We start from the raw sequence: 72,089 nt of genomic DNA, 5'->3' as shown, positions 1-72,089 counted from the left end.
CACTCATCAGTACAAGTACAAATCAATTAGGGTTTTGTTCTCCCTCCATCTCAAAAGAACTATCTTCATCAACAATCAACATTTGGTCCTCAGAGATTCATTTCAACAAGCTCAACAGCTTTGAATCGACCAAACTAGGGTTTTGACTGAAGACAGCATACTCTTGACTTTTGCTCAGGATTTGACCTAATGACTTGGGACATGATATCAAGACCCCAAGTGCATCATTTTGACCTAATCCATTGGCTCAGAACATCTCTTACACAAGGAATGATCAACAGTGAAATTTCAAATCATCAGATTAGGGTTTTGAACTATCAGGGACTAAAAATCAGGGATCACATTTGGGAAACCCTAAAAACCCCCAGGAAGTCAATCAAAGGTTTCAATCATCTTCAAATAATCCCTATGACAATATCCAATGAAGATTGTGTCTCAATTCAAGATCCACAAACATCAATTTCATCAGGTCGACAATTAGGGTTTTTGACCTAATTCACTGAACAACTGACTTTTTAATCAGGACATGGTGCCACAACTCAAACCATGGCTCAATATCCTCTAATGCTTCAATATGATTCATTCATACCATTCATTTGGTGAGGGTAGCCTATTTCATTTGAAATCTCCAGAAACGCGATTCGACTGAAAAAGTCAACTGTACAAGAACACCATTGACTTTTGAGGAATTTTGGTCAACCATGACTTTTGAAGTTTTAAATCATCAATATATAATATGAGAAGTCATTTGATCAAGAAAAATCAAGAAAATCAATCAAGAATCAAAAAGTCAAAAGTTTGACTTTCCATACTTAGAAAATTTTCTAAGTGTTTTTCATGGTTTTTTCCAAACTTTGGAGGGGAATAACTCAAAATTTCACCTACAAACTGAAAAAAACTTCCAACATGAAAGTTGTAGATTTTGATCCAATAAACAACTTTGACACATATAATTTTTTTCCATAAGATCAACCATTTAAGAGATATGGAGCTTCAAAGTTGGTATCTTATGAAAATTTCACTTAAAACTTCATTCTCTTCAAAGTTCATGGAACTTTTTCACCCATTTCCTTAAGAGACTTGAGGAAACTTTCAACTAGGATTTATAGGTGTGTAACATGAGCTTTCCAAAATGTCAAAGAGCATGAAAAAATATGGAGTGTAGCCATGGTTTTGAATTTTGACATTAGTGAACTTTTCACTTGAAATTTCAAGTCATTTTGCCAAAGTTATGAACCATTTTGCCAAATGATCCAAGTAATGATGCATAGATGCAATAATTGGAGATATTTTTCTGATTTGAGATCAGAATGGAAGAGGATAAGAAGCTAGAGTTTTAACCATGGTTTAGTCACTTTTAACCATGTGCATTAAATGTAAAGATTCCATTTTATCTTCAAATGCCAAATCACCAATTCTTGATCAACTTGCAAAGCTTTGTATTCAGAAACCTTGGCCTATAAATAGAGGTCCTTACCTCATTCAAATTCACACCAAAACCTCACAAAAGATAGGTTTCTCTCTTCTTTCTTGAATTACAAGTTTCATAAAGTTTCAAATAGTAGAAAATGCAAGTTCCATCCCTTGCAAGTTCTGACCAAAGTGATGCTTCCCACAAACCATAAACATCACATATGATGTGTTTGAACCATCCATACACCCCAAAAACACCTAAAACTCAAAATCACTACCTCACTTTCCAAATATGCATAACATGAGACTTATCATGCCAAATTTTATTTAAGCTCATTTCTGACCAAGTTAATCATCCAAACACCATCCATGTACCATATATGAACTATCCCAATCATCATCCATGATCTGAAACATCAAAATCATCAAATTCGATCCTCACACCATAGCTCTGCAGATCGGGTGCCACAAACTGATCAAAAGGTTTTCAGTTCATTCCAAGACTTCAAACATGTTCCATAAGGTCCACTAAAGGTGTTCAGATCAAGAAACAACATCTGGAATCCCTCATTTGCAGAATTCGATTTCCAGTTTTGACATTTTTAAGGTAAGCTCTCTTGAACTTCAAACTCTATCATACATGCATCATAAATGAAAAACTGCCATACTATCTTGTTTCTGCACATGCATGGATCATTAACCCTCAATCAATTGCCAATTATCTTGCACAAACACGATTTCAGATTGAATTAGGGAATTAGGGTTCTTCGTGTTCATCAGAAAATTAATGATCTTAGAGTGAAAATAAATGAAATTAAATGATACCATCATGTTCCTTGTGGAAAATCGAGCAAGATAGGCTATTCACTTGATCAAAACAATCCAGTTTTCAGAATTTTCAAATTCAAATTAGGGTTGTGTTCTTGGCGCCATATTTTTGAAACTGAAATTTGGAAATCATCTCAAAATATATTTTAATTCGTTGCAAGTATTAACAGACCACGCGCGTGGTCCAGTTGGCTAAGTTTTTGGATAATAACCTCAAGGTCACGAGTTCAACACTCCTAGGGGCCAAACCATTTTTTTTACACTATTTTTTCTTCATTTTCTTTAACAACTTTAATTAATTATTTAACCAATGAAATTAATTCATTTTTCATTCATTTTTTACACACTTCTTGTTTAACACATATATTTTAAGAATATCAAAAAAAATCATCAAAAAATATTTATTTGATACATTTTTTAATAGTTTTAAAATGACTTGTTTTTAAGTAATTTTAATACTTTTAAATATTATTTTTCATTTTATTTTCAAAGTTAATCACTTGTAAATATTTTTGGAAGCAAACCCTAATCATCTAAGTGTTAATTGAGGATAATCTTGTGTTTATCTTGATTAAATTGACTTCTTTCAAAATTCAAATCGTTTTAAAACGAGCAATCGCGTTTCTTTTCAAAAAAAACGATAAACCATTTCTTTTTGAAACTACTGATTAAATCTTTTCAAATCATCCATTGTTTTTCAAAACAGTGGGGCCTCTCGAATATTAGAGAGTGTAAGTCCCATTTCTTTTCTTTTTGTACAGTTTTCAAAACAATAAAATATTCTTCAAATAAAATCTTTTCAAAACAGTTTTCAAATCATTTCCAAAACAATAAAACTTCAAAGAAACAAAACTTTTCAATATACCACGGGCCTCCACGTAGGTATAAGTCCCAAGCCCCTTTTGTACATACCCATTCCAGTACATGAAATTAGGAATTTCATTGTACGCCTTTTGTACATATCTCAATCTGTTTTTTTTTAACTTTGAATAACAAACCAAAAATGAAGGTCTCTTTAAATCTTCCCAAAAATACCATGGGCCTCCATGTAGGTATAAGTCCCAAGCCCTTTGTAAATACTTGTTTACATAGCTTTGAATAAACTCAAAAGGGCCTCTCCCCGAGTATGAGTCCCGAGCCCCTGTGTATACAAATGGATCATGCTTACAGGTATATTTCCTTCATAAACTCCATTATATACACACACTTTGTCATATATATATAATTGTTCATACCTGTTCATGTTTGTTCATACTTGTTCATGTTTGTTCATATGTGTGATATATGTGCTTGTTCAACTTAGTACAACACTAGGTTCCCCATAGCCTCCTATTGGGCTTCGTGCAAAGAATCCCCCTAGTTTAGGTTAGGACATAGAGTATGGTTTCCCGGTGAAATCGCTCTAAGAGCTCAAACCAACTATACCATGCCTCCCCTTGGGCTTTGTACAAACGAGTGACCCTCCCATAGCCTCCTCTTGGGCTTACAATGCAAGGACCCTGGATTGTCCCTCCCATAGCCTCCTCTTGGGCTTACAATGCAAGGACCCTCGGATAGCCTCCTCTTGGGCTTCGTACAAGGACCCACGGGCTTCTTATAAGCATCCCCAATATCCAAATCAAATACCCTAGGAGATTAGACATTTTTCATCTCTATGATAGGAGTATCTCTTCTATATCATCACAAACAATCAAACAATCAAACTTTTTGCCACAAGGCTGGCTAATCAATCAAACTTTTTGCCACAAGGCTGGCTAAACAATCAAACTGTTTTACCACCGTACTGGATGATTAATCAAAGTTTTTGTCACAAGGCTGACTTCATTGAAACTTTTGCCACAAGGCTGGCTGATTAATCAAAGTTTTTGTCACAAGGCTGACTTCATTGAAACTTTTGCCACAAGGCTGGTTAAACAAAAACATCTTTATCATTCTAAGCACCCTAAGTGGCATGGCCCCGGGCTTATAATGAAAAGATTTTCAAACAAAAAACAAACAGATGTATGTGATGATATAGATTAGATACATCGAACATTTAGATGACATTTGTCTCTTTTCCTTTGCTTCCACTAGCATAAGTGGGAACTACGATTGCTCTGACTTTCTCAACATCCCTTTGAGAATACGTAGGCACAAGGTCGATCCTTGGCGAGCAAAACAAAACTTCTCCCTCAAACCATTCAAACCTTAGCACCCGTAGACCCCGAGCTACAGATGCTCTGATTCCCTCTAGGGGATATGTATGCAGAGGATCGCGATGATCTTTGCGAGCATAATCAAACAAACACCTTAGGTCCCACCTATTTCACAACAGAAACTCCACCGTAACATGGAATGAAAAAAACAAAACAAAGAAACCTATAGAGTACTATAGATACGTTGGGTGCTAATACCTTCCCTTCGTATAACCAACCCTCTTACCCAAGATCTCTCCCCACCTTTTAGGTTATTGCAGCTTTTTTCCTTTTCCTCTTTTGGAAACAATAAAAAGTTTGGTCCGTACAAAAGAAAAATCATTTTTTTGAGCACTCGAGCCCAAAGAAGGCATCAGGTGTCTCATTTAGAAAAAACAACGATTTTTCCCCGCGACAGAAAAATGGCGACTTCACTGGGGAACCATCTTTTTATTGTTTCCAAAGAAAGGGTTATTTCTATTTGTTTTGTTTTTATTTTGTTCTTGTTTGGTTCTTTGGTTCTGTTACTTATGTGGTTCTGTTACAAATGATACATTATGGACAAATCCTAACCCGGATTAAGTACACATAAGAAATTAGGTGGAGGGTATAGTCATGTGCAGGCGCACGTGAGAATCCTTCCGCTCAGTGGAGGTTCCTTGTTTGTAATATATGTTTAGCGAGTTAATTGCGAAGACATTGTTGCTTTCATTGAACTGTAGAAGCTGAGAGACTGTAGAACCCCAACCCATCCTGGCCTTATTAGGTTGTGGTGCAGAAACTATTCAGGTGAAGACTTGGATTAGTTGTCATGCGGAGAACCACACTCAGACGAGTTTTTCTTGAGAATATTGCTGGCTCATGAGTTTAATTGTGGAAAGCCGGTAATATCCGAAAGAAAAATGTAGACTCTGACGTATCAGTAGAACATGTTTTGCAGGTGATTAACTAGAACTATCCCATGTTTAGTTCTCTGACCTCATGCTCGTGACGCTGGACCTTTGAACCTGTGTGTACCATGTTTGTGTTACCATGTTTGTGTTGCCATGTTTACAGTACCATGTTTGCGTTACCATGTTCGCTTTACCATGTTTGAATATGTGGCATCCATGCATCCATGCATTCATACATCCATAAAAAATAAAAAAAATCTTTTTCCATAAAAACATGATTTTTTCCAAACAATTAGAGAATTTTCTTTGCAAACATTATAGGATTAGGTTATGGAGTGGGTAAAAAGGCATACCAAGAGGTACGGTTTCAAAGAGCCTAATGTGGAAAGACTGAAAGAGTTAGCGTCTTTTGTACAAGATCCTTCTGATTTTAGGAAAAGCCATGGAAAGCTTTTGCCTATCTTGAACACTCATGTTGATGAAGGGCTTCTCAAAACTCTGGTTCAGTTTTATGATCCCGTCTACCGGTGTTTTACCTTTCCAGACTATCAGTTGGTACCAACCTTGGAAGAATATGCCAATCTTTTGGGTATTCCTGTGTCTGACAAAATACCTTTCAATGGTTTGGAAGCCATTCCTAAGTCACCAGTCATTGCAACAGGTACCCACTTGAAGAAATCTGAAATAGAGAGTAATTGGATTACCAAAGGAAACCTTCCAGGTTTGCCTTCACAGTTTCTAATAAAAAGAGCCTTTGATTTCATCGAGACTGGTAGCATGATAGCTTTTGAAGCTGTACTAGCCTTACTCATCTATGGGTTGGTTCTGTTTCCCAATATCGACGACTTTGTTGATATCAATGCTATAAAGGTCTTTTTGAATGGAAATCCCGTTCCGACTCTGCTTGGTGACATGTATTTCTCTGTCCATCATAGGAATCACCAAGGTGGTGGAATTATTGTATGTTGTGCACCTCTGTTGTTTAAATGGATTGTTTCACACTTACCTAAGTCTCCCATTTTCACGGAAAACCGGGAAGGTTTACGTTGGTCTCAAAGACTTATGTCTCTTACTAATAATGATATTCAGTGGTATACCTTGGCTCGCTGTGGTACAGAAACCATTGAAAGTTGTGGAGAATTCGCCAACGTACCCCTCATTGGTACACAAGGAGGAATTAACTACAATCCGGTCCTAGCCCGACGACAACTCGGATATGCAAATTCAACTAAACCCATTGGCCCTACAGTGGAAAGCTACTTCTATCAGGAAGGAAATGATCCTCAAGGGTTGAAGACAAAAATGGTGAAAGCCTGGTACGACATCCGATGGAAAGAAAAAGGTGAGATAAAGAACTGTATTGCTACGAACGCCTATACCTGTTGGGTGGAGAAAAGAGCAAGGGAGTTTCAAATGCCTTATGATTATGAAAAACCCATGTTCCCTGTGGTACCTCAACGACCCAACATTCCCGCTATGGAGGAATACCAAGACACTTTGACCAAGATGAGGATAGAAAAAGACGCTTGGGAAGAAAAGTTTCGAAGAACTGATGTGGAAAATAGAAAGTTGAAGAAAAGAGTGAAAGAACATGAAGAAACTCTCTATTATCAGGATGGATGGCTCATGAACAAAGATGAGAAGATCCGTCGGAAAGATGCCGCAATCAGAAGATACATCAAAGAAAGCAAGAAAAAGCTTGAAGGCTCAACAAGCAACACTCCAACTCCTGACAATTGGAAGAATGTGGTTGACAAGCTGAGAGCTGAAAAGGCCGAGTTGAAAGCTTACTATGGGAAAGAAATCATGAAGCTCAAGCTGCACAATGCATTTGGTTCTTCGTCTGATGAAGATGTTTAAGATTTGTTTAGATTTTCATGTATCATTTGATTCTGTAAGGAGCTACGCTCCAATGTTGTAACATTTCCCATTATTTCAATAAAAGAATTGTTTGTGTTCAAATGTTTGCAAAGAAATAATCTTTAAAATGTTTGGAAAAATCATAAAATTTCTCTTTGCATACATCATTCTGCATATCGAGTCTGTTGTATAGAGTCTCATCTTTTGGATCTTTCTCCAATAGATCGTCAAGCTGTCGCGTCTCAAAGTTTCTCGACCGCGCTCGCAATCAGATCACAGATACAATACTCGTTCAAGCAGAAGAAGAGTAATGGAACACTCTGAACAAGAGAATATTGAGCTCCGTGGTACAGTGACCACTCTTCAGGAAAAATTGGAAAGTCTCACTACTCTGGTTGACTCCTTAATGGCCGCACAGAATCAGCCGCCACCACCCAACAGTCAAGCAGCGGTAACATCTGAAGTCACTACTCCAGTTTCTACAGTTGCATTCGGTATTCCATCTTTCTCTATGCCAGAAGGTTGGGGCCCGCCTTTCAGCTTTGGTACAGGTTTCCGCCATAATTTCTCTGGGGTTCAAACAACCACAACTGAAGCACCTGCTGCACAAGGTTCGGCATTTATTCCACATTCAGGGGTAACTTTTTCCCAAATCACTATGGCACTTTCTCAACCCACTATGACAGTTCCGACCCCTACGGTTCACACTGTTCCTTATGATGGCAATGAGATTTATCATGATCAAGGTGATAGCACAAATCAGCGTAACCTTGTGGAAGATCTCCAAGAACAGTTCAACAAGATTCAACTGGAAGTCAAAGCTATTCGTGGAAAAGATTTGTTTGGAAAGAATGCCCAGGAGCTATGTTTGGTTCCCAGTGTACAAATACCTTCTAAATTCAAGGTCCCTGACTTTGAGAAGTACAAAGGTAGTTCTTGTCCACAAAGCCATCTTGTGATGTATGCCAGAAAAATGTCTACTTATGCAGATAATCATCAGTTGCTTATCCATTACTTTCAAGACAGTTTGACTGGTGCCGCACTAAAATGGTACACAGGCTTGGATAGCACTAATATTCGAACATTCAATGACCTAGGTGAGGCCTTTGTCCGACAATACAAATACAACTCGGATATGGCTCCCGACAGAGATCAGCTTCGGTCCATGGCTCAGAAAGATCATGAAGCTTTCAAAGAGTATGCCCAACGATGGAGAGAAACTGCTGCTCAGATTAATCCACCGTTAAAAGAGAAAGAGATGACAGAGATCTTCTTGAATACTCTCAGTCCGTTTTATTATGAACGCATGATTGCTAGTGCTCCAAGTGATTTCACCGAAATGGTAAACATGGGGATGCGTCTAGAAGAAGGAGTCCGAACCGGACGTCTGACTAAAGAAGGTGGATCTTCAAGCGGAACCAAAAAGTTCGGAAGTGGTTTCCAAAAGAAGAAAGAACAAAGTGTTGACATGGTATCCCAAGGGAGGCCAAGAGGAAATGTCAGTCGTCAACAACAAGTTTCTGCTATTGCGCCAGTTGTTAATACAGCGCCAAATCCGGGATTCACTCCTCAGTTTCAGCAACAACAGCCTCGACAACAGGCTCAGCAGTTCAACAACAATCAGAATCGTGTGCAAAGAGCTCCACAGTTTGATCCGATTCCAATGACCTATACAGAATTGTACCCTGCTTTGATTGAAAAAGGTCTCGTTCAAACTAGAGCACCACCACCAGTACCTGAGAGACTCCCATGGTGATACAAAGCAGAGGTCTCATGCCCTTATCATCAAGGAGCACCTGGCCATGATCTTGAGCATTGCATAGCTTTGAAATACGAAGTTCAGAGGTTGGTTAGATCTAATCTTCTCTCTTTCAGAAATTTGAATCCTAATGTGCAAGCAAATCCGCTACCCAATCATGGAGGGCATGTTGTGAACATGGTGTATGGATGTCCTGGTCCATACCGAGTCTATAATATCAATTTCTCAAGAGCAGATTTGGTACAAATGCACGCCACTCTCTGTCGAGGACAGAATTTTCGCCAGCATCAATACGGTTCCTGTAGAATATGTTGTGTGGATCCTCACGGGTGTTCGATTGTGAGAAGAGATCTCCAAGTTTTGCTAGATAATGGTACTATTGAGATCTACAGAAATAGGGATGAAAATGAAGTTAACATGATAGGATGTTATCCGCATGAGCTTTTAGTCTCAGATATCAACTCGGAAATGCCTAAAGTTAACGTCATCATTCCTCATTTCAACATGCCTGAGCGCATAGAAGTTACTTACAACAAGCCAAAGGTTCCTATTGCTCCTTTGATCATTTGTCTACCTGGACCTATTCCTTATGACTCTGACAAGGCAGTTCCCTACAACTACAATGCAACAATGATAAAGGATGGGCAAGAAGTTCCTTTACCTACTCTTTCATCTGTCGTGAATATCGCCGATGTGAGTCGAGTAACAAGAAGTGGACGTGTGTATACTCCACTACCTCCAAAGCAGCCTGTTGCTCCTGCGACCGAACAAAATCATGTCAATATTCCAGTGGGAAATCCTGTGGAAACTCCTGTCAGTAATACAAACACTGATATTGGACAATCCAGTGGAACCAATGTCAATCCTGACTTTGATGAAATTTTGAAGCTTATCAAAAGAAGTGAATACAAGATTGTGGATCAGCTTATGCAGACTCCTTCAAAAATCTCAATACTTTCATTGCTGTTAAACTCAGAAGCCCACAGGGAAGCCCTGATGAAGGTCTTGGATCAGGCTTTTGTAGATCATGATGTGACTGTTGACCATTTTGGTGGGATAATAGCCAACATAACTGCTTGCAACAATTTAAGCTTCTGTGATGAAGAACTCCCCGAGGAGGGCAGAAATCACAATCTTGCTTTGCACATTTCTATGAACTGTCAGTCAGACTCTTTGTCCAATGTACTGGTAGACACTGGATCTTCCTTGAATGTTATGCCAAAGACGACTCTTGCTCGCTTGTCTTACCAAGGAATGCCTATGAAATTCAGTGGTGTAGTTGTCAAAGCATTTGATGGATCGCGAAAATCTGTTATCGGCGAAGTCAACCTTCCCATGACAATTGGTCCACATACATTTCAAATCACCTTCCAGGTCATGGACATTCAAGCTGCTTATAGCTGCCTGTTAGGACGACCATGGATCCATGAAGCAGGGGCAGTAACTTCTACGCTCCATCAAAAGTTAAAATTTGTGACAAATGGAAAATTGGTAACAATAAGTGGAGAGCAAGCCTTGATGGTGAGCCATTTATCCAATTTCTCTTTCATAAGTGCTGATGATGTGGAAGGAACGCAGTTCCAAGGTCTCTCTTTAGAAGACGAATCTTCCAAGAAGAAAGCATCAATCTCTTCTTACCAAGAGGCGGTAAAAGTAGTGAAAGATGGAACTACCACTGGCTGGGGGCAAGTTGTGATCCCAACCAAGAATGAAACCAGAGCAGGTCTCGGATGTTCACCAACATTCTCAAACTGCACCAAGAAGGATGAAACCCTTCGACCGATCAAAGAAACATTCATCAGTGGAGGATTCCTTAACCCAATTCCTCAAGAGGTCAATGTCCTTATTGAAGAATGCATCGAAGAAGGTCTCTCCGATAGTGAAGAAGAATGGAAATGTTATCTCAATGACTCGGGATACATATCTCAGGAAGAACCATATCCTCCGTCAGAGAAACCCAAAGGCAAAGAAACTGAGCCTGTTCCTGCAGAAATCTGGGACACCTTGGGACAACCAAGTGGGAAATTTGATTATATGGTGAAATATACTGCACCTGAAAGTTACAAGATTGCGATTGAGGACATCCAACCAACTGGATGGGGAGATTCCTTTGAATATGATAGTCAACCAGAAGAGGTTTATCAGCCCTGTCAATTTTCTCAGCAGCCTGAAATTACTGAAGATTTCGGATTTAATGCATCTGCCAAGGTTTATAATCCTGAAGGTGGTTATTATCACATAAATGCCATTTTTGAAGATGAAGGGGAAGATGATCCCGCAGCTGACTCAGAAAGTGTCGCTGACAATGAGTCTCTTCATCCTGAAGACTGGGAAATACATCCTGAAAATTCTGAAGATTGTGACTCGTCTTACGCTCTTCAAGAAGTAGAAGAAGATCGTTTTAACTCTACAAAGAACAAGGTTGACAAACCAGGACCTTCAAATCCTGCTCGACCAGCGGTCAATGTCAATACTGAAGATAATTCTGAGGAGAACTTTCCTGAATACATAATACACAGAGGAGTTCGTTGCTACTGGAAGGCTGTCGACGTTCCGAATGTTGTTCGCCGCTCAAAGTAATCACCTCGCTGTTATTTTGACCTCCTGCCTTGCCCAAAGCAGAGAGATGTTTTATAGGGCTTTTCTTTTAAATGTTCCGCCCAAATAACTTTGTGTATAGGGCTTTGTTTTAAAAGTTTCCCTCTTTGTCCTGCCCAAGGCAAATGAGTTTATGTTTAGGGCTTTGTTTCAAAAATGAATCATAAATAAAGTGTCATTTTGAATTCCCTACATTATATGTTTTATTTTTGCTTTTTTCTGGAAATGGTAATCCTAAAAAACCAAAATAAAAAAAACTTTTCAAAAAAATCTGCATACACTCTTGCATTCATAAATTTTCTGAAATAAATATAAATCACATGTGCAGATTTACTATTGATAAACCCATTGAATGCAATAACCCTATGCCCTCTCCCAACTTTGAGTTTCCTGTGTTCGAAGCCGAAGAAGAGGAAGAAGAAGAGATTCCGGACGAGATCTCTCGATTACTTAAGCACGAGGAAAGAGCCATTCTGCCTCACAAAGAGCCTTTAGAAAAGATCAATTTGGGTTCTGAAGAAGACAAAAAAGAAGTGACCATTGGATCGCTGCTTGATGCTGATGTCAAGAGTAAGTTGACAGACCTTCTCAAAGAATATGTTGACGTGTTTTCCTGGTCCTACCAAGACATGCCTGGGTTGGATACCAATATTGTTCAGCATTACTTGCCATTGAAGCCAGAATGTCCGCCAGTTAAGCAGAAATTGCGAAGGACTCACCCTGATATGGCTAACAAGATCAAAGTGGAAGTTCAAAAGCAACTCGACGCAGGTTTTCTAATCACCTCTGAGTATCCTCAATGGTTGGCCAACATAGTGCCAGTTCCGAAGAAAGATGGAAAAGTCAGAATGTGTGTTGACTACCGTGACTTGAACAAAGCCAGTCCCAAAGATGACTTTCCACTACCACATATCGACATGCTGGTCGATAACACCGCTAAGTTCAACGTCTTTTCCTTCATGGACGGGTTCTCCGGTTATAATCAGATTAAGATGGCTCCTGAAGACATGGAGAAGACATCTTTCATCACCCCATGGGGTACCTTTTGCTACAAAGTGATGCCGTTTGGATTAAAGAATGCAGGCGCAACTTACCAAAGGGCAATGACTACTCTCTTTCATGACATGATGCATAAAGAAATTGAAGTTTATGTGGACGACATGATAGCCAAGTCCAGCACAGAAGAAGAACATATTGAGTACCTTTTGAAGTTGTTTCAACGGTTAAGGAAATATCAGCTTCGCTTGAATCCTAACAAATGTACTTTTGGGGTTAGATCTGGAAAACTCTTGGGTTTCATTGTCAGCCAAAGAGGTATTGAAGTAGATCCCGACAAAGTCAGAGCTATTCAAGAGATGCCTGCACCAAAGACTGAAAAACAAGTAAGAGGATTTCTCGGACGATTGAACTATATCTCCAGATTTATCTCTCAAATGACTGCTACTTGTGGGCCAATTTTCAAGCTTCTCCGCAAAGATCAAGGGGTTGTATGGACTGAAGATTGCCAGAAAGCGTTCGACAGTATCAAAGAGTACCTGTTAGAACCACCAATATTGATTCCTCCAGTTGAAGGAAGACCATTAATCATGTACCTTACTGTGTTAGAAGAATCCATGGGCTGTATGCTTGGACAGCAAGATGAAACCGGTAAGAAGGAGCATGCCATCTATTACCTGAGTAAGAAATTCACAGACTGTGAGTCTCGTTACTCCATGCTCGAAAAAACGTGTTGTGCTTTGGCTTGGGCTTCAAAACGTCTCCGCCAATACATGATCAACAATACTACTTGGTTAATCTCCAAAATGGATCCGATCAAGTATGTCTTTGAGAAGCCTGCCTTAACAGGAAGGATTGCCCGATGGCAAATGCTGTTATCCGAATATGACATTGAATACCGTGCTCAAAAAGCAGTCAAAGGAAGCATTCTCGCCGATCATTTGGCGCATCAACCAATTAATGAATATCAATCTCTCAAGTTTGACTTTCCTGATGAAGATGTCTTGTACTTGAAAATGAAAGATTGTGACGAACCACTACCTGAAGAAGGTCCTGAGCTTGGATCAAGATGGGGCCTAATTTTTGATGGAGCAGTAAACGCTTTTGGCAATGGAATTGGGGCAATCATCATCACTCCCAAGGGTACTCATATCCCATTCTCCGCCAGATTGCTATTTGATTGCACCAAAAACATCGCAGAATATGAAGCTTGTATCATGGGTCTCGAAGAAGCTATTGACTTAAGGATCAAGATCCTGGACATATATGGAGATTCAGCCCTCGTGATCAACCAAATCAAAGACAAATGGGAAACTTACCACCCTGGCTTGATTCCTTACAGAGATTATGCAAGACGTCTGTTGACTTTCTTCAACAAGGTTGAATTGCATCATATACCTCGAGATCAGAATCGAATGGCAGACGCCTTGGCTACTCTATCTTCCATGTTCAAAGTCAGTCACTGGAATGATGTGCCTAAAGTCAGAATCACGCGCCTTGAAAGGCCCGCCTATGTGTTTGCAACTGAAGCAGTCATCGATGATAAACCGTGGTTCCACGACATCAAACGCTTCCTTCAAACTCAAGAGTACCCGCTTGGGGCATCAAACAAAGATAAGAAAACTCTAAGGAGACTTTCTGGCAGTTTCTTCCTGAACAGAGATGTGCTATACAAAAGAAACTTCGACATGGTTTTGCTCAGATGTGTGGATAGACACGAAGCAGACATGTTAATGCATGAAGTGCATGAAGGGTCCTTTGGAACTCATTCAAATGGGCATGCAATGTCCAAAAAGATCTTAAGAGCAGGTTACTATTGGTTGACAATGGAATCTGATTGTTACAAACACGTGAAGAGATGTCACAAGTGCCAGATCTACGCTGATAAGATCCATGTGCCACCGACTCTACTCAACGTTCTCTCATCTCCATGGCCTTTTTCCATGTGGGGTATCGACATGATTGGAATGATCGAACCGAAAGCTTCAAACGGTCATCGTTTCATCTTGGTGGCTATTAATTACTTCACCAAATGGGTCGAAGCAGTATCTTACGCCAATGTTACAAGACAAGTGGTTGTGAGGTTTATCAAGAATAACATCATTTGCCGATATGGTGTTCCCAGCAAGATCATTACTGACAATGGTTCAAACTTGAACAACAAGATGATGAAAGAATTATGTGAGGAATTCAAGATTGAGCATCATAACTCTTCTCCTTAGAGACCAAAAATGAACGGCGCTGTTGAAGCCGCCAACAAGAACATTAAGAAGATTGTCCAGAAAATGATCGTCACTTACAAAGACTGGCATGAAATGCTGCCATTTGCTTTACATGGGTACCGTACTTCAGTGCGTACTTCGACAGGGGTAACTCCCTTTTCTCTAATATACGGCATGGAAGCTGTGCTCCCCGTAGAAGTTGAAATCCCATCAATGAGAGTCCTCATGGAGACTAAGTTATCAGAGGCTGAATGGTGTCAAAGCAGATACGATCAGTTGAACTTAATCGAAGAAAAACGTATGACTTCTCTATGCCATGGACAGTTATACCAAGCAAGGATGAAACAAGCCTTCAACAAAAAGGTTCGACCTCGTGAATTTCGAGAAGGCGACCTCGTGCTTAAAAAGATCTTGTCTTTTCAACCAGATTCTAGGGGCAAATGGTCTCCTAATTATGAAGGCCCGTATGTTGTCAAAAGAACATTTTCTGGCGGCGCCATGACTCTTGCAACCATGGATGGTGATGAACTCCCACATCCTGTGAATGCTGATGCAGTCAAGAAATACTTTGTCTAAAAAAATACAAAAGAACAGCTCGGTAAGTCGAAAACCCGCAAAGGGCGACTTAGGCAAAAATGAGCGTCTCGGTGGATTGAAAACCCGAAAGGGCGGTCCAGGCAAAAATTAGAGACAATAAACAGAAAAATTCATCCTGGTAGATTGAAAACCTGAAAGGGCAATCTAGGCAAAAATTAGGGATTCATGACAAAGTAACTGCATCAGTCCATACTTCGTCACCTGAGAAGTCTTTTTTCATCAAAGGATCTTCAAACAAATCATCGCCAAATCTGAAGCGACAAGCACAGTTGTAACTCAAAGTTGTTAGAGGGAATAGTGGTTATTGCTTTCAATGTAGCCTTTTCCGCATAATTACCATTTCCAACTTTTGTAAATACTCCATGGAATCACGCCTTTAGCTGATTTCCATCCTGTTAAATAAATTTGAGCCTTATGCCCATTTGTTTGCAATCTTTAATTTCTTTCAGCTTGCAAAATGACGCTTTAATTGTGTTATTTACTTTTGAAACAAAAAAGAAAAAAATAAGTTTTAAATGAATTTACTTCACTTTTCTTTTTCAAAATAAAAGCGAAATTTTCCTTTGAGTTGTGAACGACGGAAGGAACATCAGCAGTCGTCTCCACAGGATGAACAAAAGGATTCTCCCTGAAAAATTGTTGAGACAACGGTATTCTTGTCCCAGAAAAGAATTCTTGAAGCAATTATCCCTCGAGGTAAAAAGGGTCTTCTATCCCCAGTGAAGAAGCTCTTCTATCCCCAGTGAAGAAGGTCTTTTATCCCCAGTGACGAAGATTTTCCATCTCCAGTGAAGAGGTTCTTCCATCTCAATAAGAAAAGATGTTTATCTTCCCCAGAGAAGTTGAAAACATGCAGCACCATTCATCACCTGTGTTATCTACACCGTGTTGAAGAACATTTGCCAAGTATCTGGTTGTATTGCGACGTCGGTCCTTCTCCAGTATACACTTCATTGTCTGTCAGTATTGTCAGTATGCATGCGACATTCATGACATTCATCATTCATACATATTTGCATCATTTATGCATTCTTGCATTTTTCAATGTTTGCTTCAAAATCACTTGTTTAGGACATATCTATCCTCAAAAAAAAAAAAAAAAAAAAAAAAAAGAAAAGAAAAAAGAAGAAAAAGAAACAGGTATGGGTGTGTCATCTCTCCAAGTAGGTTGTCACCCATAAGCAGAAAGAACATCTTCTTTCTCCAGTTCCCCACTGAGATCATTCCTCGTGGAAGAAGGTTGCTTTAGTTTTCTCCTCTCAAAACAAAGGAGAAAATCCCCAGTTGAGTTCATTCCTCATGGGTACAAAGTCTTGTTTGACTGTCTCTTTCCAATTCATTCTTGGTTAGAACCCTATCTTTACCAGAAATTCAAATTCCGATTCCTCAAACAGAGTCGTGAAAAAATAGACAATAAGCAATAGCCTCGTCATCTGAGCAGCTTATGTCTCTTTCAAAAGTTTTTTCCTCTCAAGGAAATCAATCATGAAGATCATTTGACAATTAGGGCCTTATTACTGTTCACAAGGCTGAATAACCAGTAATTCCCCTAGCAAAGTCTCCAGGATCATTTTATCACTCGGCTGATAATTGATCGTGTCTTCAAAACCGCTATCACGAGGCTGGTAGTCGGAAACCTTTTTGTTCTGGTTATATTATTAAACATGTCTATCACCATGCTGATAGTCGGTAATATTAACCGAACCTTTGAAACTCTTTTACCTTGTCAAGTCTATCACCATGCTGATAGTCGGTAATACAGTTTCATACCTTTCACCTTCGCATTATTAAACAAGTCTATCCCCATGCTGATAGTCGATAATGTCGATAGGTAAGCTTTTCTTACAAAGCTATCATTCCCCGGTGAAGCATACACTTGCTTTCCCGAAAAAACGGATTCTCTTACTAAAACGGATTGAGACATCCTTCTCGATCTCTTTTCCCCAGTGGAGTCAGTTCTTGATATCCCCTCGGTAAAGATATCCTTGCATCTTTCGCAATTTTGGTATCTTAGGTCCAAAATTCGCGTCTTCTGATATTTAAGTCTCTTCCACCCTATCAAAACGAAGATTTTCAATCTTCATGTCTCAGGTTGAAGAAACTTAAATAGGGGCATCTGTCATACCCCAATTTTTGACCTAAGATACCACCTCATATCATTGCATATGCATCATTTGCATCTCTAACAAATTGCACAGCTTGTGTTTGTTACTTGTGCTCAGCAGGGTTTAATCAAGAAATCACTCATCAGTACAAGTACAAATCAATTAGGGTTTTGTTCTCCCTCCATCTCAAAAGAACTATCTTCATCAACAATCAACATTTGGTCCTCAGAGATTCATTTCAACAAGCTCAACAGCTTTGAATCGACCAAACTAGGGTTTTGACTGAAGACAGCATACTCTTGACTTTTGCTCAGGATTTGACCTAATGACTTGGGACATGATATCAAGACCCCAAGTGCATCATTTTGACCTAATCCATTGGCTCAGAACATCTCTTACACAAGGAATGATCAACAGTGAAATTTCAAATCATCAGATTAGGGTTTTGAACTATCAGGGACTAAAAATCAGGGATCACATTTGGGAAACCCTAAAAACCCCCAGGAAGTCAATCAAAGGTTTCAATCATCTTCAAATAATCCCTATGACAATATCCAATGAAGATTGTGTCTCAATTCAAGATCCACAAACATCAATTTCATCAGGTCGACAATTAGGGTTTTTGACCTAATTCACTAAACAACTGACTTTTTAATCAGGACATGGTGCCACAACTCAAACCATGGCTCAATATCCTCTAATGCTTCAATATGATTCATTCATACCATTCATTTGGTGAGGGTAGCCTGTTTCATTTGAAATCTCCAGAAACGCGATTCGACTGAAAAAGTCAACTGTACAAGAACACCATTGACTTTTGAGGAATTTTGGTCAACCATGACTTTTGAAGTTTTAAATCATCAATATATAATATGAGAAGTCATTTGATCAAGAAAAATCAAGAAAATCAATCAAGAATCAAAAAGTCAAAAGTTTGACTTTCCATACTTAGAAAATTTTCTAAGTGTTTTTCATGGTTTTTTCCAAACTTTGGAGGGGAATAACTCAAAATTTCACCTACAAACTGAAAAAAACTTCCAACATGAAAGTTGTAGATTTTGATCCAATAAACAACTTTGACACATATAATTTTTTTCCATAAGATCAACCATTTAAGAGATATGGAGCTTCAAAGTTGGTATCTTATGAAAATTTCACTTAAAACTTCATTCTCTTCAAAGTTCATGGAACTTTTTCACCCATTTCCTTAAGAGACTTGAGGAAACTTTCAACTAGGATTTTGAGGTGTGTAACATGAGCTTTCCAAAATGTCAAAGAGCATGAAAAAATATGGAGTGTAGCCATGGTTTTGAATTTTGACATTAGTGAACTTTTCACTTGAAATTTCAAGTCATTTTGCCAAAGTTATGAACCATTTTGCCAAATGATCCAAGTAATGATGCATAGATGCAATAATTGGAGATATTTTTCTGATTTGAGATCAGAATGGAAGAGGATAAGAAGCTAGAGTTTTAACCATGGTTTAGTCACTTTTAACCATGTGCATTAAATGTAAAGATTCCATTTTATCTTCAAATGCCAAATCACCAATTCTTGATCAACTTGCAAAGCTTTGTATTCAGAAACCTTGGCCTATAAATAGAGGTCCTTACCTCATTCAAATTCACACCAAAACCTCACAAAAGATAGGTTTCTCTCTTCTTTCTTGAATTACAAGTTTCATAAAGTTTCAAAGAGGAGAAAATGCAAGTTCCATCCCTTGCAAGTTCTGACCAAAGTGATGCTTCCCACAAACCATAAACATCACATATGATGTGTTTGAACCATCCATACACCCCAAAAACACCTAAAACTCAAAATCACTACCTCACTTTCCAAATATGCATAACATGAGACTTATCATGCCAAATTTTATTTAAGCTCATTTCTGACCAAGTTAATCATCCAAACACCATCCATGTACCATATATGAACTATCCCAATCATCATCCATGATCTGAAACATCAAAATCATCAAATTCGATCCTCACACCATAGCTCTGCAGATCGGGTGCCACAAACTGATCAAAAGGTTTTCAGTTCATTCCAAGACTTCAAACATGTTCCATAAGGTCCACTGAAGGTGTTCAGATCAAGAAACAACATCTGGAATCCCTCATTTGCAGAATTCGATTTCCAGTTTTGACATTTTTAAGGTAAGCTCTCTTGAACTTCAAACTCTATCATACATGCATCATAAATGAAAAACTGCCATACTATCTTGTTTCTGCACATGCATGGATCATTAACCCTCAATCAATTGCCAATTATCTTGCACAAACACGATTTCAGATTGAATTAGGGAATTAGGGTTCTTCGTGTTCATCAGAAAATTAATGATCTTAGAGTGAAAATAAATGAAATTAAATGATACCATCATGTTCCTTGTGGAAAATCGAGCAAGATAGGCTATTCACTTGATCAAAACAATCCAGATTTCAGAATTTTCAAATTCAAATTAGGGTTGTGTTCTTGGCGCCATATTTTTGAAACTGAAATTTGGAAATCATCTCAAAATATATTTTAATTCGTTGCAAGTATTAACAGACCACGCGCGTGGTCCAGTTGGCTAAGTTTTTGGATAATAACCTCAAGGTCACGAGTTCAACACTCCTAGGGGCCAAACCATTTTTTTTACACTATTTTTTCTTCATTTTCTTTAACAACTTTAATTAATTATTTAACCAATGAAATTAATTCATTTTTCATTCATTTTTTACACACTTCTTGTTTAACACATATATTTTAAGAATATCAAAAAAAATCATCAAAAAATATTTATTTGATACATTTTTTAATAGTTTTAAAATGACTTGTTTTTAAGTAATTTTAATACTTTTAAATATTATTTTTCATTTGATTTTCAAAGTTAATCACTTGTAAATATTTTTTGAAGCAAACCCTAATCATCTAAGTGTTAATTGAGGATAATCTTGTGTTTATCTTGATTAAATTGACTTCTTTCAAAATTCAAATCGTTTTAAAACGAGCAATCGCGTTTCTTTTCAAAAAAAAAACGATAAACCATTTCTTTTTGAAACTACTGATTAAATCTTTTCAAATCATCCATTGTTTTTCAAAACAGTGGGGCCTCTCGAATATTAGAGAGTGTAAGTCCCATTTCTTTTCTTTTTGTACAGTTTTCAAAACAATAAAATATTCTTCAAATAAAATCTTTTCAAAACAGTTTTCAAATCATTTCCAAAACAATAAAACTTCAAAGAAACAAAACTTTTCAATATACCACGGGCCTCCACGTAGGTATAAGTCCCAAGCCCCTTTTGTACATACCCATTCCAGTACATGAAATTAGGAATTTCATTGTACGCCTTTTGTACATATCTCAATCTGTTTTTTTTTAACTTTGAATAACAAACCAAAAATGAAGGTCTCTTTAAATCTTCCCAAAAATACCATGGGCCTCCATGTAGGTATAAGTCCCAAGCCCTTTGTAAATACTTGTTTACATAGCTTTGAATAAACTCAAAAGGGCCTCTCCCCGAGTATGAGTCCCGAGCCCCTGTGTATACAAATGGATCATGCTTACAGGTATATTTCCTTCATAAACTCCATTATATACACACACTTTGTCATATATATATAATTGTTCATACCTGTTCATGTTTGTTCATACTTGTTCATGTTTGTTCATATGTGTGATATATGTGCTTGTTCAACTTAGTACAACACTAGGTTCCCCATAGCCTCCTATTGGGCTTCGTGCAAAGAATCCCCCTAGTTTAGGTTAGGACATAGAGTATGGTTTCCCGGTGAAATCGCTCTAAGAGCTCAAACCAACTATACCATGCCTCCCCTTGGGCTTTGTACAAACGAGTGACCCTCCCATAGCCTCCTCTTGGGCTTACAATGCAAGGACCCTGGATTGTCCCTCCCATAGCCTCCTCTTGGGCTTACAATGCAAGGACCCTCGGATAGCCTCCTCTTGGGCTTCGTACAAGGACCCACGGGCTTCTTATAAGCATCCCCAATATCCAAATCAAATACCCTAGGAGATTAGACATTTTTCATCTCTATGATAGGAGTATCTCTTCTATATCATCACAAACAATCAAACAATCAAACTTTTTGCCACAAGGCTGGCTAATCAATCAAACTTTTTGCCACAAGGCTGGCTAAACAATCAAACTGTTTTACCACCGTACTGGATGATTAATCAAAGTTTTTGTCACAAGGCTGACTTCATTGAAACTTTTGCCACAAGGCTGGCTGATTAATCAAAGTTTTTGTCACAAGGCTGACTTCATTGAAACTTTTGCCACAAGGCTGGTTAAACAAAAACATCTTTATCATTCTAAGCACCCTAAGTGGCATGGCCCCGGGCTTATAATGAAAAGATTTTCAAACAAAAAACAAACAGATGTATGTGATGATATAGATTAGATACATCGAACATTTAGATGACATTTGTCTCTTTTCCTTTGCTTCCACTAGCATAAGTGGGAACTACGATTGCTCTGACTTTCTCAACATCCCTTTGAGAATACGTAGGCACAAGGTCGATCCTTGGCGAGCAAAACAAAACTTCTCCCTCAAACCATTCAAACCTTAGCACCCGTAGACCCCGAGCTACAGATGCTCTGATTCCCTCTAGGGGATATGTATGCAGAGGATCGCGATGATCTTTGCGAGCATAATCAAACAAACACCTTAGGTCCCACCTATTTCACAACAGAAACTCCACCGTAACATGGAATGAAAAAAACAAAACAAAGAAACCTATAGAGTACTATAGATATGTTGGGTGCTAATACCTTCCCTTCGTATAACCAACCCTCTTACCCAAGATCTCTCCCCACCTTTTAGGTTATTGCAGCTTTTTTCCTTTTCCTCTTTTGGAAACAATAAAAAGTTTGGTCCGTACAAAAGAAAAATCATTTTTTTGAGCACTCGAGCCCAAAGAAGGTATCAGGTGTCTCATTTAGAAAAAACAACGATTTTTCCCCGCGACACAAACCATATCAAATCAAATTCTAATCTAAAGGGCGTACAACCCGTCCCCGAACTACGTTGACTCTGATTCTACATAAGGAGATACGTAGGCACTTGGCAACAAGGCGAGTCCCCCTCCTCCAAACTCTAATCATGTCAATAATTAGACTTTAACCCTATTAACTGTCTGTTACCTTTCTTTATTTCTTTGTCATAAACCTTGACCTTATAATGCAAGCCTTAGGAAAGGGTTGAGGGTGCCTAACACCTTCCCTCGACCTGAATATAGTATCTTATCCTGAATCTCTTAATTGTATAAAGGTTTCCTATTCGCCTTGGTAGAATAGGTCGCGACTCTAATAATTTAATTTTTAGGGCAGGTTGCTACAGTTGACGACTCTGCTGGGATTACACTTAATGGTGAATTACTATACTCCTATAGGTTTTGGCAGAGTTTAGGTTTGAGGCAAACTATTTAGGTTTTTGGCAAACTTTTTAGGGTTTGGCTAATTCGCCACTTTTAGTGTTTGTTTATTTTTATAAATATTTAAATTCTTATTTTATTTATTTATTTATTTACATTTCCATCTATTTACGTCAGTTAAATAAATATATATTATTAAAGATTTGCTGCTTTAATGCATTTTTTAGATTATATGCAGCCGGATTTGAGGTTAGTTCTTTAAATATTTAAATTTAATTTTATTTATTTATTTACAGCCTTGAATTACAGTAATTTAAATCTTTATTTAATTGTTGTTTTACTATATTTTTAAAATTATAAGCGGCTGGATTTCGAGGTCAGTTTTTAATATTTAAATTTAATTTAATTTATTTATTTACAGCCTTAAATTACCGTATTTTTTTTACAGTAATTTAAATATCTATTTGATTGCTTGTTTGTTTTACTGCATTTATTTAATTGCTGGTTCGTTTTATTGCATTTTTTGGGTTATATAAACTGTTTTTAAAACCTAAGTGTGGGAGTTATCCTTAAGACCAGGGGGGCTTGAATCGCCTACGAGTCTTATTGATAACTGCACTCGGAGTGGGTTGAATATCCGGATATGTCCAAAACGAGGCTTGACTTTGTTAAGGGCAGGACTGGATATTTAGCTGATCACTCCGAGAACCTACCCCAAAAATTCGAACCTCATGGATAAAATGAATTGTTCTAAAATCCGAAGAGAGAAAAAGTCTCGGAGGCTACGAACGACCCCATGAGACCCTTGTTTAGAACATACCAATGGGAAGGGTAGCCTCCCTAAGCCATCATGCCGAACCTTTGAACCTAGGACTTTTGTGCTTCTGTACTTATTATATGTTTGCAGTTTATATACTTCGAATATCTATGTGTTTCAATTGTGCAGGTATCCCTACGTGGTCCCTAGCCTGTAGGGACTCCAATTTCTAAGACCACGTCTTTCCCACGAACGGCATCATCATATATGCATTCCTTAGCCTGTGGGGATTTTATTTGTATATCCTTGTATTTTTACAAACTACGTGTCCTTCCCACGAAGGACATCTTCGTTTACGCACGTCGATTGGTCTCTCGATGGCCATGAGACTTAGTGACTGTCATGAACAGTCACCCCGTGACTGCATATGCACTTCCTAGCCCGTAGGGATTTTCCTTTTACATCTTTTCATTTTTACAATTACGTGTCCTTCCAACGAAGGTCATTTCCATTTATGCACGTCGATTGGCCTCTCGAAGGCCATGAGATTCAGTGACTGTCTTGTACGGTCACCCCGTGCTTACACCTTTTATCCCTAACTTGTAGGGATTTTATTTCTAAAAAAAATAGCGTCCTTCATACGAAGGACATCTTTATTAATGCACGTCGATTGGACTCTCGATGGCCATGCGACCTTGTGACTGTCTTGAATGGTCACCCCGCGCCTGCGTCTACGCACTCCCTAGCCTGTAGGGAGTTTCCTTTTATATCTCTGTATTTTTACAACTACGTGTCCTTCCCACAAAGGACATCTTCGTTAGCATACGTCAATTGGCCTCTCGATGGCCATGAGATATAGTGACTGTCTCGAACGGTCACTCTATGTTTCTCCTACGCACTCCCTAGCCTGTAGGGATTTTTTCTTTATGTCCATGTGTTTTACAATGACTTCGTCCTTCCTCTGAAGGACGTCCCCATTAACGCACTTCGATTGGCTTCACGATGGCCATGAGATCCAGTGACTGTCTTGAACGGTTATCCCGTGCTTATTCCCACGCACCCTCTAACTTGTAGGGTTTGGGACTTCCATTTATGCATCTTCAATCCCTAGCCTGTAGGGATTTCACTTCGCCTAATATCGTCCTTAGATAGGTTGCGTTCCACATAGAGAACCTTCCCACAAGGGACAACTTCGTAAGTACACGTTGAACGACCTCTCAAAGGTCATGAGACTTGGTGACTGTCCTGAACGGTCGCCAGCCGCTACTCTCCGCGTACCCCTTAATCTAAGGGATTCCCATTAACGGGTCATAATATCAAGCTCGCACGTATGTCATTAGGGTCTAATGTCATCCCTAAATCTTCATAAGCTATCCTTAGGATTATATATGTCGCACGTTTGCATTACATACAAGGAGCCACCATGTACAAGTCCTTTGCATGTCCGTGCATTCGCATTTTCATCCATTCATACATTTTCATTTACATTTGCATTCCTATCTTCGCCCGTATCCATACTTACCGTGCTATCCGGTTTCCTACAACTCACAAAGAAATCAAAAAGGATAATAAGATACGAAGAAAGGAGGATAAAATATCGAGAATGATCTTGGTCGTACTAAGGAAAAAAAGGATGTCTTTCACCATGCTAGCCGCATGTCCACGCCTTGTCGTAACCGGATTGTAAATGCAACCAAGATTATTGTCGAGCAAAGACTAGTTCAACAAAGAAGTTCCCTCATAGATACACTCAAGGGGTATCTAGTCATAAAGGGGTTCATCTACGAACATAGCAAACTCACAAGAACACTCTATGATAACTTGGGGGCAAGGGTCAGTCCAACTAGGGGCAACACCCTGAACGAAGATGCATAACTACGATGGAGGGAAGGCGACATGTGTTAACTCCCCACCAAGGGACAAAAGGGTCATATGTTTTCTATATCAATTTACATACTCTGAAAGCTGCAAATGGTGCGATGCTATCCTTAGGAAAATCAAAAGAGGTTCAGTCAAAAGAAACTCGTAAAGTTCCGATACGACGAAAACCCATCGCTAACAATTCATTCCCGACAGATTCGACGTGCCCAAGGAGAATTCGAGATTACCCTTCACTCCTACAATTCCATGAACTAAGGAGTAGGATATGGTCAACAGACTCACAAAGGAGATTGCCCTTAGGATTAATAGGTTTAACTTTCAAGTTGTAACTCCTACGATCACAAAAGGCTATTTGATGTAAAACGTTGTACCTTTCGAATAGTAATTCAATAAAATAATCATGCATGTTTTGAAATCAATACATTCGCTTCATTCGCTCACTACTACGACTTTCCACTCGCACCCTTCTATTCTATTTCAATTTCGAATTTCAATTATTAACAAACTTAAGGGAGAATGACGAATACAAATAACTAAGTCTCGCTAAACATATGCTTTCAGAGTAAGACCGAGCCGAGGATGTACAGGCATTGTTTCAATTCCCAAGCAGTGGAGATATAAGGATGTTAATCCCTCGTCACCCCCTCGAGCCAGGAGTTGGAGTTTGTTTCTAATTTTCAATTAAACCTTGATTTCAACCAGGGGCAGGGTAGATTTTAATTAATTCAATAGTGTATTTTGGTTGTCAAGAGAATCAATACATCCAAGAAAGGATTCAAGCAAAGGTTCACGCATATTTTCTTCCTCGCATTCATCCAAGATTGAGGAAGCAATGGAGATAACATTCACAACATCTTCTTCCTCAATACATCATTCAAGATCGAGGACGTATCAAGGTCGAAGCTTACAAATCAAAGTCAATCATGGCAGTCACAATATTCAATATCCAAGGATCAAATCTCAAAAGGAGCATTCAAAAGAAAAACGCCCACTAAGTCAAAATGGAAAATTTCGTGAAAGAAAAAACATATGACTTAAGCAAAATTTAGGGCATCCCGATGGGTCAAATTCAAGGGAATTGGTTCATGCAAAAATAAGGGATAAAAAAAATAAAGGCGGAATATGAAGAATAATCTTGTGACTGCTAAATCATCGAAGCTTCTCATCTATGCTAGGATCTTTACAACTCCTTTCATGAATGCTTGGGTCTCCACTAATGCTTCCGCTCAACGTCAAAGATGAAACAATTCTCTTACAAACAAAGCACATTTATTGTATTAAGCGAATTTTTAGGATTTGAAGAACATCAAGGAGAAAGGGTTGGGTTAAATAAATTTTGAGCCTTATATCCGTTGTTTCTTAAACCACGAACCAGGCCAAGTTACAACCTTCAAAAGTCCTAATTGAGGCAAGGTTAACTATGAAAGCATATTAAGCAGGATTTTGTTATACTGACTCCTAGGTTTGTTAAAACTATTTCTAATCACTACGCTTCTTCAAACACTCATTTCTAATCACCCAGTCCTAATTCATAACGGACTTCGATTTCAAAACTTGCATTTGCATCGCATTGAAGTTACTTCTCGAAGGGTACAACATCATCTACGAATATAAACTTAGCATCGAGGAGGTCTCGAAACTGGATAGTCAAAGGCGATCATTTCTAATGAAGACTCTTGAATGAGGAAACCACGTCCAGAGGGTTTTCCTAAACATGGGCAAAACCTCAAGGATTACAGGGGCATACGATCAAACATCCTATTAACTAGGGGCATTCTCCCTTAGGATCAATCGACTTGGGTCACATCTCAAAGCAATCTCAATCGAGGCATGTCAAACATGGGAGAAATTTAAAAAAAAAATAGAACACCATGGATAACCCTCCATATCCTGGAAATCAAGGGCATACCCTTCAATCTAAACGTCGAAGCATATGACAAGGTTATTTCCTGGTGCACTTCCCTCATAAGCATCTTTTTCCACGAAAATATTGGGGCAATGGATACCAAATCCATAAGACGCATAACAAAAGGAAAAGGCGTCTTCATGCTTTACAACCGCGTATCAATCTTTCTCCTAACTACAAAGTTCAAAAAACAGGTATTGGGAAGTCGCGCTAGCATCGCACCCCACCTCATCTAACAAACTTACAACATCAACGAACCATACACGCTTTTGGTTATCAACAACCTATCATTGGGGCATCATGCAAATACATATAAATCATGCATTACATACATTGTTTGATGCATTACACCATGCCTTGTTAGGTAGTCTTCTTTAAGACGTTATTTTCTAAGAACCTGCTCATATAGTCTTCTCTAAGACAATCATCGTCATTTCCAGGAATCTTTTCAGGTAGTCTTCTTTAAGACAAATTGCGTCCTTTGCTAAGATCCTTTTCAGGTAGTCTTCTTTAGAACAGATGTTCATATACATTCCAGAAACCTTTTCAGGTAGTCTTGTAGAAGACATTATTTCGTTCCACTCGCTCAACATATGCATAAGCATAAGCATTATCACATACATCAAAACATCCAAGTCATCACTCTAGTACTAAACCGCATCACCCGACTGATGCTTCCCGGTAACCTTACCGATGCCAGTAACCTCACTGAGATATTCTTCCCAATCGCCTGATCGATGCTTTCCGGTAACCTTACCGATGCCAGTAACCTTACTGAGTGCTATTTTCCAATCGCCTGATTGATGCTTTCCGGTAACCTTATCGATGGTAGCTACCTTGTTGTTCATTTCACTCATAAAACATATACATACGCATTAGTATATACATGTCATCTAGCGCATTCACAAGCTACAAAAAACCCAGTTTCCAACCCTAGTGTTGCATGCTGTTGTCTCCGACCCGCGAGTCGTAAAACATTTGACATACTATCTTTTCCGACCCTCGAGTCATGAGTCTCCAAGCAAGTGAATCTTTTTCATATAGGAAAACAATCTTCTATCCAGGTAAATCTGTCCGAACCGGGGCAAGTGGATCCCATTGGTGCAGGTGAGCTTGCTAGAGCTAATGCAAGTGATCCTTTTGGGGATTAATCAAAACTACAATAGTAAGCAGGTATGGCTAACTGCGACGACTTACTAGAACTATAGCAAGTGGGTCATACCATCTATGATAGGCTTACTCCAAATACGATAGCAAGTAGGTATGGCTAACTGCGACGACTTACTGGAGCTATAGTAAGTAGGTCACGCCATCTGCGATAAACTTGCTGAAACTACGATAGTAAGCAGGTATGGCTAACTGCGACGACTTACTAGAACTATAGTAAGTGGGTCATACCATCTACGATAAGCTTACTCCAACTACGATAGCATGTATGTATGACTAACTGCGATGACTTACTGGAGCTATAGTAAGTGGGCCACACCATCTGCGATAAACTTGCTGAAAATACGATAGTAAGCAGGTATGGCTAACAGCGACGACTTACTAGAACTATAGTAAGTGGGTCATACCATCTACGATAAGCTTACTCCAATAGCAAGTAGGTATGGCTAACTGCGACGACTTATTGGAGCTATAGTAAATCTGCGATAAACTTGTTGAAACAACGATAGTAGGCAGGTATGACTAACTGCGACGACTTATTAGAACTATAGTAAGTGGGTCATACCATCTACGATAAGCTTACTCCAACTATGGTAGCAAGTAGGTATGGCTAACTGCGACGACTTACTGGAGCTATAGTAAGTGGGCCACACCATCTGTGATAAACTTGCTGAAACTACGATAGTAAGCAGGTATGACTAACTTCAACGACTTACTAGAACTATAGTAAGTGGGTCATACCATCTACGATAAGCTTACTCCAACTTTGATAGCAAGTAGGTATGGCTAACTGCGACGACTTACTAGAGCTAGTAAGTGGGCCACACCAAAAACTTGTTTCCCAACCGCTATTCCAAACTGATGACAAGAAAGTGGTCCATACCACAGAACTTGTTTCCCAACTGCTATTCCAAACTGATGACAGGGAAAATGGTCTTTACCACAAACTTGTTTCCCAACTACGACTTATTACGTTAGTCCCCGAGCAGTAATGAGTTATTTCTTATCACGTTAGTCCCTTGGCGGTGATATGATGCTACGTCTCTTTGGTACGTTAGTCCCCCAGCGGTAACCAAGATCTATTTCTATCATGTTAGTCCCTTGGCAATGATACACAACTACGACTTATTACGTTAGTCCCCGAGCAGTAATGAGTTATTTCTTATCACGTTAGTCCCCTGGCGGGTGATATGAAGCTACGTCTCTTTGGTACGTTAGTCCCCTGGCAGTAACCAAAATCTACGTCTATCATGTTAGTCCCCTGGCAATGATACATAACTACGACTTATTACGTTAGTCTCCGAGCAGTATTAAGTTATGCCTTATCACGTTAGTCCCCGGGAAGTGATATAAAGCTACGCCTCTTTGCAAGAAGGGATTTATTTTCCCTAATCACAAGGTTTCTCAAACAATTCTTCAATTGGGTTTATCACGTTAGTCCCTCGGCAATGATCTTCTTCAAAATATCATCAATAACAAACAAGGTTCTACTTTTCTTTTCCAAAGTTACTAACCTCAACTAACATAACTAACAATCATGCATCATTATATTAACATACCTCATTCATACATAATGCATATACATACATCGCGTTCATTTATTTTGAGAAGCTCACTGCATCATACATTACATGCATCATAACATTGCATTAAATTCAGGTTACCTTTTCAGGCCATGCTACAATTAAAACATGTGCTTCAAATTCAAAAAGAGGGGTATGTACCCTGGGTGGCATCTCTAAGCCCATCTCCTACGGAACTTTTTCCCAACAAGCGCAAATTTCAGGCCATTTCAGTGTCCAATCATCTTCTACCTTTAGATCACGATAGGCAGACGTGCCTATCTAACTCTTCAGGTTTAAGAAAATTGAACAGGGGCAGCTGTCATACCCCAAAATTTTCCCTCCTATATTCAATCAAAGGCTCCTCATTTCATCTCTAATAACTCAAGGTCCTAAGGTTTTCTCAAGTCACTCTCTTCTAATCGAGGGCCTCCTAAATTAGGGTTTGCATCTTATCAAAGGAGTTTGAACCTCTAAGGCCTCAAATGGATCTCAATATGTCTTATATTTCTCAAAAAATTTCCATGACAATTATCAAGCTTTAATCCCAAGGATTTCCCATTCAAAAGGCTCAGATGATCAATAATCGACAATGTTGACCTAAAAGTCAACTATAGTCAAAATATAGTCAAACTTCAAGATTTTTTGTCAACATCAAGTATGTGAGGTTATATCCATCATTTGATCAAAGATTGATCATGATCCATTCATAAAAACTCAGAGATGAACAAATTCAAAGGTTCAAATTAGGGTTTTTCATAGGAAAAGTCAACTCAACTTTGAGTGGCCATAACTTCCACATGGAGTATCCAAAATTTCCCAACCAAAGCCTATTCTGAAGGAAATTGGATTTTCTACAACTTTGCCTCTCACATGCTAAAGCCAGAAATGTTTCATTTTGGAGATATGGTATAAAACATTACAGGTCCTTCGAAAAAGTCAACAAAAAGACCTTTTAGGTCAAAGCTCATAACTTGAGCATGGAAGATTAAATCGAGATGAAACCAAAAAGGTCATTTAGAGGACTCTTTAATATTTCCAAAAAGTCCCAGAACACTTCCATTCGATAAAAATTGAGAGAGATGCGTATGGTTGAAGTTGAGCAATTTTCAAGAGATGCATGAAACCCTAATTGACCAAAACTTGGATTTTTGGTTAATGGGCCTAGAATTTTGATTCCAAACATATCCATAGGCCTTTTAAATCATCTCTAATTAATTATTTTATTTTTATAATATTTATTTCATTTATTCGAATTTTAATTCATTTAAATGAAAATAAATCATATAAAATATGAAATAATAAGTTTTAATCAAAGATTCAATTACTAACCAAATCAAATCATCCAATCATCATAATATTGATCAAAATTTCGTGGAAGAGGATTGGAAATAGAAAAGAACCAAAATAGAAAGTTTATGTGCAAAAATTCAATCAAATTCTTAATCATCAAAGTGCAATATTTGGTTGGATTTTTCTTCACACTTGCAACCCTAAATTATTCCCTATATATATTACAAGGGAATATAGTATTGGAATTTAATATTATACTCCTTGAGTTTTGATGTATGCTTGTAACATGTGAAATAAATGTTGGTTAGTATTATTTACATGGTTATATAAGTGTGATGAATTCCTATAACTGTTGATTGAATCATTGTATCTTATTATACTTTCTTCATAATGATTCGTATTCTCACCCTTCTGTTTTAATGTTGCCTTCGTTTGGTGACATGCAGGTTCTGGAGTTTAGTAGCTCGTGCGTGATCTAGCCGGATATTCTTCCGTGTTTGTTGGAGATTAGGTAGTGAGTCGATGCTCTGGTCATGTAACACTGGGTAGACTAGTTATTTGAACTCATATTTCTATTCGGTTATGTATTACGTTTGATTTGAGAACCTATTATGTTACTACTTGTTGTTTGATAGGCTCTTAAGCCAAATATTCTGAATTATGTTTTAATTTATGTTGATATGATTATTGAGACTTGATCATGGTATGGGACATGGATCATTTTATGGAACACATGAGTATTTAGTAGTTTCCGCTGTGAATGCATATTCTGGATAAAGTATGATTAATTGAGAAGTGTTATTTGAAATGACCAGGTGTATCATATATTGTAAGTAAATGCTGTCGGTTTTTAAAGGCTTTTAGTTTTTGAAAACATCGATGTGACGCCCTTTTGTTATATGCATGCTTATTCTCTGATTATATGCTTATTTATTTTGGGGTATAAAAGGGGTGTTACATTAAACGCTGTAACCATTGGCCCCCATCTTCTTGGTAGACTTCTAATTATTTTCTTTACATGATCAGCTTTTGTGTATCCTTTGTTTAGAACTCTTAGACCAACAGTCAAGGTCTGAAACCTTGATAACATGGCTTCAATAGTCTCGTCATCTTCCATCTTGAAGGCTTCATAATTCTGGACTAAGGCCAGAGCTTTTGTCTCTTTAACTTGAGCATTGCCTTCATGAGTCATTTTGAGTGACTTAAATATGTCGTATGCGGTATCTCTGTTTGTGATTTTCTTGTATTCTGCATGTGAAATGGCACTTAACAGAATAGTTCTGGCTTTATGATAACTTCTGAATTCTTTCTTTTGTTTATCCGTCATGTTCTTTCTAGCTATCTTTAAACCTGCATATTCAGGATGATTGTAGCCATCTAACACAATATCCCATAGATCAGGGTCTTGTCCTAGAAAGAAACTTTTTATTCTATCTTTCCAATATTCAAAATTTTCTCCATCGAACACAGCGGGTTTTGTATAACTATTGTTGTTTAAATCATTTTCCATAGTGTTTTCCTTCTGGATCTTTTCTGACACGGTTAAGTGTTTGCACTCAAAACCAAGTGCTCTGATGCCAATTGAAGGTTGAGAAAATACTTAGAAGGGGTTGAATAAGTGATTCTTTTTTCCGTTTGAAGGAAAAATAGAAAGGACACTTTTATTTTTATCCTGGTTCACCTTCTCAATAAGGCTACCTCCAATCCACCCTCAACAAGGTGATTTGCCTCTCTCAACGAGGACTTAATCCACTATAATCAGAACCTAATTACACTTGCACGACCAATCATCGTGACTCACAATACAGTGCACGAGCCAAACTGCTGGTGACTAACAATCCTGCATAAACTAGCTGCTTGTGACTAACTGACTTCTAAGACACAACTAGTCCTGGACTTCTTGAGACTTCTGACTCAACCGAACTCTCAAGGACTCAGTTACTACGTAACTTCTGATGACAGTGTATAGGGTTGCTTCTAAAAAACTGTAATCACCACTGTGATATTTCACTAAGATTAAGTACAAAGTTATGAACTCAGAATATGAATATGAAAGTTTTTTGCTTCAGAGAGTTTTCTTCACACTTGATGATTTTTCAGAGTAATGATGTTCTCGTATGTGATTTTTGTCATTGTTTGATTCAAAAGATCATGAATATATATATATATATATATATAGCTTCAAGATTTTTTCCCGTTAACTTCAAATCTTGTACGCAACATTAAATGGTTTACGTGTTATATTAGATTTTGTTTTCTCCAAGGATTTGCATGTGGATAGCTTCTTCAATCAACCTTGGGAATTGCGCTTTTGGAGTATTCCAGTCGTTTTACTAATGATTATGTCTTTAACGGAATTATTTTGAATCAGTCTTCGTGATCTTCTATTCATCCTTGCATTTCAGCTTCTGTTATAGATGTGTTTGCAGCGGTTTGGTGCAGTATCAGAAGTTGTGTAATACGGTGAACTGACTTTTTTGAAATGTCGCGGTAAGCAAGAGTCGCCACCGACTTTTATTTTATCCAATTTATATAAAGGCTAAAATAACAGAAAAAGACCTTTTAAAAAAATTTTGAGTTCGGGGGGTAAGTTATACAAAGGGAAGGTGTAAGGCATCCTTTGCATCCATGGTTATCCACGGGCTCTTAATTGCTTAGCTCACTTTGTTTTTGAATTGTTTGAAAAGTAGGGTGTGAATAGAAATTTGAAGAAGAACTTTAGCTTGTAAATAAGCGTAATCTTTTTTAATTTGATTTTGAAAAGAGTGGGAAAAAGATTTTGAATTTAGAGCAAGCAATTAGTAGCAACTACCCTAAGTTTTGAAATTTGTTCTTTTAGCTTTTCAGGGTGAAAGGGTATATCCATACCATGAGAGGGCAGGAAGTCTTTCAATTGGATGTTTAAGGGTCATCGAGAATAATCGTTCGCCAAAAGACTGACCCTACCATAAAGAGGGCAGGTAGTCTCGGGAAAGGATATAATAGTCATTAAATTTTTTTAGGCATCATGCGAGGATACCTTAGCAATTGGGACAATCATCTTTTACCGAGGAAACTTCGAGGGACTAGATGATTTTCAATCTCTTTAGGCAACCTTGCTTTAGGTATCCTCGGAATCGAGGGACGTGACTATTTAGTACAATTAGAGGCAACAGTCAACAGATAAATAAGGCAACAAGGCAACCAGAGGGATTACCCTAAAGGTGTGTGGGTGCACAATCACGTGGTTAACTTCGATTACATTTATCTTGTAAAGTTAGTGATTCTATGTTCAATTCATGGTTTGCACTCCCTAATTTACTAACCACGCAGTTTAAAATTGTAGAAATTAGAGGCAGAAAAATATAAAGCCCTACTCTATTACAATAAACACCTGCGGGAAAGGGGAATAAAAGCAGAAAAATAAGAGGGATGAATAATTAGTTTCATTATCTTGAGCCTTGATCTTCCTTGAACCCTTGATCAGCTCTGAAAATTAAGAGGAAAATAATAGGGGTTAGTGTGTTACAGATTCATTGACTATTAACGTAAACCTTATTTTAATCAAGAGGCGAAATAAAAATAAAATGATGTTTAAACAAAGAAATTAGAAAACTTAGCTTTTTGGTTGGGTGTAGCGCGTGGCTGAAGGATCTTGGTTAACCCTGAAAATTAGGCACAAAGAAGAGAAATGTTAGTGCACGAGTGATCTAATGACAAACCTCGCAACCCTGATTAGGGCACAAGTTAACCATGGTTAATATAATAAAAAATCCTAAGTTAATTAACTATGGGTTTTTTAACCTAATTAATTTTAAGGGAAAAAAACGGCTAATCCTGATTAATTTTATGAACCCTAATTTAACTATCCTAAATTAGTTCCAATTATTTTAAAATAAATTACCCTAATTATTTTACCTAGTTTACTAATTAAAACTATTAGAAATAAAATTAATAACCTAATTATCAACTAAATTTAATTACTAAATAAAACTAATTTTATTAAAAAACTTGTTATTTTTTAAAAGGATTTTGATTTGAAAAGAAAAAAAATTTAAAAGAGTTTTTGTTTAGTTAATGAACTACTTGTTAAAAAAAAGTAAAAGAATAAAAGAAAAAGAATAAAAAGAAAAGTTGAAAAAACTTAGCGTGAATGTTCCTGTGCGTGAAGCTCTTGAGGGAGTATTTTATAGGACTTTTTGGAAAGCCCAAGATGTCCTCTACAAGCCACTTTGGAACATATTTTTCATTTGGAGATTTTATCTTGATGATATGGGCTTTGACAAAAAACTGTTTTTTGTTGACTTTCAAAAAGGACCTATAATCTCTTGATCCATATCTCTCAAATGAAGCATTTTTAGACTTGGCTTGTGAGATACAAAATTGTGGGGAATTCAATTTCCTTCAAAATGAGCTTTGGATGGAAAATTTATGATGTTCCATGTAGGAGTTATGGCTGGTCAAAGTTCAGTTGACTTTCTCCTATGAAAACCCTAATTTAGAAACTTTTTGTTTTGTTGATTTCTGATCTTTTCTTGATGAATCATGACCAATCCTTGATCAAATGATGAATGATACTTCAAAATAAGATTGTTGACAAAAAATCAGGAGTTTTGACTGTACTTCAACTACAGTTGACTTTTAGGTCAAACCAGTCGACTGTTCACTTTCTGAGCAATTGAGTGGTCAATCCTTGGAATTGAAACTTGGATTTTGTCATGGAAATAGTTTGAAACATCATAAGCCATATGAAATGCATTGGAGCCTTTGGTTCATTGGTTTTCTTCAGAGAAATCAAAAACCTAATTCCTTGAGCCATTGTTTAGGAGGATGACTGCATGCTTCCTTCTTGTGTATCTTTGAGCATTTGAAAGTCAGATGGACTGAAATATGAATAAATATGATGGGAAAATTTTGGGGTATGACAAGTTGCCTTAAGACGTGAGTATCTCTTGCATTTATCCAGCTTTGCATATTTGTCAAGTTCTGATTGTGCTGGTACTAGTACATCTTTTGAAATCAGAAATATATAATTAGAGTACCATGTTTGCTTTATATAAAATTTATTTGCTTGTTATCATCAAAACACTAAAATATGATTAGAACCAAACTATGTTCTAACATCTTTTTTAATTTCTTGTAATAACAAAACTTGTCATGATAAGAAAAGTGGGATTTTACCTCGTTATCTTCGTGGTTTGTCTGAGACATATGTTGGCTTCTTCGTTTGGGAAGTTATCATGTTTTAACTATTTGAGACATTGGTCCTCTATTTTGATGATTGATTTTCATCTTCCCTAAGGGCTTGTTGAGGTAGGTCATGTTCACTTCTATTGCGCTTTCTTTCCCTTTTCCAACCAGTGTCGCATCCATGTTATGTTATAGGTCCTTATGTATTCTCCATGCTCATGACAGATCAGCATATATTACCATATATTTGTCTTAGAAATTATGGTAGTTCATCTTTAGATGGACCGAGGAGGCAACGTCAAGCGTCATGGCGAAGGATCTGTTTAGAATTTAGTTATTAACTCACTTGCACAGGATTACCATTATTTGTAAGTTTATCATTCTGGTGTCTCTCTGTAATACGGTGAACTGACTTTATTGAAATGTCGCGGATAGCAAGAGTCGCCACCGACTTTTATTTTATCCAATTAGGATAGGCTAAAAGAACAGGAAAGACCTTTTGAAAGATTTTGAGTTCGGGGGGTAGGTTATACAAAGGGAAGGTGTAAGGCACCCTTTGCATCCATGGTTATCCATGGGCTCTTAATTGCTTAGCTCACTTGTTTATTTGAATTTGTTTGAAAAGATTTTTAATAAGAAAAAAATTTCGAAGAAGAACTTTAGCTTGTAAATAAGCGTAGTCTTTTTGAATTTGATTTCGAAAAGAGTGGGAAAAAGACTTTGAATTTGAATTGAGCAAGCAATTAAAAGTTACCTACCCTAAGTTTTGAAAGATCGTTCTTTTAGCTTTTCGGGCGAAAGGGTCTATCCATACCATGAGAGGGCAGGAAGTCTTTCAATTGGATGTTGAAGGGTCATCGAGTTATCGTTCGCCATAAGACTGTCCCTTGCCATAAAGACGACAGGTAGTCTAAGGGAAGGATATAATAGTCATTAATCTTTTTAGGCATCATGCGAGGATACCTTAGCAATTGGGACAATCATCATATTTTCCGATGCAGCATCGAGGGACGAGATGATTTTTATTCTTTAAGGCAACCTTGCTTTAGGTATCCTCGGAATCGAGGGACTTGACTATTTAGTACAATTAGAGGCAACAAGGCAACAGTAATAAGGCAACAACAGGGATATTTATCTTATAATTAGTGATCTAGATTCAGTTAATAGTCTTGCCACTCCCTATTGTTACTAACCATGGCAGAAAATAAAATAGTTAAAATCCTACACTATTACAATAAACACCTGCGGGGATGGGGGAAATTAAAAGGCGAAAATAAAACCTAACCTATTACAATAAAACCCTTATAGGGTAATAGAAAAATAAAGGTAGGAAAAGATAGGGCAATAATTAATTTGCATATCTTGAATGCCTTGATCTTCCTCGAACCCTTGATTGACTCTGTACATCTGAGAATTAAACGGAAATTAATAGGGGTAAGTGCATTACAAATTCATTGGTAATTGGGACAAACCATATTTTAATCAAAAGGCAAAAATAAAAATAAAAATTATATTTAAACAAAAGATACTTAGAAACTTAGCTTTTTGACTTGAACGCGCGTGGCTGACGGATCTTTGATTAACCCTGAAAATTTGGGTATAAAGAAGAGAAATGGTTAGTGCATTGCAGCCCTACAATAAGGGTTAGCAAAACAATAAGGATTAGAGGTTTTTTATGGTGATAAATTCTGAATCTGAACAAACCTATAAATACAATTAATGGTTAAAATTAACAAACCAAAAATTTAAATTAATTAACCTAATTAATTATAACTTAAAAATTTTAAAAGAAAACTAATTGTTAACCCTATTTAATTATTATATATAAAAAAAATTATGTTAAGAGAAAATCGAACCTTCAATTAAATGGCTATACAAATATTAAATAAAAATATAAGGTTTAAATGAAATAGTTTAATAAAAAAACAAGAGAAGAAAAAAAAAAGAATAAAAAGGGTGATTTATGCAATTAAAAATATAAAAAAAATTAAAAGGGAATCAGCTCTTATCAGGTGAGGTGAGTCTTTAGGGTGCATGATGAGCTGCGAATCCTTAGACGTTGGATCTAGTATCAGGGAGGTCTGAAGGCTGGTTGCTGGAGGTCTACCGTAGTCACGCGTGAAGTGATAACGCTGGATCTGTAGACAAGAAAATACAAGAAGATATTTGCAAAAATCTGGGTTCGAACCCAGGTTTGTACACTTTCAATCCCATGCGCTAACCAACCATGCTATGATTGTTAGTTGTTAAGAAACACAAAACAAATATTAAATATTAAAAACATGTTAATTAATGAAATTCAGAAAAGACAAGGTCAAACGTGGGGCCCCTTGGGTGGGTGATTAACGAATCAGGAAGAGAGAGAAGGAGGTTGAATTTGTTGACCAACCAATTGCATGCAGAGAGAGACATGGAATGGCTGACCGGCCAATTGGAGCGCAACACGCGTGGCTCCCCACTATTTATCATCTTCTCTAATTCTGAGCCCAGAAACAGCTACGGTTTTGCTACCGTTTAGCTATGCGAAGTTCGTAGCAATCCTGTAACCATGGCAAACGCAAGAATACGATATAAAATAAAACAAAAAGCACCCAGACTAACTAAATTGACTCTTACGAACTCATTGGTGGTGTTATTTCGATTTGAAAAGGCCTGCAGGTAGTGATACGAAACAAAAAAAAGCTTGGACCATAAGAATGGCATTTCACGATCCTCACGTGAAACCTCCCATGTAAGGGGTCAGACCTGTTCTAATTGGTGTCCTGAACATGAATACACACGTCAAATATGTTAAGGATGCATAAAAAATCAAAATCGAAATTGAAAGTTTACCAAAATCGGTGCACTTGAAGAGATGCGTTCTGAGATGCTTTGAGCTTCAGGAAGGATATGGTTATGTCCCTGGGACCTCCAAGAGGAATTTTGAACGCTTGGTTTCGTCTGGAAATTGCTGAGAAGAATTGGTGGCCGTGCCCTAGTTTTGAAAGCTTTGAAAGTTTTAGAACCCTATTTATCTTGCCCTCTCTCTCCTTTTTTCGTCCTCCCCTTGCCTTGCATTTGTTAGGAATATATAAGGGAGTGAATTAGGTTTAGTCTCTTTGCCAAGAATCAAATCAAATCCAATTTTATGAGAAAATTTGATTGGAAATTTCAATGGTTTCCTTCTTATTTTGGACAAAATCTTCCCCTAACTTGTAGCCACGAAATTGCCTTGAATATATGCCCAAGATTGATTAAAAATATAAGACTATGCATATCTTTCATATTTCTTATTACTTATTTAATTAAATTTTGAATTTATTTGAATAAATTTCAAAATAAAATAAAAATAAAATAATAGGAATGAAGAATGGCATTATGGGCCTTGGATAAGCTCGTGATCATGTTTCAAAACCAAAACTTAGGCCCATTTGTCAAAAACATCAAATTTGTTCAAATTGACTTTAGAGTGTGTTTGGATGAGGTAATTAGAAATTTTAAGGGAATTTAAAATTCAAAGCAATTCAAATGATTCAATTGAAATCCATTCATTTTAAATTATTTTGTTTGGATGAAGTATTAAGGTAATTCATTGTTAGATTTTTTTGGTTATTTTTTATAAAATATAAATTTTTTGGACCAAATTAAAAAATTGAAAAGTAGGGACCAAATTGCAATTTTAAAAAATTTGAAGGACCAAATTGTAAATTTTAAAAATTATTAAGGACCAATTTGCAATTTTTTAAAAATTTTTGGGGTCAATTTTATAATTTTGGAAAATATGAGGACCAATTTGTAATATTTGAAGAAATAATAATAACAAATACATTCTATGGAACATGAGAGGAATTTCAAATTCTTTGGTTTTTGGTGTCATTTCAAAATGATTAAATTTAACTTAGATGAAATACTTCATAAATTTCCATCATTTTAACAATTCTTCATTTTTGTATCCAAACAATGGATTTTGGTCAAATCATTTTAAATTCCCTCAAAACATTACTTTCCCTCATTATAATGCTCCATCCAAACACACTCTTAATGTATTTTCTCAATTTTTGTCAACTTCAACAAGTAATAACTCCCTCAATATTCATCATATGAAGATGTTCTAGGACTTTTTGGAAAGCCCAAGATGTCCTCTACCAGCCACTTTGGAACATATTTTGAATTTGAGGATTTTATCTTGATGATATGGCTCCTGACAAAAAACTACTTTTTGCGATCTTCTAGGAGGACCTGTAATATTTTGGCTCATATCTTCCAAATGGTGAATTTATGGCGTTGGCTTGTGAGAGACAAAGTTGTATAGAATTCAATTTCCTTCAAAATAGGCTTTGGATGGGAAATTTCTGATGTTCCATGTGAAAGTTATGGCTGGTCAAAGTTCGGTTGACTTTAGGTTAAAAACCCTAATTTAGAAACTTTTGAGTTTTGTTGATTTCTAAGCTTTTCTTGATGAATCATGATCAACCCTTGATCAAATTATGAATGATACTTCAAAAGGAGGATTTTGACCAAAAATCAAGAATTTTGACTGTACTTTGACCACAGTTGACTTTTAGGTCAAACCAGTCGCCTATTGATCATTTGAGCAATTGACTGAGCAATCCTATGAATCAAAGCTTGAAAATTGGCATGAGGATTATTTGAGGCATATGAGAGGCCATGGGATCTATTTGAGGTCTTAGAACTTGATTTTACTTTGAAAAGATCAAAACCCTAGTTTGAGGGTTGTTGTTTAGGAGAGGGTACAGTCTGTCAAGTCTTGAGCTTTTGTCATTCAGATGAGCTTGAATATGAAAATATGATGGGAAAATTTTGGGGTATGACACTCTCCATTCTCCAAAAGTAACCATCATCTATATTAAATGCTAGCAAGTTAGGGCTCGCATAACAACACCCTCTTTTCATCCCAAGCTTCTCAAAGAGTTTTGTATACATGATATCGCATGAGCTTCCCACGTCAATAAGGATTATTTACACGTTGAAGTTGGCCATGGCTTCCATTATCACCAAAGTAAAATTTTCATTGGGATACCACCCACCATTTCCCTATCCCCGAATTCAAGAATGTGTCCTTCTGGTTTCCTTTCACAGATCATTCCTCCCTATTTACTAAATTTCATTAGCTAGGTAATTCGTATTTTGATTATCCTTTTGGAAGGTCTCTTCTGTCATGAAATACCTCCCATAATGGATGTTATATATTGAAGTTTTCCTCTCCGATCTTTTTTTCTTCATCATTGTTGTCCTTCCTCCCTTTAATCTCAGTTACAAATTTCATTGTCTTCTTAGGGCACGCCTTCTCTCGGCGAGAGGGTCTCTTTTTTCTTGGCGGTTTATCTTGCCTTTTGTATTATGTCCTTCTTCCACGATTATCTTTTTGAACGTCCTCCTGGGTATATTGGGTTAGCCCCCTTCTTAATTAGCTCCTCAGTGGCATCTTGTGGAAACGGATTAACCTTGTCCTCTCGATCCTAGTCAATTATTTTAATGAGTAAGGGTTACTTATCCTAACCTCCTTGAAGTCCGTGTTAGCACGCTCCTTCAAAATATTTTCCCTGATTAGGGGAGTGTAAGATAAGAATCTGACTTGGGCCCCTTGGTTTCCCTTATCCTAGCATTGATAGAGGTTTGTCTCTGTCGATCGGCTATTCATTATTTTTTGATACTAGGCTCGTTTCCTCTTCTTAAATTAGGAGTTGCTTTTCATAGTTACTATAGGGTTGGACACAGTCGAGAGGTTGTTCAAACTTCGAGCCTCTTCTAACCCTAACATTTCGCAAAACATATATCATATCCTCAGTCCTTTCTTAAATATCCAACCCATCATTCGTTGCTCTTACCTCTACAACTACCTTGGTGAATTAGTCTATGTATTCCCATAGAACTTCCTTTTTCTTTTGTTGGATTATGTGAGAACGATTATTGTTGTGGATTCACTCCTACGAATAAGTGATTTTACCTTGGCTAGAAAAGGAGTTTTATCTAAGTTTGTAAGCAAGATTAAAAAAAAAAAAGTGGCATAGAAAGTGCATCACTTTTTCCTTCAATTAAACCATCTGCCCAAGGATAAAAATTGTACGGGTCATGAATTCGAGCCAACAATAGCACTTTTATATCATTTAGTTCATGGAATTTATAATATTTAATAAAGTTACTAGTTAAATTAAATTACAAATATTAAATGTCATAAAAAATAGATTTAGTTTATTTTAACTTTTTCGAAATTAAATAACTTACGTATATTGAGATACCTTTTTTTAATTAAGATACCTAAGGTAAAATTGATAAACAATTTTTTTTGAACTGGTACTATATGAACTTATAAACCCTGAGACATGACAACGAAACTGAGACATTAAGCTATAAACAGTTCCTTAGTTTTTTTCCGCCAAGTAATTTTTTATCTCAATCAAACCCCTTTCCCAAATAAACGTGCATATAGGTGAAGAAAATAGAGGTGTGCATGAATTTATAACTATAACCATATTTTAAAATTATAATACCAATTATAAATTTGGTTATGATTATATAACCAAATTTTAAAAAAAATCAATTTTGAAAAAAGATATCCAAAAATTTTTTCAAAAAAATTAATTTATTTTAAGAACTAAAATATTTGAATTTAGATAATACCCGAATTATAACCGAATCTAAAATAATTTAATAATTTAACCCGTTAATATCTATTTAATTATATTCGAATTATATGAATATATAACCAAACCATTAATAATTAAACCGGTTAATATCCATTCAATTATATCCAAATATTTAAAAGTGATTTAAATTTGATTATGAATGTAAACATCACAATCACAACCAGATATTATTTTGCACATCCTAAACAAAAGAAACAATTATGAGCTTTAAAAAGCCTAGCAAAATATCTTGGTAAATAAAACTTGAAAGAAAATTAAATGAGAAAAAAAGAGTGGTGAAGGGCTATTATGAATGGAAACGCCAAAATCTAAAACTGGTTTTAACTTCAATTCCTGCAGAGAAATAATCCCGCTCTCGCAGATTTAATTATTTTATCTAAAAGTATACCTGCTCTATAAATAAAACAACAAAGCCACCACCTATGCAGGCAGCATTACAAACAATGGTTCAGAATTTGCAAAATTTGATTGGTTTTAATTGGGAGGAAAAAACCAGCAACCTGCTGGAAATGTATGACATGTTTGATTACTGGGAGGCAAATTTGATTCCCTTTTCAATAGATGATTTGAGTTCAGACTTGAGTTTTTCGAGACCTTCTTGCTCGAAATCTGAGAGAGAACCTAAGCCCAGAATTTCCTCAACACCATTCTTCCCAATCCTCACCTGTAAAATATTTCAATATTTTAATCAATGCAATGAGTAAACAGCCGGTGAGCACGGATCGGCATTTCTATGTACACAAGTTAAAAGAAAATAGGTCCTATGCACAGGCAAACAACAAAACATAAAACAGTACAGTTGCAGTTTAGATCACCTTGGAAGCAAAGAAAGGAAGTTCACTGATGATATTGGATTGCACATATGAGCACTCAACAACATCTGGAACTCCGTTAAGACCTTTGAGGCAAGCATCAGCAAATATGGCTCCAGCATAACTGCAAGAAACATGCAAATTCTTTACATATCAATCATATGAAAACTCACCAACAAATCATTCATTATCCTTGTTTGCAGTATTACTATCAAGACTTACCGTAATAAACTATGTTTCTAGAGAATGACAATACTGTATACATGACTAAACCAAAACTTACGCCATTGACAAAGTTGCAGAACCCTTTCCAGCCTTGGCAGTCACAACTTCTGTTCCTCCATCTTGTGTCCTCCTTGTAAGTGCCTCAATGACATCAGCATCCAGATTGGCAGAAGGTGTTGCCTATATAAGGGGAAAACAGTTAATAAATCAGATACATATCAAGCATACCAACATTAGGAATCCAAAATACATGTTAGCAGTATGAAAATGTCATGTTAAAGAGTAGGAAATTACCTGAGAAAATAGTGGGAGAATAGTAACTCCTGCATGGCCTCCTATAACAGGTACATTTACATCTGCAGAAAAATCAAATGTTATATACAATAAAAAGTAAATTGATTTGCAGTAGAAAGAAATGCAAAATCAATCTTTTCCCAATCCACCACCCTCTTCTAGAAAAAACACTTTGATTATGTTGGACTTTCTTTGCAAAATTTGAAGCTTAAATAAGACTCAATACTCTAATCCTCATTTGTTTCATCTTAATGCAAATTGAAAAAAAAAAAACAGAGTAAGATATCAGTCTAATTGTGAGACAGTTACACTTTACATACCGGCAACTGGAACTCTAGCTTTCCCAGCATAGAAAGTTTTTGCCCTAACCACGTCAAGGGTTGTAACTCCAAACAATCTCTTTTCGTCATATGTCCCTGCCTTCTTGAAAACCTCAGCAGCAATGGGAACTGTGGAGTTCACAGGGTTGCTTATCATGTTAACAAGGGCCTGATTCCAAATGTAAAAATGATCAGCTTCAAATAAAAATTATAAATGATTGCAAAAACTAAAATTCCACCATGCTTAATATAAAACAGTGTGTGTATATTTACTCATTTCAATTTATTAAATACACTTAATTGGTTTCCAATTTTCCAACGTATAGACTCTATACTTACAAAGGACGTAAGAAAATCAATATGCAAACAATTCAAATTACTATTGGTCATCAAATTAAATTTTGAAATCAATGCAATACCCATAATATGTTGATTAGATAAATAGACTACCAAGTCTAAAAGTAAGTGTATGTTTTGTTTTCACTTTGGAAGAGGCAAACTCAAATCTAGAGATGTAGAATTGATTTTGAAATATTTCGTTCGTCAAAAGTAGAATTGATTATGACTTTCAGAATTGATTCCATCTGAAGGTAGGATTTCTAACTTAAGAGTCTAAACGTGATTTTTATACTGAAAATTCACTTTTCAACTCACTTTTGCATGAATGAAATGAAACATAAATCACTTTATATTTAACTTACTAGTTGGAATCAATTTTATAGAATTAATTCTTTTGGAATAAATTTCACTTTACATTTAACTCACTCTTAGTCTAAATCAATTTTATAGAATCAATTCTTTTGGAATAAATTTCACTTTACATTTAACTCACTTTTAGTCGAAATCAATTATACAGAATCAATTCTTTTAGAATAAATTAAACTGATTATTATACAAAACCAATTGCAATGAAATTCTCTCATTAGCCCAAGCTAGTATACATGTTTTCACAAAGAAAACCAAAGCAAAACACTAAAGAATCGAACAACGACAACAGACAAAGAACAACAACAAAAAGCAACTCAAGGAAAACAGAGACTCACATGGGGGCAGTACTTAGCAATAGCAGTGGCAAGTGACTTGACAATGCCAGCATTAATGTTGAAAAGATCATCACGAGTCATTCCAGGCTTTCTTGGCACACCAGCAGGAATTATAACAACATCAGCACCCTCCAAAGCTTTACCAAGCTCTTCCTCCCCAGCATACCCAGAAACCTGCAATCAAAACCAAAAAAGAAACAAAAAAACTCAATTCATATCCCAACAACATTGCACTACAGTAAAATCAGCATGCAATTGCAGAAGGTACAACGGTAGATTCTACAATGGCATAAAAAATAGAAGTTGCATCAGATCTAGAGTTACATGTAGAAAAATCAATTTAAATATAGCAGAAAACCATCAAAATCGATTGAATATAGGTAGAAAATGTACGGTACCTCAGATCTGGAGTTGATGTGGCTAACATCGGCGGCAACACCAGGGGTTCCAGCGATATCGTAAAGAGATAGGGTCGAAACAAGAGGGTTGAGCTTCATCAGAAGAGAGAGGGGCTGACCGATCCCGCCGGCAGCGCCGAGGATGGCCACCTTGCGTTCTGGGACCGGTTCGGTAGCATAGCCACGGCGGAGTAGCTGAGAGCGGCTGCGGGAGACGGCGGAGTGGATGGATCTGAAGATGGATGGCCTCATTATTCTCTCCGTTGTTGGATGCTTTTTTTTCTCTGCTTTTTGGTTGGGAAAGCTTTTCGAGAATAACGAGAGAGGTAAATGTTTGAAGTGACGATGATATCGATTCCAATTTCCAATTTATTGCGATTATTAGCGAGTGAGCACCTACAACTACAAGTTGCAACTATTTCGGGTCCGCACAAAATAATAAAAGTTGGGATGAAAAAATTAAAAAGATAATTCGTTGAAATTTAATCTATCATATAAGAAAAGTCTACCATTTTCTCATCTCTCAGCTATGCCACATCAGCCTCTCTTCTCACAAAATTCCACATCATTCTTTTCCCATTGTAGGATTGAACTCTAAACCTCCAACCTCTCATGATCTCGCAGTTACAAATTATTTACTTTCTCTGGCCATTCACATTCACAACTGCTTACAGCACTAATGACCTCATATAATGCTTCTGCCTTCCAAGCCCCTTCTGCCTTCCAAGCCCTCCACCTTCCATGTTCCAAAACACTTTTATCATTACTATATATAACCATCATACTTTCACAGTATCTATCATATTCATCAAACCTAATCGTGGAAAATTTTGGTTTATACTATTTTTTCAATTACAGCCATTCCCACGACTATTCATGTGGAAAATTTTGGTTTATACTATTTTTGCAATTACAGCCATTCCCACGATTATTCATGGACAAACCGAAATTTAACATTTTTTTCTTTCTTTTCTTGATAGAAAATATCTTTCATGTTATTTGCAGATTGAATTTGTAGTGTATCATTCTAAAGTACTAATTGGCGTTTCATGTTATTTGCAGGTTGAATTTGTAATGTATCATTCTGAAGTACCAATTGGCGTCACTCCATAGTATATGATTCGTTTTTTACATGGGTTGTTTCCAATCCCTATTTTCTATTTTTTAGTAACAATTTAAATATTGTCCTAATATGTGTTTTGGATTTTTTTCTGGTGCAGACAGTAGAAAACATCGTCTATACGATTCGTTTGAAATAAATATTCTTCTTTGACTGTCCCAAAAGTTTGAGCTGTAGAAGTAGAAATCAAGTTGGCTGGTGTCAATATACAATGGAGAATCTGCTTGAAATTACTGGGTTATGCTTGCGCAAGTTTTGTCAAAAATGTAGATATTATACTATGTAAATAACATGATATTTTATATTAATTCATAGAATGAACTTTAATTTTTTATATTTTAAGTGCAAATATTAATAAATAAATCTTAATTGATTGATTTTATGTTTGAGTGATATTTATATTAAATCTTAGTAATTATAGAAATTGTAGATATTATAATATATAAATAAGATAATATTTTATATTAATTCATAGAACTAAAGAATATTTTAGTTAGGTCAAATTAAGAAATTAAGGTTATCAATATATACAAAGTTAGTTTTATAAAATATTATTGATATTTATTTATTATAAGGTCGAACAAAACAAAAAATAAAGATAAAATATTACAAATTAAAAATGTATACATAATTTTGAAATTTATAAGAAAATAGAATCAAAGAGTAAAGAAAAAAACATTATATTTGTTTAGGTAAATAAAGAGTTTTGAAATGAAAAGACATAAATCATTTACCTATAAAAAAATTAAATATCATAATCATTTTACTTGATTGCAACTTTAATTTTTGATTTAATCTTTTTAATTTTTTGATTTAATGTGATTACAATTTTTAACTTCTTATCCATAATAATCCAAGCATTATGGTCGAATTGAACGTGGTTTTAAAGAATGGTTTGTTGAAATAATGAAGTTGCACACCTATTTTCTTGATATGGAAATAATTGGTATATTATTGCAAATTTTAATAAATAAATTTCATTGATTAATTGATTTTATCTTTGAGTGATATTTATATTAAATCTTAGTAGCTATAAAAATTATAGATATTATAATATATATAAATAACATAATATTGTATATTAATTCATATAACTAAAGAATATTTTAGTTAGGTCAAATTAAAAAAATTAAGTTTATCAATATATATATATATATATATATATATATATATATATATATATATATATATAATTTATAAAGTTAGTTTTATAAAATGTTATTGATATTTATTTATTCTAAGGTCGAACAAAAAAAATAAATATAGAATATAATAAAATATTACAAATTCAAAACATATACATAATTTTGAAATGTATAAGAAAATTGAATCAAAGAATAAAGAAAAAACAGTATATTTTTTTAGGTAAATAAAGAGTTTAGAATGAAAAGACATAAATCATTTACTTATAAAAAAGTTAAATATCATAATTATCTTTAGTAATCATTGATCGATTGATTGCAACTTTTAATTTATGAATTAATGCATGTGATTGCAACTTTTGATTTCTTATTCTTTTAGTACTTACCATATGTATATTTAAATTATTAGATTTGAGAAAATATTGTATTTTTATATCTTACAAAATTATATTGTTTTTACAATATTGTATGATTTACCTAAAAATAATATAATTTTGAATAAATATTGTACTTTTGTATGATTTACCTAAAATTATCTAACTTTTAAGATATAAAAGCCTTTTTAACGACCCACACCTTAAAATCAGTACGTTGGGAATAATTTAATTAATATAGAATCAATACATTAAAATCATATCAATTACTTACCAATATCTTAATTGGTATAAAATAAATACGTTACAAATATATTTAGTACTCCAATTATAGTGATGTTGTATCACCAAAAATTGAGTGAATCATATTATCATTAAAAATTAATAAATATAATTTATCTCACTTGATTTCCTTCAAAATCATTTAATAGAAACTTTCCAAAATAATGAATTTATCAACATAATTTTGAAACCAAATTTCATATGGTTAGAAGATTTTTAACCTCTCATTTAACAAAAGGATAAATATTATTAGATACATATTTTAATAAAATGTTTTAGGCATATCATTGCTTTTATATATTGTATCGAGTTTTTTGATAAAAAATTCATAGATATTATTATAAAAATAAAGTATATTTTCAAAATATTTAAAATACAACATGTGCCATCGTCATTCTCTGTATTGAAAAACTAACTACTATTTTCTATTTTCACTTTAATAAGATTTCTTACTAATACTACTAAATTATTTAAAATATAAAATATGAAAGTTATATATATATATATATAAATGAAAATTTTTAGAGACCCCCATTTTTAAAACCACGATTTTGGTCCCCTTTTTGAGTTTTCTAATGAAAAAGAGACAGGAATAGGGACTAATTTTGCAGAAAAAAACAAAATAGAGGGACGAAAATTGCACAGAAAACTTAAAAAAGGGACTAAAATAGTGATTTTTAAAATAGAGGGATCAAAATCAAGAAAAAGACAAAATAGGAGGATTAAAGTTGCAATTAAGCCTAAATAGTTTTATAAATAATTCCAAAACAAAAATATTTATATATAGGAATAATTAACTATTGATTCAAATATTTTATATATGGAATAATATATTTGATTTGTAAATTGAGTTTAATCAATTATATTAAATATTTATTATTAATTGTATTATATAATTTGATAGAATATTTCTTCATTATAATTTGTCAATTTAAGATTTTTGTTATTATAAAAAAATTTAATTATCATCAAATATTTTTAAACAATGTTAAAATTAATTTATTTTTGTTTCAAAAATATCATCAAAATATTGAATATTAATAGAAACATGAAGTTACTGATAAAAAAATTGAATATTAACGGGAACATGTAGTTATTAATCAAAATATTGAATATTAATAGATTTTTTTTTAATATTAATGGGTACATGAAGTTACTAATCAAAATATTGAATATTAAAGATAATATTAAATTACTGATCAAAATATTAAATGTATTGAATATTAACGGAAACATGAAGTTACTGATAAAAAATGGCATGTTGACGAGAGCATAAAGTTACTGATCAAAATATTGAATATTAACGAGAACACGAAGTTATTGATCAAACTATTGAATATTAACGGGAAAACAAAGTTATTGATCAAACTATATTGAATATTAACGGGAACATGCAGTTATTAATCAAAATATTGAATATTAACGAGAACATGAAGTTAGTAATCAAAATATTGAATATTAACGTGAGTATTAAATTACAGAGCAAAGTATATAATATTAACGGGAACATGGAGTTACTGCTAAAAATATTGAATAATAACGGAAACATGGCGTTATTAATCAAACTATTGAATATTAACAGGAACAAATTTGAAACATTAACAGAAACACGAAGTTAGTGATCAAAATAATGAATATTAATGGGAACTTGAAGTTATTGATCAAAATATTGAATTTTAACGGGAACATGAAGTTACTGAACAAAATATTGAATATCAACGAGAACACGAAGTTACTGATCAAAATGTTAAATATTAAGGGGAACATGAAGTTACTGGTCAAAATATTGAATATTAATGGGAAATGAAGTTTATTGATCAAAATATTGAATATTAGTGGGAACACGTAGTTACTGATCAAAATATTGAATATTAACGGGAGCACGGAGTTATTGATTAAAATATTAAATATTAATGGGAGCACAAAGTTAATGATCAAAATTTTGAATATTATCGAAAACATTAAGTTACTATCCAAATTTTAAAAATTAACAGGAACAAATTTTGAATATTAACGGGAACACAAAGTTACTAATCAAAATAATAAATGTTGACGGGAACACGGAGTTATTGACAAAATATTGAATATTAACGGAAACGAATTTGGAATATTAACGGGAACACGAACTTATTGATCAAAATAATGAATATTAACGGGAACAAGGAGTTACTGATCAAAATAATGAATATTAACAAGAACATGAAGTTACTGATCAAAATTTTGAAAATTAACGGGAAGAAATTTGAAATATTAACGGGAATACGAAGTTACTTATCAAAATAATGAATATTAACGGGAACATGAAGTAACTGGTCAAAGTATTTTTCTATTAATTATGCATTTTGAATGAATCATTATTATAAATGGAGTTTTTAGTGGTTTCTCATTGGCCTACAAGACATAGCTGATAGTTTGAGATTGGGCTGATAGTTTGTAGTTATAATTGAGCCAAAATAATTAATTTTCTCCTTAGCTAGCAAAAAATAATCGATTCTCCTTAGCTGATAGTTTGAGATTGGGCTAATAGTTATCACTAATTGAATTATATAATTTGATTGAATATTTCTTCATTATAATTCGTGAATTTGCGATTTTAAAACTTTTCCTTCCTTATAATTTGTTAAATAAAATATTACTATTTTTATAACTTTTTCAATTTTACCCAAAACTTAATCTTTTACTAATATCTTTTATTTTTCTCAATCACAATGCGCGAAAACTACGGGTACCCGTGCGAACGCACGGGTAAGACACTAGTTATACATACATAGTTCAAGACACTCTTTTTTAGTATTATTAATTTTGGAAATCAAATTGATAAACAATAAAAAAAAAAGTTATGTTGAAATGTGTATACGGGTAATCTTTTGGTCAAGATTGGCTTACAACTCACTAAAATCTCGATAATCGACTATAAATGGGAGAGGGGTTCACAACAGACATTGAATTTAGAGGCGTCAAAGAATAAGATGACTCGACTTTTATAAATTGTCATATATCGAGATTGTATAACCACCTCATAAATGTCTTAAGAGACATGTGTCACTAAATGAAGTTTCTAGAGCCTTCAAATCCTATGGGAATTGGTATAAAAGTTTAATGTCATATTCATTTTAGATACGGACTATTATAACCTAAAACCTCACACTTGCTTAAAACGTCACACTTACTTGAGCATCAAACTGTTTGCAAGTACCACTTCCAACGTCAGATTGAAGCAGCATGCTACTATAAATATCTACTTGATCTTCAACGAGTTCTTGAAGAAGAAGGGTTGTCAATATATCATTTAGTGTATATGTGGAAGACAACCTTTAACGTTTATGTTCTGTTCTGGAATAATTCACCTTTTCTTTATCCTTAATTCCTTCTTCTCTGTGTTTCTTCGGCTCTATGGTTTTTCTACTACTCGTTCTCCAGTTCTAGTTACAATATTTTCTTTAGGTGGCTCAGGCTTATTATTTCTTGGCAAATTGCTAGTCAACCTAGGATCTACATGTCCAATGTAAGTGGTTCCTCTTCGTAAAGCAATATTATTATCATGGCCTTTATGGTTAGGTTGAGGTTGTCCAGGGAATGATCCTCCTGGCGTGGCCTGTTCTACTTGGGAGATTTGGGTTTCCAACATCTTGTTCTTGTTCTGGGTTACCATAGAATCGACTTTGTTGCCTAATTGGGTAATCAGCTCGTTTATGTGAATGTTCTGATTCATAAATTCCTTATTCTGTTGAGTTTGAGCTGTATTGAAATTTTCCATGATCATTTCTAGATTGGACTTTTGAGGTGCAGCTTGGTTAGGATGTGTTGGTCTTTGGTTTTTGTAGCCTTGTGGTCTTTGAGGTGCAGTATTTTGAGGAAACGTAGAGTTATTGTTCTTATAAGAAAAGTTTGGGTGATTCCTCCATCATGGGTTTTAGGTGTTCGAATAAGGATTTCCTTGGGCATAGTTGGCCTGATCTAGGCTAGGTTCAGCCAAAAGACTACACTCAGGAGTAATATGTCCGGGGGTTCCACAGATTTCGCATTCGGGTTGAGCTGCAGCTACAATAGTTGTAGGGTTAATAACTAAACTTTCAATTTTTTGTGCTAGGGCATCCATTTTTGCGTTCATATGGTATAGGCCATTAACTTCGTATATACCTCCTTTTATTTCTTTCTTCTCTACTGGTGTTCGTTCAGTCCCCCATTAATAATGGTTTTGTGCCATGTCTTTTATGAGGCCACGAGCCTTGGGATATGGTTTGTTCATTAGTACACCGTCAACGGTAGCGTCTATGGTCATCTTAGTGTTGTATAGAAGTCTGTTATAAAATGTATGAATGATTAGCCATTGTTCTAATCCATGGTGTGGGCAGTCTCTTAATAAATCTTTGTATCTTTCCCAAGCATCGAAAATGGATTCACTATCTTGTTGGGTGAATCTAGTTATTTGGTTTCGAAGGACGACGGTCTTACTTGGTGGAAAGTATCTAGCAAGGAATATTTTCTTCAGGTCATTCCAAGTGGTAATTGAGTTTGCTAGAAGGGGGTCTAACCATGATCTAGCTCTATCTCTAAGGGAAAAAGGAAATAATCATAATCGTATTGCCTCGGGAGGGACACCATTGGATTTCAATGAGTCGGCTAGTTGGATGAACACTTTTAAGTGTTAGTTGGGGGTCTCTGTTGCCAGACCAGAAAACTGGTTCTGTTGCACAATTTGTAACAGAGCGGGTTTAAATTCAAAGTTATGAGCTGCTATTGCAGAGTTCACAATACCTGTATGAGGTTCTTCATTGGAAGGCAAGGCAAAATCCTTAAGCGGCTTACGGTCTTGTTCTTCTACCATTGCTCTCTTAATTCGTCAAAACAAATTTTGTGCATGTATGTATCTCTCTGGTTCAGCTATTAGGTCTACTAAAGCTCAAGTACTACAAAATCTTCACATTTACCTGAAAAAGTGTGCCTTAATCTAAACGGTGTAACAACAGGGTTACGATATTTGACATAATTGGTCTCCGACAACGGCGCCAAAAACTTGATCGCGTATATCCGCAAGTATACAGATTGTATCAGGGTCGGCCTTGGGCCAGGGCAACCAGGCCCAGGGCCTCAAAAAATCTTGTGAAGAGTAAAAAATTATAATAAATATTAAGTAATAAATAACATTTTCGCTAATAATTTAACAACTTTGCAGCCATAGTCCAGCGATAGTGGTCACTGTCATGCATTTTGTAGGTCTTAAGTTCGAGACCTATCAGGAGTATATTTTACAATTCTATCTCTTTTTAATGCTAACTAGTCTGTTGTGGCCGTGTTATTTTGTTCAATATAGATATTATTGCAGAGGTAATGTCCTAAAAATAGATGTGTAAAATTAGAAATTTCTATAGGTTGAGTCAAAGTTTGGGATATATCGATCAGTAACTTCATGTTCCCGTTAATATTCAATATTTTGATCAGTAATTCATGTTCCCGTTAATATTGAATATTTTATTCAATAACTCTTGAATTTTTTAGAAAATGTGAAGAACCCTAGAATTTCAAATTCAAATTAAATGGCTAACATGAATAATCAATCTTGTATACCTTAGGGCTTTCATTCAGCACATCAAAATAAACAATCTAGTATCAAGAAATGCAACAATAGGTGTCTAAACCATGGAGTTCAAAGTTGAGTTTTATACCTTTGAAACTGGAGATCAAAACCTGGATTAATGGAGGTCTGGAAGTGTTGTAATGATCTTGTTAGCTTCACTAAACTCCAAGGAAGTTATTGCAATGCTTGGTTTGGACTGGAAGCACCTAGATTCCTCTGTGGACCTCGACCTGCAATGATAAACAAGTGGGATATGTAGGTTTAGATTCAAGTGTTTCAGTTGGATTCTAATGCATACATAAGTGTCTATCTGATATATAAAGGTGTTTGGATGGTTAATTTGCCAAGAGTTTGCTAGAGAGGAGAGATCCAAAGTTATGGACTTCAAAGCTTAAAAATGGAGAAATTTTGCCAACTCTGATTTGAGAGAGTTTTAGAGAGGCTTGAGGGGGATTTCTGGTGTGTTTTGAAGCTTAGAAATGGTCTCTATTTATAGAGAAACATTAGGGTATGAGTATGACCTCATCGAGCCTCAAGGTTTCATAACTTTATTTTGAAGCAATGTTGCAAGATATGGTTCCAATGCATAGTACAAGCATGCTTGGAGTGGATGGATACTTTAAACATGTTGTGTATGAGCTTTAGGTTGAGTGTGTGCAGAAGGAAAAAAGTTGGGAGCTCAAGAAGAGTGGACTTTGTGATTAAAGTTGGCTTTTTCAAAATGGAAGTCTTGCCTTTAGTCTTGAAATGGAATGAATTCTTGGAAAATGCTTAAAACACTTGGATAATGGATCAAAAGCAAGTGAAATCATTTGATTATGGTGTCTTGAAAAAGTTATAGGGTCTGCAAGCAAGGATTATGCAGATTTGATTCAAAGTTTGAAACTTGGTTCTTCGTGAAATGGCTTAAAATTCAAGTGCTATGGTGCCTTCTTCTTTAATTCGATTCTCCCAAACTACACATTCTATGGAGGTGTTTGAGTAATCTTTAGAAAGATCTCACAATGCTCTTCAACTTTTGTATTTTGTTCCCCTTCATATTTGTAACACCCCGATTTTTAACAACAAGAGTGAATTTAAAAAAATGGATTGTTTCCACATCTAAATCAGTTAATGGTTTTCCTTGTGAGAAATAATGTCCCTTTTTTTTATTATTTTTTTATTTAAGAATTATATTGAATTTTATATTTAGATTGGTTTTAAGAATTCAACTAGATTTTATAAATGGAAATTAGTTAAACTAGATTAAAACTTAATAACCATACTAAGCATAAACTCGACATAGCGTCACAAGATATAAGTACGAATAGTGTTAGGAAATACAACCCATAAAGTGATAGAATAAAAGTCCCCGGCAAACACTCACGCAGGAGAACTGCCCCAGGGAGAAAATCTCGAGCCACTCATATAGAAACCCGCCATCTAGTACTAAGTGCTACTACCGTCTAGTCCCTAACTACGCTGATCTGAATCTATCGACATCCGCAATACTCCCCTGCCCCAGCTCCATAGAATCCCCTACAGGCGCTCGACAAGGTATGATCAGAGCCATCCTCGTCGTAGTCATGCTCGGAGGGATCATAATCGTCATCATCCTCTGCTCCATCTATATCATCCTCCAAGGATAGCGCGTGTGTCGGATCAAGATGAGGTAACTCGCCCACGGGAAAAATGTCACGAGGAATCATTGAGGGTAGCCCTAACAACATCTCTAAGTCTAAGGGAGGCATAGGTATATCGTGAAAGAATGGCCCCCCTCCCATGACTGGGGTATATGTGGGTCCAAGTGGGGATGGAGGGGGAATCAACAATCCATAGTGGTCAATCACTCCAGAGAGGAAGCTAGTAATGACCAAGGAAGTTGTCCTACGATGGTAGTAGTCTCTAACACGTTCCCGGAGAACGTGAGTCGTCCTGAGGCCGGGTCAAATCCCCAGGATGTGTCTGTCCAAGCTTCAGGGAAAGTAAGTTCCGTCGTCCTCGACGGCGGCATCTCGTTGTATCATGGGAGTGACATGATCTATTGGCATATTGCCCACACAAACACTGAAAGGGTCATCAATCCAAAAATAACAAATATACAAGAGCGCCAACAAGCAAAAACAGAGGATACATTATACACGGCTAGAGATCTCATTCTAACACATGTATATACACATTTATAACAATAATACACATAGCATAATTAAGACTCATTTCTAATGCAATGTCTATATGTCGATACATATGATTCCGGAATATCAATCCCTTCGCAAAGGGTCGTGGTATCGCTTCAGGATTTAGCACCACTAAGGTGATAGGTATCTACTCATCAATCAGACTCAATGATCCACTACGGGATAAGGTGGTTCCTTCTTGGACACGCACCCCGTGCCACCTCTCCGGTGTGCACCTCGTGACTCCTCTCCGGTAGCCACGTAACCATGAAATGTATGAGCATACAATTCCTTATATATGCTTATCAATCATATGGGTAACATCACCATATATAAGCACTTATCTCATGCATCAGAATTTATACAAATATATTTATATTACATTTACTCACCTTCACAATTAGTCAACTTCAAAATAAACACGTAAGAAGATACAGAGTAGATATATATATATATATATATATATATATATATATATATAATTTTATTTTTGAGAGAAGTATATAAAAATAGAGAGATGCCCTTACAGCTACGAGAGTTGTGGAATTGATGGTTTGTTTGAAATTGGTTGGCGGGTCGTGCACCTTTATCCAAAACGAACTAAATTAGAATGACTAATATAGAATAATTCGTTCGTTTGTATATTCCGTAATTATCCGATTTAATATTTTATTTATGTATTTAGTATGACCATGGTCTTATCTATAACATGTAATATTTGGAAAAAGACTTTAAAAATTAAAAGTATAATTGTAGTAAAAAGAACATACCAACAGTTCTACCATTATTATATAATTGAAAACCAAATATCTTGGTTGGTTCTAATTGTTTAATAGTAACAATAATATAACATAATCCGTATACATATATTTAAACAAGATTAGTAAACTCTTTCTAAAAATTTAATCTTATAAAAATTAATCAATAGTTTAATATAAATTTAAATATGAAAGTCATAATTTTTTTTTATATAACTTAATGCTTGTTGTACGTTAGCATAACCAAGGACTATCTTAACATAAGATTTGGAGGACTAAAAATATTTTTATTATTATTTAATAAGAGAATCATGTTGAGAAATTTTAACTGATAAAAATTATATTACTAAAATTGATCATAATCTATCTTAAGTCATCTTCATACTAGTTTTTCTTCCTATAAAAATTATTACTTAACTATACCCCACTATGCTTTACAATATTCTTATAAGGTCCATTTTAATTTATTTAAAAGACAATATACTCTATCCAAATTTGTTTGTAAAAAGAGGAAAAAGAAACAATTAATTTCTATCAAAACACTACTTGCAAATAGATAACTTATAAACATGGTAGTTCTAGTCTTTTAGAGAAGAGATTTATTTATCTTGGCCAAAGTAGTGTAGAGATTTGAAAACACAGGATGCATGTATTGTATGAGGTAGTAGTATTTAAATACTACTGTGTGAATGGTAATATCAGTAGCATTACGGCTCCACGTTTCATAAAATAGCCTTGCCGACGTAAAACCATCATTAACCATCACTTCAATTTAATTACCCTCATCATCAATATTCACCCCTAGAAGTAGATAGCAGTAGATATCCTTCCCGGTAATATATATTTTTTGTTTTACATTATAAGTGCAACTTCCGGTGTTACGTGACACTGATAAGAATGACCGAAATAATTTTTGCCGATAATAAAATTCTTTTTCGGGTTATTCTATATTGCGTTATATAAAATATCGGTCGAGAGAAATAAAATTTATCACTTTTATTATTAACTTTTTATTAATCTACTAAAAATAATTTATGTTTTCACTGATAAACTTTTGTTATGACCAGAGATTATTTTAAAATTTTAAGCGGGTAAAACTATCATTTATTGGAGAGACCGGAAATTAATTTCAAGAGAAACTATTTTTATTTTGTTTTAACTTTTTCATAAATAATTTTGTTATTCTATTACTAGAATCTCCTTATCAAACAGGGGTTGTTTTAAAAATTAAGGCGGTTAATTTTATCGAACATTAAAGAGACTGAAAACAAGAATTTTTAAGAAACTTATGTCTTGAACTACTAATAAAAATTCTAAGATTTTATTAGTATAAATACTATTTAACTATATATTTGATCAAAAATATATCATAGAGGTGAGAATATACTAAAATTTTAAAATATTAATTTATTTATAAAATTACGGGTCTTACAATACTCCCCCCCTAAAAGAGTTTCGTCCTCGAAACTACGCGTCTGCAAACAATTCTGGGTATTTCTCTCGGATTGCACTTTCAAGTTCCCAAGTTGCATCACCAGTGGCTTGGTTCCAAATTATTTTTACTAACGGAATTTCCTTATTCCTTAGCAGCTTCATTTTCCTATCCTCGATCCTGACTGGTATTGCTTCGAATGATAAGTTGTCTTTAAGCTGAATGGTGTCTGGTTTGATTACGTGAGAAGGGTCTGGAATGTACTTCCGTAGTTGTGAGACATGAAACACATCATGTATGCCAGATAAAAAGGGCGGTAATGCAATTCGGTAAGCCACGGGTCCAATTTTTGAAGTTATTTGATAGGGCCCAATAAACTTTAGAGTTAACTTACGTGTTTTGATTGCTCTCCCCACTCCCGTGGTAGGTGTGACACGGAGGAACACATGGTCTCCCTCTTCAAAATCCAACGGCCTATGTCTTTTGTCGGCGTAGCTTTTTTGACGGTCTTGTGAAGCTTTCATCTTTTCCTTAATGTTCTTAACCTTTTCTGTAGTCTGATGAACCATTTCTGGACCTACAATCATACTTTCACCATCTTGATACCAACATAATGGCGTCTGACATTTTCGCCCATATAGAGCTTCAAATGGAGCCATTCCGATGCTAGTATGAAAACTGTTGTTGTAGGTGAATTCAATTAGAGGTAGTATATCATCCCAACTCCCTCTATCATCCAGTACACATGCCCGCAGTAAATCCTCTAATGACTGATTCGTTCGTTCTGTTTGTCCATCTGTTTGTGGGTGATATGCCGAACTTAATCGTAGCTTTGTTCCAAGCGCCTCATGTAAAGCACCCCAAAAATGTGACGTGAACTTTGGGTCTCGATCTGACACGATGCTAGAAGGTACCCCATGTAGTTTAACAATCTCAGAAATGTAAATTTCTGTTAACTTGGCTACGTTATAGGTTGTTCTCACCGATAGGAAATGAGAAGACTTGGTCAAACGGTCGACAATTACCCAAATAGAGTCATGCATCCTTCGAGTTTTTGGCAATCCAGTGATAAAATCCATTGAAATGCTATCCCACTTCCACTCAGGAACATCTAAAGATTGCAACATTCCCGCTGGTCTTTGGTGTTCCACTTTTGCTTTTTGGCAAGTCAATCATGACGCTACATAATCTGCCACCTCCTTCATCTTTATACATCTTTGTTGCTCCAGGGTGAATGCTAAGTTTGCTCTTGTGAGCTTCCTCTAAAATTAGCTTCCTTATCCCCGCAACATTGGATACACAGATTCTTTCGTTGCACCTTAAGATGTTATCGGGTCCTACTTTGAAACCGGGTGCTTTTCCTTGTACCATCAATTCTCTTTTCTCTTCCAATAGTGGATTGTTCTGATAGTTCCGAATATCTTCTAAAAGTCCATTAGAGATTTTAATCATCCCACAGTGAAGTGTTCCTTGGCCCAATTTTATGTCTAGGTGCATGTCTCTGAATGTTTCCCACAGTTCTTGTTGTTTGGCCATCAATGATGCTGTTGCAAGGACACCTTTTCTACTTAATGCATCTGCCACCACATTTGCTTTTCCTGGATGATATTGTAATGTGAAATCATAGTCTTTCAAGGTTTCCATCCACCTCCTTTGTCTCATGTTTAATTCCTTCTGATCAAACAAATACTTCAAACTCTTATGATTGCTGAATAATGTGAACGTGCACCCATAGAGATAATGACGCCAAATCTTTAGCGCAAAAACCACAGTCGCAAGCTCCAAATCATGAGTGGGATAATTTCTTTCGTGAGTCTTCAATTGTCTCGAAGCATATGCTACCGCCTTTCGGTTTTGCATCAGCACACACCCCAATCCTTGATGAGATGCATCGCAATAAACTTCGTATAGCTCCTCAGGTTGCGGCAGGACCAGAATAGGCGACGTTGTAAGTTTCTTCTTTAACAATTGAAAGTTGGCTTCACACTTCTCAGTCCAGGCAAAAGGTTGATCCTTTCTAGTTAGTTGAGTCAATGGAGCTGCTATCTTTGCGAATCCCTCAATGAATCGTCGGTAGTATCCGGCCAATCCTACGAAACTCCTCATATTAGTGACTGTCTGAGGCTGTTTCCATGCGAGCACGATTTCAATCTTCGTTGGATCTACAACAATTCCTTCCTTTGATATGACGTGTCCTAAGAAATTTACCTTTTCTAGCCAGAATTCACATTTGGACGGATTAGCATATAACTTCTTTTCACGCAGGATTTGTAACACTTGACGTAGATGCTCTTCATGTTCCTTTTTACTTCGAGATTAAACATGGATATCATTAATGAATACAACAACGAATTTGTCTAGAAATGGGTGGAAAAATCGGTTCATGTAATCCATAAAAATAGCAGGTGCATTAGTCACTCCAAACGACATGACTAGGTACTCATAATGTCCATAACGAGTCCTGAATGCAGTCTTTGGTATGTCTTCTTCTCTTACTTTAATTTGATGATAGCCGGACTTCAAATCAATCTTAGAAAATACAGATGCTCCTTTAAGTTGATCCATCAAGTCGTCAATGCGAGGTAAGGGGTATCGATTCTTCATAGTCACTTTGTTAAGTTGCCTGTAGTCCACACATAGTCGGGAACGCCCGTCTTTTTTCTTTACCAAAAGTACTGGAGCTCCCCATGGGGAAACACTTTGCCTGATTAGTCCTTTCTCCATCAAGTCTTCCAATTGTTCTTTAAGTTCTTGGAGTTCCTTTGGTGTCATTCGATATGGTGCAATGGAAATGGGTCCAGTTCCCGGGTGTAAGTCAATGAAGAATTCAATGTCTCTTACAGGTGGTAAACCGGGAATCGCGTTGGGAAACACATCAAGAAAGTCTTGAGTAACTAACATGTCTTCAATCTTGAATTCGGAAATCACTTTCGTATTAGAAAGTATTGAAAGGTCAAAAGATCCATTCTTTAGAGAACCCTTGAGTTGGTTAGCTGATAGATATTTGATAACCCCGGGCTCAGGCAAAATAACCAACTTCCGAGCACAATCTAACATAACATAATGAAATGACATCCAATCCATTCCGAGAATAATCTCGAGAGATTGTAGGGGTAAACAAATTAGGTTAACTAGGAATTCTCTCTCTTGAACCACTACTTTACATAATAAACATGCAGTGTTCACAGTTAGAACCTTAGCAAGGGTAGACACTACCAAGTCGAAAGGTAATGGGGTTACTATCATTTTCAGTCGATCAACGCAATCTTGGGATATGAATGAATGCGTTGCCCCAGAATCAAAAAGTGCAGTTAAAATGGTACCTTCAATTTCGCAATTCCCCTGGATCAAGTTGTTGGTCAGAGATTTTCCCTCTTCACCCATGCAATACACTCTCCCTTAAGCAGTTGGTCGGGCGGTTCTAACAGCATTAACAGCTAACTCTGCTTTTGGAGTTCTGCAATCCTTCGCCATATGACCCCGTTTGTTACATTTGAAGCAGGTAGGACCCCTATTAGGGCATTCATTCGCATAATGCCCACCTTCACCACATTGGTAACAACGTACCCCTGGGGCAGCTTGAGTTCCTCCTCCTTTCGTGTTATGATTTTCTGTTTGTTGAGGTCCTCGGTTATTATAGTATGGTCGTTGGTATGGCCGCATCTGTTGTTTATTACGTCCTTGATTATGAAAATTTTGACGATTAGGTCCTCCAGAGTTCTGGACCGCCCCGTGATTTGTCCTCTTATTCTTCATTTCCTCCACTTCTCTGCATTTCTCCACCAATGGTTGAAAACATTGTATCCCTAAGGGTACCACTGAGTCTTGTAGTTCGTACTTGAGTCCTTCTTGGAAACGGTGACACATGTAGACTTCATCCACTCCTTCCCTGAAGAATCGAAAATATCTGGATAAGGTCTCAAACTTGGCGGCATATTCTCCTACAGTCATACCCCCTTGTCGAAGTTTCAGAAAATCGTCTCCCAATTTGGTCCTCGCACTTATGGGAAAGTATTTGTCTAGTAACTTTGTCTTAAAGGCTTCCCAATTCACTTCTTCATGTGCGCCCTCCATCATCAATCTAGTGCTTCTCCACCAATACTCTGCATCGCCTAAGAGAAGATACGTGGCATACAACACCCTTGCCCTTGGAGGACAATTGATTACCTCGAAGATCTTTTCAATTTCTTGTAACCATAAGTCAGCCTTCTCGGGAGTAACATCTCCTTGGAATTTAGGTGGATCGTGGCGGCGAAACTCGGTTAATCCTCTTGATTCTGCGGCTCTTATCTCTCTGTCCCGCTTCTCCAAATCTCGAAGGTTCTTAAGCAGTTTGAGCGGTGACAGCGGCTGCCATATTGGCAATAACTTGGGCCATTTGATCCAACTGATGGTTGTTAGTATTGTCACGTCGTGGAGGCATTGTTTTCCTACAACACCAACACCCAATTAGAATTCTCCTTACCTGTTTCAAGAGAACTTCCAATATCTTACTCCTAAATAATGAGTGGATGTCAATTCTTAACTACCCTAAAAATGTGGATATAAGTTCTAAATTTTCCCAAGCATGCAATTATTTTAGAGTACTAAACTCTCGGTCCTCAGATAACCTAAGCTCTGATACCATAATGTAACACCCCGATTTTTAACAACAAGAGTGAATTTAAAAAAATGGATTGTTTCCACATCTAAATCAGTTAATGGTTTTCCTTGTGAGAAATAGTGTCCCTTTTTTTATTATTTTTTTTATTTAAGAATTATATTGAATTTTATATTTAGATTGGTTTTAAGAATTCAACTAGATTTTATAAATGGAAATTAGTTAAACTAGATGAAAACTTAATAACCATACTAAGCATAAACTCGACATAGCGTCACAAGATATAAGTACGAATAGTGTTAGGAAATACAACCCATAAAGTGATAGAATAAAAGTCCCCGACAGACACTCACGCAGGAGAACTGCCCCAGGGAGAAAATCTCGAGCCACTCATATAGAAACCCGCCATCTAGTACTAAGTGCTACTACCGTCTAGTGTTAAGAAACTTATGTCTTGAACTACTAATAAAAATTCTAAGATTTTATTAGTATAAATACTATTTAACTATATATTTGATCAAAAATATATCATAGAGATGAGAATATACTAAAATTTTAAAATATTAATTTATTTATAAAATTACGGGTCTTACAATATTCATCTTGGATCTTGGTGAAAAATGTCCATAAAGTTAAGGAAAAACTAGGTTAAAACACTTAGAATTTTTCGAAGTCTTTTTCATGATCCCATAATTCTCAAATGATTCATTTTTTGGGAAAAAGTTATATTTGACAAAGTTGTTGTATGATTCAAGATATACAACTTTCATGTTGGAAGATTTTTTCAGTTTCTACTTGAATTTTGAAGTTGCTTACACACGAAGTTATGACTAAAAGACTTGAAAAACTCTAAAATTTCTAAGTGTTTTTGAATCTTCCAACTTTGACTTTTTTTGAATTTTTATTCATGATTGACTTTCTTGATTTTTCTTGATAAAATGAGTCCAATAACCATATGTTAATGATTTTTATCTTCAAAAGTCCATAGTTGACCAAATTTCCCAAAAGTCAAAGGCAGTCTTAAACAATTGACTTTTTCCAAATGAATTGCATCCTTATGAATTTCAATTGAATCAAGCTCTCCTTTTCAAATGAATGACATGAGTGGATTATAATGATGCATTGGAGAGGCTCACCATTCATTGGGAAAGAACAAACTTCAATATAAACTGTCTCGGGCGCTGGAGAGACTAACTGTAATGCCCGGAAAAATAATTATTTTCTTAATTTAGTCATTTGTGATGTTTATTGAAAATTTCGCTTTTTGGGACGATTTAGTCGGTATTAGTTCGGGATAGCGGGTCGATATTTAATCGAAAATTTTAATATTTTTAGTATTAGAAATATTAATGAGTTAATATTTAGCGTTTTGGGAATTTTCCGAGTAACTAAGATTTGACCGGAAATATGAGACATTGAGTTATTAGAGGATTTTAACAGTATTTATTTTATTATTTATTTAATTAATTTGGTGTGTTAATTATTTATTTAATTAATTGGTGTGTTAATTGATATATATTAATTAACTTGGGGTGTATATTTGTGTCTATTTAATTATTGGTGTTATTTTATTTAGTAACTAAAATAGAAATAATAAATAGTATATATTTTATTGGGCTTAATTATTGATGTTAGGAGTAAATAGAGGGTGTTATATTTAGGCCCATTAGGCATAGTTAGTAAAGGTTTGGTTAGTGAGAGGTGACATTTTCTCTCATTTTCTAACGGATTGCAACAAGAGAGGCTGAGAAAGAAAGAAAAGAGAAAATAGAAAGGAGAAAGGGGAAGAACAAGAACAAGCTAGGGTTGAAGAAATTGAAGAGGTAAGGGGGAGAATCCCTATTATTATGGGCTAGTATAATGGGAATAATGGGTAGATTAACATGTTTATATTTGTTCTTAGTTGAAATCCATGAAAATGCTAATTTGAATGTGTTATGGTATACTGAGTAGTGTTAAATGGAACCTGGAAATTAATTTGATGCTATAATGTTAAATGCTATGAAGAACAGTCTGTGCGTATGAATTAACACTAATTAGAAACAGAAAAAAAAATTTAAGAAGAAAATTGGGAAAGGAGTCTTGCGGTTTGGCAAGAGGCCTTGACGGCCGGCGGAGCCCCCTTGAAGGGCGGCGTATTACTTGGGGGAAGGGGTGTCGTTCGGCAACCCCACTTGCAACCCCTTGTATCTCATTTTTTTTTATATTTTTATTGTTTCATGTTTGTTTCTTATTATACCTTCTGGTAATATCAATTTGGTGGAACTCTCAGATGTATTTGTAGTAAAATAATACTATTGTTTAAAGTCATGATATGCTTGTTGACATATGAGTCTTTTGTACTTAAATTGTATTTTGTTTTCCATATAGTTTTAACAAATAGTTTTTGAATAGTTGTAGCTATGGTCATGTTATAACACTACTTTATCAATATATATATATATATATATATATATATATATATATATATATATATATATATATATATATATATATATATATATATATATATATGATGGAATGTGAAAAGGTAAAAGAAACACCACTTACTGTTCATTTTCTTGTAAGACCATAAATTATGATATGAAATTTATAGAAACCGTAGGATGCTAGTAGGAAAAATTCAAAACAGTCCCGTTTGACCGAATAGCGGAATTAAGCGGTATAATTAGTTATCCGGAATTTGATGAAAATTTACGTAGTAGCTAAGTTTAATTAGTAGATTAACTTGGTAGTGTTATTTTGTTGAAAATGTAGTATTTACGCACCGACCGAAATAGTGTGAATTTGAATATCTTTTATATTAAATATTGGTTTTGGAATAGAAAATGAATTAGAAACTTGGAACTAATGTAGTGTAATTATTAATTGGTTAATTTAATTAATAGTTGAATTAATTTCAATGAGTCTAATTGATTGAATATATACTTGGAATTGGATCAATTATTCGGTTTATCGGTAAATTACGGTATCTTGAAAATTTAACTGTAATTGTATTTTTGGCCAAATACTAATGAATTAATACTTGGTTTGGAAGTATATTCTTATGTTTTGTTGGCAATATGAATTAACATGAGATAGTATGATTTACTAGTGTTAATTGTGTTTTGTGAATCATAATTGAATATTGTTTCTATTATGTGGATTGATATCAATGCGTTGTGAATGTTGTGTACAATTTGATATATAATTCATAGAGTTGAATTATTGTTGGTATGCGGTAAGTTAAGATTGATGATAACATTAATTGCATAGTTGGTTGATAATTGTACATTCATTCATGGCATAGTCGGCTTTATTGTGGAAGCGGTGAAATTGTGGGTTCACATGGTAATAGACGGTGATCCTTGAATGGAAATAGACGTAGAATACGTTGATCCTTAATTGGAAACATACGCGGTGGCTTTGATCTTGTCCGGATCGGAAGCGTGACTTGGATTCTAGATATTGAATCGGAAAGCGGTGAAACGTTGGGTTCACATTGCGGTACCACATGCATAGCGTCACATATCTTGCATTGAGTCACATTAGAGTTATGCGGTAATTGAAAATGTGAAATTGATGTAGTTGTGATATGTGTATGAGTTTGATAATTGAAATGAGTGATGTTTGGATACATACTTGGTTAAATGTGTGAATATGTGATAATTATGGTTATGTGCATAATTGGAAATCGAGTTTTGGAATTAGAATAGTATACTCTTTATACTTGTTGAATGCTTAATATATGTGAATATATTGATTCATATTATGTTACATGATTAGGCAAGGTGTAATGAATTCTTCTAATTGTTGATCTTAACCATTGTATCTTATTATACTTTCTTCATAATGATTTGTATTCTCACCCTTCTGTTTTAACGTTGCCCTCGTTTGGCGACATGCAGGTTCTGGAGTTTAGTAGCCCGTGCGCGATCTAGCCGGAGTTTTCTTCCGTGTTTTGTTGGAGATTAGGTAGTGAGTCGATGCTCTGATCATGTAACACTGGGTAGACTAGGCGTGTTGAACTCATGTTTCTAATTGGTTATGTATTATGTTTATGACTTGAGAACTTGTTATTTTGCTACTTGTTGTTTGAGAGGCTTTCAAGCCAAATATTCTGATTATGGTTTATTTTATGTTGAGATGATTATTGAGATATGATCATGGTATGGGACATGAATCATTTTATGAAATACATGAGTATTTTAGTATTTTCCGCTGTGAATGCATATTCTATGTGAATTGTAATTAAATGTTTAGGTGTTATTTGAAATGACCAGGTGTATTGTATATTGTAGATAAATGCTGTCGGTTTTTAAAAGCTTTTAGTTTTTGAAAACGTCGATGTGACGCCCTTTTGAATTATATGCATGCTTATTCTCTGATTATATGCTTATTTATTTTGGGGTATAAAAGGGGTGTTACATTAGTGGTATCAGAGCATGGTCGACCAGTTGGTCAATAGTCGTTAATGTTTTCTAATCATGTTGTATTTGATTCGTGTATCTGACACGATCAATACTGTTTGTCTGGTTGTTTGGGTGTTTAGGACGATGGTTGCAGGAAGGAATGCTGACATTAATGTCGGAGCAGTAACGAGGTGGATTGGTGCCATTGGACAAGCGCCGCACGAGAGTGTAGGTAATGGAGGACAAGATGAGTTACGTTTTTTTGAAGACTTTTGAAAGTGAAATCCGCCGATCTTTGAAGGAAAGTATGGACCGGACAAAGCACATGCATGGATGAGAGAAATGGAGAAGATCTTTCAAGTCATGAGTTGTACTGATGTACAGAAGGTACGGTTTGGTACTCACATGCTGACGGAAGGAGCTGAGGATTGGTGGAGTAATATTGTGCGGAGATTTGATGAGGAAGGTATTAAAGTTACTTGGAATCTTTTCCGTGATGCATTTTTTGAAAACTATTTGCTAGAAGATGTGCGTGGAAAGAAAGAAGTGACAGTTCTGGAATTGAAGCGAGGAAGAGAACAATTCAGTGGGAAACCGTATGATGACGTGAGGAAACAATCTGGTTTTAGCAAGAAGCCAAGTGGAGGAGGAGATTCTACATCGATTAAGTGCTACAGGTGCGGCGATACGGGTCACAAAACTATTGATTGTGGAGTTGGTTCGAGTAGGATTTGCTATAGTTGTGGTGAGCAAGGACACAATTGTGCCATGTGTGACAAGCCAAACAAGGAGCGAGCAGAAGGGAAAGTGATTGCGCTGTCTGGTGTTGAGACCATTGCTAAGGATGAGCTAATCTGAGGTACGTGGTTTATTATTGATAATGATGCGATGCATTCTTTCATTTCTTTGGATTATGCTACGAGTTTGGATCTTGCTTTATCTGTATATGTAGAAGTATGGTTATTGATACACTTGCTATGAGTTTTGTCCTACTTCTTTGTGTGTTGAATTATCCGTTGAGCATCTTTGGTAGAGATTTTGGAATTGATTTAGTACAAGTTCTGAAGGGACGATATTGTAGTTTAGTGATGGAGGTTTATGTTTCATTATGATTGTCGACTGTCTATTGAAAAATTGAGGACTTGATCACCCTTAATCTATTGTTGATAGGAGACGAGATCGTATTGGACGAGATAGACTTGTCTTACTAATTTGGTAGTGTGTAAAACGACTAGGAAGAAGTTGAAGGGTCAAGTTGAGGAGTTATATGAGAAGAGGTTCAATTGTCTGAGTGTATAGTCATAAATTCGTGCATGTTTTGTCGAGTAAGAAGAAAATAAGGTTCTATGAGGTAATGTTTTTGAGGATGTTTTGATTCTAAGAGTAACGATGAACATGTTGAACATTAAGGATTGTGTTATCGATGTTGAAAGAGAAGAGGTTATATGCGAAGTTTTCTGAATGTGAACTTTGGTTAAAGGAAGAGAGTTTCTTTAGATTTGTGATTTCGAGCTGAGGTGTATTAATGCAGAATCGACAAGTTGTGGCTTATGCTTCAAGGTATCTGAGAATTCGTGAGAGGAATTATTTGATGTATGAATGGATGTCATCCGCCGTTGGGTTGTTTTGAAACTTAAGAGGCATTATTGTTTGGATCGAGATTTGAGGTGTGTAGTGACTACAAGAGTTTAATATGAAGTAAACAAGATGAGTAGACTTTTGAAGGATTATGATTTTGGTTGAACTACCATCCTGGAAAAGTGAATGGTGTAGCCGATGCATTGAATAGGAAGTCATTGCACATGTCTATGTTGATGGTTCGAGAGTTTGAATTGTTGGAACAATTTAGAGACTTGAGTTTGTTATGTGAAAAGACTTCTAGTGGTGTGAAGCTTGGTATGTTGAAGCTTACTAGTGGTATTTTGGATGAGATTCGAGAAGGACAGAAATCTGATTTGGGTTTGGTTGATCGATTTACATTGATTAATCAAGGTAAAGGTGGTGACTTTCGGATTGATGAGAATGGTATCACAAGGTGTCGTGATAGAGTTTGTATTCCTGATGTTATGGACTTGAAAAGAAGGATTTTTGATGAAGGACATAGAAGTAGTTTGAGTATTCATCCTGGTGCTACTAAAATGTATCAAGATTTGAGGAAAATGTTTTGGGTGGCAAGGTATGAAGAAGGACATAGCGGAATTTGTGTATTCTTGTTTAACTTGTCGAAAGTCAAAGATCGAACATCAAAAATCGTCTGGTTTGATGCAACCGTTATCTATTCCCGAGTGGAAGTGGGATAGTATTTATATGGATTTTGTTCCGGGTTTGCCGAGAACATCGGGTAATTGTGAGGCAACTTGGGTCGTTGTGGATAGGTTGACGAAATGTGCTCATTTTATTCCGATGAGGATGGATTATTCGATGTAGAGGCTTGCTAAGTTGTACATTGAGAAGATTGTGTGTTTGCATGGTACTCCGTCGAGCATTGTTTCGGATAGAGATCCGAGGTTCACTTCGAGATTTTGGGAAGGTTTGCAAAGTGCTTTAGGTACGAAGTTGCGTTTGAGTTCGGCGTATCATCCGCAAACTGATGGTCAAACGGAGAGGACTATTCAGTCCCTTGAAGATTTTTTAAGTTCGTGTGTTTTGGAACAAGGAGGGAATTGGGATAGTTTCTTGCCTTTGATCGAGTTTACGTATAACAACAGTTTCCATTCGAGTATTGGAATGGCACCTTTTGAGGCTCTTTATGGTAGGAGATGTAGAACTCCTTTGTGTTGGTATGAATCGGGAGAGAGTGTTGTGGTTGGACCCAAATTGATTCAAGAGACTACGGATAAGATTAAGATGATTCAAGAGAAGATGAAGGCTTCTCAGAGTCGTCAAAAGAGTTATCATGATAAGAGGAGGAAGGCTCTCGAGTTTGAGAAGGATGATCATGTGTTTCTTCGAGTTACGCTAATGACGGGTGTTGGTAGAGCTTTGAAGTCGCGTAAGTTGACGCCGCGTTTCATTGGTCCTTATCAGATTTAGGAAAGGATAGGTGAAGTGGTATACCGGATTGCATTGCCACCATCTCTTTCTAATCTTCATGACGTGTTCCATGTGTCTCAGTTGAGGAGGTACATTGCGGATCCGTCTTATGTTGTTCAGTTAGACGATGTTCAAGTAAGAGACAATTTAACGGTTGAAACATCGCCTATGAGGATCGAGGATCGGAAAGTTAAGAAGCTTCATGGAAAAGAGATTGTTTTGGTGAAAGTAATATGGGGTGGAGTCGCCGATGGCAATATCACTTGGGAACTCGAGGATAAGATGAAGGAATCGTATCCGGAGTTGTTCGTTTGAGGTAATTTTCGAGGCCGAAAATCTATTAAGTGGGGGAGAGTTGTAATGCCCGGAAAAATAATTATTTTCATAATTTAGTCATTTGTGATGTTTATTGAAAATTTCGCTTTTTGGGACGATTTAGTCGGTATTAGTTCGGGATAGCGGGTCAATATTTAATCGAAAATTTTAATATTTTTAGTATTAGAAATATTAATGAGTTAATATTTAGCGTTTTGGAAATTTTCCGAGTAACTAAGATTTGACCGGAAATACGAGACATTGAGTTATTAGAGGATTTTAACAGTATTTATTTTATTATTTATTTAATTAATTTGGTGTGTTAATTATTTATTTAATTAATTGGTGTGTTAATTGATATATATTAATTAACTTGGGGTGTATATTTGTGTCTATTTAATTATTGGTGTTATTTTATTTAGTAACTAAAATAGAAATAATAAATAGTATATATTTTATTGGGCTTAATTATTGATGTTAGGAGTAAATAGAGGGTGTTATATTTAGGCCCATTAGGCATAGTTAGTAAAGGTTTGGTTAGTGAGAGGTGACATTTTCTCTCATTTTCTCACGGATTGCAACAAGAGAGGCTGAGAAAGAAAGAAAAGAGAAAAT

General features: G+C 35.8%; 1 protein-coding gene and 1 non-coding gene across 2 annotated transcripts; one reads left to right on the top strand and one right to left on the bottom strand.

The window, feature by feature from the left end:
* Positions 1–43,487: 43,487 nt before the first annotated feature.
* On the bottom strand, positions 43,488–46,690 carry LOC131620371 (malate dehydrogenase, mitochondrial-like). The gene is made up of 7 exons (XM_058891427.1): positions 46,294–46,690; positions 45,896–46,069; positions 44,853–45,021; positions 44,533–44,594; positions 44,297–44,418; positions 44,017–44,137; positions 43,488–43,865 (listed from the first exon to the last, which is right to left on the bottom strand). Exons 1-7 carry the CDS (start codon positions 46,543–46,545, stop codon positions 43,728–43,730), a joined length of 1,038 nt encoding a protein of 345 aa, XP_058747410.1. The 5' UTR covers positions 46,546–46,690; the 3' UTR covers positions 43,488–43,727.
* Positions 46,691–53,548: 6,858 nt separating this feature from the next.
* On the top strand, positions 53,549–53,655 carry LOC131621141 (small nucleolar RNA R71). Its single transcript, XR_009289470.1, has one exon. It is a non-coding gene; the product is annotated as a small nucleolar RNA R71 (small nucleolar RNA).
* The last annotated feature ends 18,434 nt before the right edge of the window (positions 53,656–72,089 follow it).

This window comes from Vicia villosa, linkage group LG7, assembly GCF_029867415.1.
Source record: "Vicia villosa cultivar HV-30 ecotype Madison, WI linkage group LG7, Vvil1.0, whole genome shotgun sequence".
Lineage (NCBI taxonomy): Eukaryota > Viridiplantae > Streptophyta > Magnoliopsida > Fabales > Fabaceae > Vicia > Vicia villosa.
The sequence above is the reverse complement of the archived record's forward strand: the minus strand, read 5'-3'. Positions and strand labels throughout refer to the sequence as shown.

Excerpts from the sequence above, each read along its gene's own strand:
- LOC131620371 (XM_058891427.1), bottom strand. The coding sequence starts at position 46,545 with ATGAGGCCATCCATCTTCAGATCCATCCACTCCGCCGTCTCCCGCAGC. Across the intron at positions 44,595-44,852 it reads AGCTAGAGTTCCAGTTGCCG|ATGTAAATGTACCTGTTATA; the intron begins GTATGTAAAGTG and ends ATTTTTCTGCAG. Across the intron at positions 44,138-44,296 it reads TCTGCAACTTTGTCAATGGC|TTATGCTGGAGCCATATTTG; the intron begins GTAAGTTTTGGT and ends TGTTTCTTGCAG.